The sequence below is a fragment of the Enhydra lutris genome, unplaced genomic scaffold (genome assembly GCF_002288905.1).
Source record: "Enhydra lutris kenyoni isolate GAN:26980312 unplaced genomic scaffold, ASM228890v2 scaffoldscaffold43, whole genome shotgun sequence".
NCBI lineage: Eukaryota > Metazoa > Chordata > Mammalia > Carnivora > Mustelidae > Enhydra > Enhydra lutris.
Window position 1 is genome coordinate 8,809,237 of NW_019154127.1, and position 72,089 is coordinate 8,881,325.

Sequence of the window (72,089 nt, forward strand, 5' to 3'; positions counted from 1 at the left end):
CCTTGCTCCCTCCCACTCTATTCTGCTTACCTTTTATTGAAAGCCTCACACTGGGATGGATACAGGACAATATGGTCCCTCTACTCATGGGATTTATGTACTACCACACCAGGAGCTATCACGATTATGGACTACTGACCAAGTAAGAAGTACATGCTTGCTCACTTATAAACACACAGGGCTCATAATCTACATCATTTTCTCCTTCCTATTGTTCAAATCCACACCAAGAGCATCAATTGGTTCTGTCTTTGGAACACCCTTTTATCCACTCATGTCTTCCTTTCTCACTGACAGCTCTTGCTCCAGACTTGGATCTGGTCCCAGCCAGGGTTGTGGGTTGAATTGTGTCCACCAGAAAGATACGTTTAAGTCCTGACCCTTCATACCTGTGAATGGGGCCTTATGTGGAAAGAGTCTTTGCAGACGTAATGAAGTTGAAATGAGGTCACACTGGATTAGGGTGGGTCCTCATCCAAAGACTGGTAGTTTTATAAAACAGAGAAATTTGGACACAGAGACACACAAAGAGAAGACCAAGTGACAAACAAAACGGAGATCAGGTCATGTGTCTCCAAGCCAAGAAATGCCAGTGATTGCTGGCAGCCACCAGAATTTAGGAGAGAGACGTGGAGCGGATATCTCTCAGAGCCTCTAGAGCAATAACTCTCAGGTAGTTCTCCTTCCCTTCTGATAACCTCTCCTCCCATCCCTGGCCACTGTTGCGTGCTTTCGGGGATGGGTCAGTGCTGAGCAGAGAACTTGGTCATGGAAGAGGCACAAACATCTGGAGAGGGATTCTGAGACAGGAAATTGGTGACGGTCATTTAAACCACTGGATGCTTGCAGAAATCTCAGGGTGGTTACAGACCCTCCCCCAAACATGGAGTCACGGACTCAAAGCACAGAGAGGCTCCTGTTGCCGTCTGGGTGACATTCACACAGTCTCACTGCATCCCTTCTGCTGGGGCCAGAGAGGCCTGCACTCAGAGGGAGGAAGCTGAGACTCTGTGGGGGGCCAGTCCAGCCACAGGATCTGCACCCAAGACTCCTGCGCCGTAGCAAGGACTCTGCCTCCACATCAGCACGCTGGCTTATTTATATTTTTCCCAGCCCTATCTTGCTGTTTGCTTGTCTGGATTTCTGCATTTTTCCCTCTGCACCTGCTCATCCGGTAAGGTTCAGTTTCAATCTAATTTTATCTGTTATAGTTTTTCCCAAGCACTTTAGCTGAAATAGATCTGAGCTAGCTCTCCTGAACACAGCTTAATGGCATACATATAATTCTATTTGGCACAACGGAGGACTTCCTGAGTTATCTCTTTCTTCAATTACTGTCTTGGTTTTCTTTGCCTCTTTTCTGGGTAGTGAGTTTTTCAGGATTGTCGTTCGCTTCCTGGCATAGGCCATAATTTATATTCCTTTGTATGTCTAGCAGGTCCCAGAACAGTGCCTTGCACAAAGAGGCTCAATAAACTCAGATATCTTGGTTCTCAATAACATCATCTGCTCTGGGTTTGTTAGCTCCGGGACATTCCTTAAACATCCCAACTTTGTTCCCTTTGACAAAGGAGTCTGACCTAGCAACTCTAGATTTCCTCTAGTCTTATTAGATCAGGACACTGCCCTTTTGGCTAAGAGCCACTCCAGTAAGAGGTGATGTGGGCCTCTTCTGGCCCAATTTCCAGGCACATGGGGCCTCAGCAACCTTCACCTATAACAGGTTCACTGGATTGTGGGGCTATGGTTGTGACCTTGGTGTTGGAAGGAAATGCAGGCCAGGTGTGATGCCGGCAGTGTCTCTGTGTGGCTCAGGTGTCTGCTTGATGTTGTGTTTAGGATATATGTTGGCAGGTGCCAGATCTCAACAGGACAGATCAGTCTTCTCACATGTGCCCGGAAAGGCTTCATGACACTCACACAGGGCTGGGGTCCACAGGGTTCTGGGGAATGATATTCTGAATGTTAACAGTAATAAGTCTACGTGTCCCTGTTCACCATGCCTTCTAGGAAAGCAAGTGACATAGACTGACATAGGCATGTTAGTGTGTGTGTGTATTTGTGTATTGGAGAGTGCTGGGATGGAAACTTGGTGGGGGGGCATTTGAAGCTCTGCTTTACCTTTTCTCATTGAAATGGCTCCCCCCATCCCCACATACAGTATAATCTTGTGAATGCCTTTCCCCAGTGAAGGTTCACGAAACCCTCAAGCTCTGCATATACGAAGTAAAAGAAACTGAATTTTTGTAAACGAGCAGAAAAATTTTTCCAAAGTTTAATTTTAAAAACATAATTATAGATATCCAGATGCCGATCGAATGTGGTGGTTTAGGAAGTAAGAACATTCCCTTGCTGGGTGTAGTAGCATCGCCATTTACTGAACTGCACTGAATTCCCACAACCAAACATACACCCCAGAGAGAACCATGCAGACATGGACAGAAGAAAATTCTCCATTTCGGCTGCAGTTAGCTACCCCTGGGAGTATCCACACAGTATTACAGCCAGGGAGATGTGGGAGAAGATTTAGTCCTTAGAGAGGGATTGATTAATTGATAATCATGCATTATTTCAGGTATAATTATATAAAAAACAAACAATGTGAGATGGTTCATTTATTTTTACAGTGAACCAATTTCATTTTATGTTCATTTTATTGCAACTAATTCCTTCTCGGTTTCCTAGAAAGCATAAACACTCATAGTGTGCCCTCTGAGCACAAGTTTTCAAGCTCTGTGCTTTTGTGTCAGAGGCAAATGTGGTCAGCATCACTATTTACGGTGACAGTTGTAACAATGAGGGTTGTGATTAGTTATTTGCAGATACTATTAACAGGGGCAACAAAGGAGTATTGGAGATGTGAAAAGTATGTTTCTACCTTTAATTCCATGTTGCATTTAGAATTCAATGGTAATGTCTGCTCCATGTCTCTTCTATGCGGTCAGCCTGAGGCCAGTTTCTAGGGTTGTGGTTCTAGCCCAGGGCTGGTATTACCCCACCCCAACATTCCTGGGGACAGATGGCAGTGTCTGGGGACACTTTTGATTGTCACAGTCAGGGAGGGGCCTCCTGACATCTAGGGGTGAAGGCCAGGAGTGCTGTTAAGTGCCCTACAGCACACAGGACTATCCTCCAACCCCACAAGTCACCTGGCCCCAAATATCAAAGAGGCTGAGACTGAGACACCCCACTTGCTCTGAAGAAAAAGCAATTCTACTCCTCCTTTATGATAACCCACAGTTCACCTTTATGTCCTATTTTGTCCAAGATGGCTCAAGTGTCATGACCAGAGGGTTAATCTCAGGAGACTTTCACCTTCCTCTTTGTTCAGGAACACCCTTGTGTCCAGGGTTAGCGTCGTTTGTCACTGCAGCGCTCCCTGGGAGACTAGCTGACATTTCACGCTTCAGTGTCTAAAAGGCTCCTTCTTAGTCTGTCTTCCTGGTACTTTGTTGAGACTCTGATTAAACCTTGACTGAGGAGGCTTAGAGGCTGGCCAAATTTTACTCGGAAGGATACTACCACCTGGAAACAAGGAAAGGGAATAACAAGAAAGAAAGGGAAAAAAATAGAAAAAAAAAGTTGTTTTCATTTGATACATTTCCAAATCTTGATGGGGCTCAAATAGAGTATCATTAATTATTTCAACAGCTGAAAATATAATGCGAATGCTAAAAACATAGCTATCAAATGTTATGGCATCTGGGAACCCTAGTGGCTGGCTACTTAAAATGGTTTTTCAGGATAATTTTACTGTATTTAAGCATAACAAGCTGGAGAGAGGCTGGTGGATCTCACAGCTGCTTCCCCTCCGGCCCCACTCTCTGCTAGGAAGGAGCCCCAGTGTCTCCAATTCCACACCGTAGTAAAAGAAATCCAACTCCACACCCATTATTTGGCAATATTTGATCACGGCACCATTGGACATTATTATTTCGAAACTCTATATGGCTTCGTTAATCATACTGGGTGGGGACACTGAACCACAGCGATGACCACAGAAGGAAGAAGTCAGCTGGCACCTGGTGTGGGGGCTCCTGGACTAACACTTTCCTTCAGAAAAGCAATCCTTCTTTCACAGCACACAGAAGGAACACGGCCCAGACTCCTCAGTGATAAGCTCTGTTTCCTAACAGTGTGAGGCTAATGAACCTCCTTATTTTTGGCAGGATGAGTAAATGGAAAGGAAAAAAAATCTATCTGAGAGAGCCCAGTTCAGAGGCTTTAATTGCTTATGCGACAGTTGAGAAGAAAGCCCCTTCCTTTCAAAGCAGAAGGATGGAGTTCTGTATTCCCAAAGCTGGCACCTATGCTTCAATTAGATAAATAAGAAGAAAATTAAAATTTGATGGATTAAATAAGGGGGGTGAACTGGTACTTATTTCCCAACTAGAAATTATCATTTTTGCTCTTTTGGATTGATAATGATCAGCACCAGGTTTTATTCGCTTATGTAATGAGGTTCTTCTTTTTAATTAAAATTGAAATGCTTTACATTTCTTGCCTTCCCTTAAGAAATTTTTCAAGTGTTTAAGTCCCTGATAGTAGAAAGCTTTAATTACACTATGGAAGGAGCAGAGTGGAAAGAGTTGGAGAGGAATGTGCTTCTTTTTCTCCCACAAACATCATCACACTGGAAACTCAAGGTGGCTTGGGGGAAAAACATCCCTGAAGGACCATGCATGTAGACTCATTTCCAATCATTTTCCCTGCTTTGACTAATTTCAGAACCTTGTCAAATCATTGCCAAGCTTCTGGTATTGACCTGAAAATCTCCTTAAAAATTGTCATAAAAATCAAGCCACAACAGACATCCAGGCTTGCTTGCACGTGTGTCCCACACAAGGGGGAAATTTGTTTATATTGAAATAAGGCACCGTATCATCAGGGATCTCCAGAGAAGCAAAACCAATGAGAGATATCCAGTTAAATGGCTAGATAAATCAGTAGAGATTCTTGAAATTTTATTTTTAAAAGTTTTCTTAAAGATTTATTTTAAGGAGTTGGTTCATGCAATGTTGGGGCCAGCAAGTCCAGAGTCTGTAGGTCAGCTTGGCAGGCTGGAAACTCAAGCAAGAGTTAATGCTGGAGTCTTGAGGCAGAATTTCTTCTCTGAGAAACCTCAGTTTTTGCTCTTAAGGGTGTCAATTGGGTGAGGCCCATTCATATTATTGAGGATAATTTCCTTAACTTAAAGTCAAGCAATTGTAGATGTAAGTACTTCTAAAAAATACTTGCATAGCAACACTTAGATTGGTAGTTGAATAAATAACTGTATACTATAGCTTTGTCAAATTGACATGTAAAACTGACCATGACGGCATTATGCATTAATATGAGGACAGTTGACACTGGATTAATGCCCAGAAGGACTCAAAGGCCTGAGCCTCCCTACTGATTCTACTCCAATCTGTTCTGTTTGAAGGATCTGACCCACTTATTCCATTTTTGATCTGCTCTAGCTCCTTCTCCTCTGGATCAGGAGTAATATAGCAAGTATGTTGAATTAGAGAACAGACTTCACCAATCTTTGACTACTTTCAGTGCCCAAAGTCTCTGTCCCATAATTTTTCACTTGACTCCCATTTTTATGGTTTGGCATATGTGGTTTAACTTACCTCTCCATTTGGATGTAGATGCCCAAAAGTTAGAGAATATTTAGGGTTTATTTTGATATATATATATTTCACAATCATGGTTCAGGTTTATACTCAGAAAATACAAACACAACTTTAGGGGTGTAGAGGATAGAGAAACTCATAAAAATCATTAATTCATTCTCCAGTGATCCAAAATCAGTCATTCTAAACAATCAACTCATCTATTTATCTATTTTTAGTCCATGCATCCATCCATCCATCATCCATCCATCTATCCATCCATCATCCATCCTCCATCCATCCATCCATCCATCCATCCATCCATCCATCATCCATCATCCATCCACTTATTCTTTTAAACTGAGAGATATAGATATCAAATGACTTATGGAAGAAGAGGAAATATTTTATTGGTAAGTTTAGGCTTCTCTTTTAATATTTAGTCTTTTTCTTCTTTACATTTCATCCACTTAGGTGCTTTAGAGGAGGAATTCCTATAGTTCTTTGAGTTCAATATAGTTGCTAAAATTTGTAACTCAAATAAAAATAAATGATTCCTGAAACTGTGACTCTCTTTCTTCACTTCCAATATGGATGACAGTTTGGTTTTCCTGTTACTAAATTTGAGTTATGAGCACAAAGAAGTGACTATAGCTCAAAAGGCCTGGACATTTACAGTCACAGTTTCTGAAATAATTGGGACAACTACCTGGACAATCTAGTCACCAGGAAACTTTTCTTAAACTCCCTACATATTTTTAGAAAATCTGGTTTCATTTCTTTAACTAAATTAACCAATAATAACTTATGTCCCCAACTTCATTTTATCAGTGGAGATCTCGCTTTGTTTCCCTCAAGAAAAAGTGGAGAATTAGGAAAAATATATTTTGAAACCATGAACACATATCCTTGTGTTCATATTCAAAAGGAGAAAATTTAAGTAGAAGGGTATATTTTGTGTATTATTTATTTAATTTGCACATACATCAACCCTAACACCGCCTACAAAAAATTTTTGTGACAGAATCAGAAGAGAGCACAGAAAAAAGGAGGTTAAGGAAGACATGGTATGGGTGGATAAACCTGGACTGTGTCTGGTAAACGTGAGCTGGGGCCTCTAGGACAAATTTAAGCAGGAGTCACCACAGCCAAAAGATGCTGCTCTCCCGCTGCACCTCCAAATGAAGATGCAAATAGAATGATTAGGCATTACTCAATTTACAGTACTTTTGACAAATATAATCTTTTAATATCTCCAGGTGTTTAGCTGAAATTCCCAACATATTTCACAAAGTGGATAAAGTCGTCTGCTCTTTAATGTTTGTTATGTTTTCTTATCCAAACATTAAGTGGAGAAGTCTATCGGTTTCATACAGTTAACCTAGTCTATAAAAATTCATAGAACTTCTGAGATCAGATGAGATCAGAAACATTCAGGGTGGTATGGACGTTGACAGAAATTCATAGAACTTTATAATGATTCCAACTGCCTTCTCCACCACTATATTCATTGATTCTGCCTAGACATGACTTACAAAGTCCATAAAACGTATAAAAGTAAATTCATTACTAGATATCTTTCAACATTAGGAGAGAATGTAAAACAACTTATCCCCTATCCTTTGATCCTGATTTATTTTCTTCATAACACCCAAGTCTATCTGAAATTGCATTACACATTTTTTAATTTTCTTATTTATTGTTTGTTTCCTTTACTACAAGGCAGACTTGAGGAGGGCAAGGACTCCCTGGTATTATCTACCAGTGAACTGCCAATATCCTGACAGTACTCCATAAATACTTCTGGTATGAATATTGAATAAATGAATTTGGAAACAAGTGTTTATATTGTCAGAATGAATATTTGTTCATGGTTTCATCTAGTACTCCCTGTGTTTACTATTTATCTTGTTACAAGTGACATTTCCAATGTAATCCATGCCCTGTTGAAATCACCACTGGCTGAATGTAAAATTTCCATCCAACTGTACTTGAATATCAATCAAAATGGCAAGAATCCTTTTTGAAATATTTGTTGACCTTGAGCTTGTGTTACGTTTGCATAATGAAGTTTTTCAAGTAGAAAACATTTTAAAGAGCACAGAGCTGCTCTTTTATATTCTATATCATGAACAAGAGACAAAAAGACAACATCAGATTAATGAAAGAAGACAAAAATAAAGAAGATGAAAGATCAAGAAAACTGAAAGCTGGTTTTCCGAAAAGTTTAAAAAACAGACGAACTCTCAGTGAGATTATCCTGGGGGAAAAAAGAGGACATAAAGAAACAATATTAAGAACGAAAAAGAACATAAATTATAGGATATAGTCAATATTTTTAATGATACCAATAATTTTGAATCTTAGATAATTTTCTAGCAACAATAATTTACCAAAATTGACTCAGGAATAAGCAGATCTGAATAAACCACTTATTGTTAAAATTGTACATGCAAACTCATTCAAGCCTAGAAAAAATTGGAAGTCCCCAACTCATTCTGTGAGTTTAGTATAACCTAGACACCAGTGCTTCACAGATGAAAAAATTAATCTCTCCTTATAAGTATATGTGAAAATCCTAAATAAGACCTTAGTAAATTGAATATTAAAAATCAGTTATGACCAGGAATGAAGCCTGAGTTGACCCCAGAAGATTCCATTAATGCAACTCATCACATGAAAAAAGTCATGTAGAAACACCATATTACTACAAACACTGAAAAGGCAATAAAATTCAGTATCATTCCTCATAAAAACTGGAAGTAAAGAGAAAACAGAAGGGTTTTTTCCCATCCAGTGAAGGTTATCCTCCAAAAACAAAAATAAAAGCAAAAATAAAACAAACAAACACATAAAAACAACTGTGAAAGGCTCACTCTTTGGCTGTAGATGCCGAAATTTAGGGTCTCTGGCCGCTGATGCACCTGGAGAACTTCTTCTGTAGAAGGACTTGGAACTCTAAGGACGGATGGTTCAGATAAATTTGAACAATTCTGCACCAGCTTTAAAAGAAACTGAGCCTTTGTCACAACCAACTCAGATTACTGAGTGGGAATCTGGTTACAAGAGGAATTTTTTAAAAGGATAAAATAATGATTCTTATATAATGTTAAAATGAATGTGTGCTAAAGATTTAGCTCATGGGGCGGGGGGGGGGGCGGCCTGGGTGGCTCAGTGGGTTAAAGCCTCTGACTTCGGCTCAGGTCATGATCCCAGGGTTCCAGAATCAAGCCCCGCATCAGGCTCTCTGCTCAGTGGGGAGCCTGCTTCCTTCTCTCTCTGCCTGCCTCTCTGCCTACTTGTGATCTCTGTCTGTCCAATAAATAAATAAAATCTTAAAAAAAAAAAAAGATTTAGCTCATGGACTAATGAGGGAACCACCAAAGTGCCACAGTGGGTTCAAACAAGAATTCAACATACACACACAGGAAATCAGAAATGCTAACATGAATTTACAAATAAAAGCAAAACGGGTTAATATTCCTAGAGAAAAGATGAAATGCATTTCTACTGGACACAGTTCATTTGAGTTTTAGGGGTGAAATAAACTGCATGACAGGCAGCATTCTGTCACTTAGGGGCAGTAAGGGAGCTCAAGGACAATGAAAGACGGAGACAGTCCAGATGGGCTCACTGGACAGGACACTCAGCCATCCTTCTACCCATTTCCAAATCTCTCAGTTTGTCCAGACTGTCTAAACTCTAGTTTAATGCTGATCTCCTTTAATACTTGATTGGGAATAACTTTTATTCCTTGGTGTTTCTAATTGCCTAACTTCCTAAAGAGTTTTAATTTTCTTATTTTTATTTTAAATAAGAAACCACAGGAACAAATACACCAATGCTACTGAGATCTTTAGGAAGCCAGGCCATACCCCTGGAGGCCCACCAGTTTCTCTCTGTTGCTGGGGAAACGTGTGCATGGAGATGTATTGGGTCAGTCTCAGAGCGAGAAACCACTCCCCCCCGACCCTGCCAATAACATGTTTTCAAACATTTAAACAAAATATAATACTGTTTTAAGTAGATCTCGACAGTCTTCCTCCCGGCCCATCTTGTAGTAAATTTTTTTTTTTATTTTTTATAAACATATAATATATTTTTATCCCCAGGGGTACAGGTCTGTGAATCGCCAGGTTTACACACTTCACAGCACTCACCATAGCACTTACCCTCCCCAATGTCCATAACCCCACCCCCCTTCTCCCAACCCCCCTCCCCCCAGCAACCCTCATCCCTGCCCATCTTACTCCCATTATGTCCTTGTCACGTGTGGAAGTACTCCTAGAACCTCCAAGTCTGGAGCAGCACCTGTGGATTCCATATCTTAGAGTCTCGTCTTGTGAAGTGCAAGTATTCCCCATTGCCATGTCATCTTTCCTGGGTTGTCTTATTTGCATAGTGTTTTCCAGGGATGAGGCGCTGAAGGTGGAGTCCTGAGGTTACAGGCTGCAGGGCTTGGCAAGTGGGAGACTGGCAGGGCAGTCAGGCAACCCACTGAGTGAGAGAGCAGCAGAGAGCCAACAGCACTATATGAGCAAAGCAGGCCCTGGGGATTAGAAGCATCTCACAGCGAAGAGACAGGGACCCTGGAAAGAGATGGGGAGGTGCTAAGAGCAAAGGTTACCTCTGTGTCTTTTCCCTATCTGATCAATGATTACCAGCGTGATCCCGTTTGCTGTTTCTGATGCCAAAGACAAAGAGAAAGGGCCTGGAGCTGGAATCACCTATGCTATTTGTTTAGATACAAGACATTAGTTCTCTGGACCACTGACCTTGTAAAGAACAGAAAGCATTGGCTCTGCCTGCTCTGTATCTTCCAACAGGCTACAGGCATCCAAGAATTAGCCTCTTGTAATAAAATCAGCCCTTTCAACCACTCAGAAGACTTACGATAGGGATCACTACCCAGATTAATTTGCTACCAAATAAAGAATCAGATGCCAAGATAAACAAGAAAGAACAACCAGCTGGTAGGGTTTGAAAAAAAAAAATGCACGCTTTTCATTTTCTTTTGTTCTGGTATTTTCAATTGAAGTACGATGCTTCATCTTTTCTAAGATGGTATCTGCTAAAATTTTAATGGTTTAAATTTGCTCATTTTATTTCTACCAGAAGGGGGTTCTCTGAATAGCCAGCCTCCTGTCACTGTGCCTTGATGGCCCTCCACGGTTCCCAAGGCAACCTCCTAGGGCGGGTCTTGGCCTGGGTTGTACCCTTTATCCCTTGGGCAGTGAATGGAGGTGAACAGGATTGGTTACATAGTTTGAGGGGCCCGATGCAAAATGAGAATGGAGGCACATTGTTTAAAAAGTGTGGAACTTTCAAGACAGCAGAGAATTAAGTCAAGTGTGGAGGCCTTTGAGCACAGGCCAGGGTGAGCACACAGGTCTCACACCCATGAAGCTGGGAATGCTGGTGTCAGGAGGGGTGAGCAAATCCTCTTCCCCTGTTGATGTAGTCATTTTTCACGCCTGAGATTTGAGGTTTATCATGTGGAGGTTGGATAAATTCTTTAGTCCAGAAAGCTGATTTAATAAAAGTTTGTGCAACCAGAAGGAAATGGTCTATTTGCAGAGGTTTCCCCCTTGGGTTTGTACTTTGTTTTTTTTGTTTGTTTGTTTATTTGTTTTTGAAATCTTCAAGATGATTCGGATTACTTTAAAATTACTTAATAACTATCCCTGGGGATCTCTTTTGGAGAAGGTTGTTTTCTTTCCTATAGTTTCCATCTACTTCTACGTATCTATGTTCATAATGTGGATCATTTAGGTAATAGCTTCATGTATTACTGGGATATTCGAGGGCCCCCATTTGTGTTGGGCCCCCATTTGTTGGCTTTATGATTCTGTCAGCATGAAGCAATCACCCCTGTGGACAGTGCTTAATTTTTAATGCTGTGCTTCTCAAGCTGGAGTCTGTCCACAGAGGCGATCTTGGATGCCTTACCTTTCAAATTAGGAAAACACCGTTTGAGGTGCCAGTCAAATTCTAACCCAAAGGTTTCGAAGTCTTAATGATTAATGAGGTCTATACCTTTTAAATAACCACAATGCAAATCAAATGTTTAAGAGAATAATTAAGGAAAGGGGGAAAATGACAATCTTCATTCAGATAAGATTTGATCTTCTGGTTAAAAAATAAAATGTGGGTAGCCAATTATTAAAGAATAAAAATTATTAAAGAAGAATTATGTCCCCAGCAACAATCACCGTTTCCAATGTTTATTGCATGATACAAACTTTTGAGGTATCTTTTCCAAGATTTTTAGTTGAAACCCAGTTGAGCCTCCTTTTTTGCAGACTAGGGAGGGGCCTGAAGCCCAGAGAAGTGCAGTAACCACCCAGTTCCACAGCAGAAGGAGCAGGAGGCAACCCCAGCCCCCGCCCCAGGAATCTGCCGCTGAAGCCCCTGTCTCCCCCTCCAGGCCATTTCTTTGCACATTTGTGCTAGAACATCTTTAACACATGCGGGTTTGGGTCACCTTCAGCTTTTAGAGGAGCACAGGGATCTGTGGCATTTGTTGGGAACTTGACTCTTTTAAAGTGTAGATTTTATTATTATTCGAATATGGTGAAACCAACCAATCGGATGACTGCCATTGAAAAGATGGTGTATGGCCCACAGTTCCCAAGAGGAGAGGCCAGGCCACACCATGCAGGGCCATATGGGAAGCAATGGAGTTGCTCAGGGGACAGAACGTCAGGCCAGGGCGTGAGCAAGAGCCTTTATTGTGGTTTCCGTGGGAAGGGACAGATGAAGCAGAGTAACCAGACATAGGATTGGCTAGTTTGAATAATTTTGATGGGCTCTGAGGTGTAGGAGCTTTCTCTAGCTGTCTGGTTCTTGACCCCAGGGGGATCTGTGCAGGAGGGTAGGGCCCAGAGTGTGAGAGCCCTGTAAAGGAGGTGGTTGGGAATGAGCTCTGTATTGGTTGGCTTACATATGGGAAGTATGTTTGCAGGTGAATCATTTACTATCTCTAGGAATTGGCCAGCCCTGTGAGGGACAGTCTCTTCAGGCTGGCAAGGCCCCAGGAGTCAGAGTATCAGAATAAAGAGAAATGTTAGGACAGTGACCTGGACGATCCAGGCTGACAAGAGATCCAGCAGTTGCTTCCTGGTCTGCAGAGTCGCCTCTTGGGAGCCGTGCCCTGTCCTTTGTTAAGAGAAGACAGTACGTCCTTCGAGAATGACCATTTAGAGATAACGCAAAAGTGCGTGTACAGCCTGTAGAGACGGCCCCGTTCATCAGAGCTGCAACCACAACTCTTGAGATGTCGATTCGGAAGTGCATGTCACTGGGGAAAGAAGCAATTGGGATCCTTAGTGACTGATTAATCATGATGATGCTTCTTGGTAGTGAGATAGAGATGATAAGCAATTTCAAAAAGTTTCAAATGCATACTGCTTTTGATTTGCTCTACTCACGTTGTTATTACTACTGTCAGTAACTCGAATGATGAGATAGACCTTACACCGGCCCCTTTTCTCCAGCACCCCCAGATGGTCAACAAAAACAGCGAGGGCAGCTTCAGCAGAATGTGGCGGTACCTCGCCCCTGCCACACACAGCAGCAGGTGCAGTCCCTGGGGTCCCACATATAGGGTGTCACTCCACCTGTGCTCCACACTGTCCACCTGCTTTTCAGTAACTAGCACCCCCCCCTTCGCTGGACTTCCAACTGCCCTCTTATCCCGGCTGGGAATCTGGCAGTCTCAGGGCTTGAGGGCATAAGGGCATGGAGATGTCTGGGTTCAGATGGGAGGAGTTCAGTGTTCCAAGAGTGGGTGCTAACGGTTGGCACTGAGAAGCAGAAGGCAAAGAGAAGATAGATTTGCCAATCGGCCCCCTAGGTCTGCCCCTGCATCAGGCCCAGTAGATGAGGGCCAGTCTCTCAACTCAGAAACACAAGGGGTGAATAGGCAGAAGACTCACAGAGTGGGTCTGCAGAGCCTATATGAAGCTCTTTCTTCCTTAATGGGCAGAGAATGTCCAAGGGGGAGGGGGGCATGAGGTGAACAGTTTTTCTTCCTCTGGACACATCAGGCCACATGAGGAAGTCTCCAAATATGGGATCTCACTTAGTCCTCAGATAACCCAGTGAAGGTTTCCCAGAGCTTGGGTACAAACATTTCCCATCTATTCTTTTTTTTTTCCCCCTGACTAAATAAAAATGGATTCGCCCTTCAAGGTCCATCTTGTCTGGAAGTCCAACATCTCCCCCTTGAGGCTGTCTCCTCTGCAAATTGCTCAGGAGCTTGGTGGGGTTGACCTGATCCAAACGGGCCGAGCTTATTCAAACTCCACACAGAGCTGGGGTTGGATTGGTGGCAACAGCCGCATGGCTTGGGCTCACCCCGGTTCCATCCACCTGAAAGGCTCTGCCGGCCAGACCACTCTGAATCTTCCAGGTGGATGATATGTTTCAGCAAAGCTCTGCTGATGGGAGACCATGATCTGACCCAGAAGGTCTCAGCAATTAGTGCTCAGCCCACTGGGATACCAAGTCTCCCGCTGTCCCTCTCTCCTATGGCGGCACCCTGAAAGCTCTCTCTGAGCCCAGGGCTTCAAAACCCAAAGACTGGCTGGACTCCTTTGCCCAGAAAGTAGAGTTGGCCTCTGCCAGCCACAGACACCTCCATCCCCCTCTTGAGCTTTTTCCAATGTCTCAAGCTTACTTTACTCGCTGTAGGGAAGGCAAGGGGACGTTCTCCTATTGGTCTTGCTAGAACTGATAAAGAAAGAAAAAAAAAATCAGGAAGAACGTTTACTCTCTCCAAGGTCATTATCTTGCACCTGCCTTCTTCTTCTTTTTTAAAATATTTTATTTATTTATTTGACAAAGAGAGATCACAAGTAGGCAGAGAGGCAGGCAGAGAGAGAGAGGAGGAAGCAGGCTCCCTGCCAAGCAGAGAGCCTGATGTGGGGCTCGATCCCAGAACCCTGAGATCATGACCTGAGCCGAAGGCAGAGGCTTAACCCTCTGAGCCACCCAGGTGCCCTTGCACCTGCCTTCTGAATGGTTCTGCCATTTCCCACCCAGCCCCTCTGCTTTCTCTTCCCAGCACAAACATCTGTGAGTAGAACCTCAGGCCCAATGCCAAACTTGCTTTGCTCCACACACACCCTAACATCTCAGCTGCTTGTTCTCTGATACTTAAACCCGCTCTTAAGTGGAGATAAGGTCTTTCTTTCTAATATTTTACTTGATAATTACAGCTTTATGATCGACAGGTAGAAATGACATGTTTCACTCCAAATTCCTAGATTCATTCTGCAGTTCTTTGTCAAGTCCGAACCTGTGATGGCCTCGATGCGGTTTTGGCAAACCATACCCCATGGGCCAGATCCAGGCAGCTTCTGGTTTTGGGTGACTCACAAGTGTCCACAAAAGACTTACTGGAACACATCCATGCTCATTCATTCACATGTTTCCTGCGGCTTTCTTGCTATAATAGCAGAGCTAAAAATTTGCAACAGAGAATGTATGGCCCACAAAGCCTGAAATATTTACTATCTGGCCCTTCACAGGAAATATTTGCTAATCCCCACTCTAGATGATGAGAGAATTGGTTTCTGGCTCCAACGCTTGCTAGTGGGGTTGACACAGAGCTAGTCACTCAATCTCTTTGTGCCTCAATTGCCACATCTGTAAACTGGGTATATATCATAATGACCTCAAGGATGTATGAGAGAAAGGAAGCAATACTTGGAAAGTGCTCAGCAGTGTTTTGCACCTAGAAAATGCTCCATTTAGTAGTTATTGGCATGCAAACAATGTGACAATTGGGATCTTAAGGAAAAAATAGTTGACTTTGGACAAACCTCTTGAAACTTTCAGTTCTCAGTATTCCTGGTTGCATCATGTCTATAAAAACAAAATCTGTGCCTTGAGGTTTTTTCCAGCTCATGTCCGTACGCATATCTTGCATGTATAAGGACATGGAACAATGCCTTTAACCTCAAACAAGATGATATGTTCCTGAGCATCTGTGTTGTTGGCCAATATTACACCAACACAATGTTTGACACCTGCTTCGGTAATGTCACAAAGTATGGCATGTGGCAGGGGACAAGAAGTATCACTTAAGGAGAAGTCAAGAGAGTCTAAGATTAAAAAAAAAAAGCAATTAAAATGCAGTTTTCAGATGAGCTCAAATGTAGTCTGTCTCCTACTCCTTATTGTGGGCTAGATCTGGTCTTTCTTAGTTGAGGGGATTAAGCACTAGTTCTCATAAGCAAAAGTGCTACAACGTGGAAAAATCATATGCCTAATTTTAATTACCTAATTTTAAACCTAATTTTAAACCACATTTTGTGGTTCCTGTGTTTCCATTTTTCAAAGCAGTAAATAACAGACAATTGCTATTTATAAAAACTTTTATTTGGTGCATCAACTACAAAAGAATTGACAAGAAGGAATTAAAGCTCCTGCCATTAGACAGCAGAACTCAAGAACAGGGCACCTTCACTCTTTCCTTACCCCTTTCCTCGAGGGTGGCACATGGGTCTCCTGGTTTCACAGGGAGATGGTGTGGTATTATGGTCATATTGACTGGGGAACCAGAAGACCTGAGCTCTGATGTTGGCTTTGTCATGTAAACTTGGACTACAGACTCAACCCTTCTAGGTCCTATATTCCTGTGATGGTTCGTTTTATGTGTCAGCTGGGGAGGCTCTTTTGTAAGAGATTAACATTTAAACTGATGAACTTGGGCTAAAGCAGATGGACCTCCATAATGTGGGTGGGCCTCATCCAAACAGTCGAGTGCCTGAATAGAACAAAAACGCTAGCCTTTCTAAGCAAAAGAAAATTCTACAGAAGGCTGCCTTTGGACTACATCTGCATAATTGTCTCCACACTGCATTTTTGGACATTTTTGGACTGTGTGAGGCAATTCCTTCTAATAAAACTTTCTCCTTTTCTTTCTTTTTCGCTTTCTTTCCTCTTTCTTTCTTCCTCTCTTTTCCTTCCTTCCTTCCTTCCTTCCTTCCTTCCTTCTTTCCTCCCTTCCTTTTTCTTCCTTCCTTCCTTCCTTCCTTCCTTCCTTCCTTCCTTCCTTCATTCTTTCCTTCCTTTCTCAGAGAGAGGTAGATATTGACTAATACAGCTCCATTCATAAAATAAGACTTTAGTACAGGCCCTGGTGACTATGATAAGAAGCTACTATGGACTTATGGACCCCTGGGTTGACTGTCATATATAAATACACTTCTCCCGAAACAGATGACTTCATTTTGCTCCTTGCACAAACTAGAGGCCTTCTCATCCTTTGTGTGATTGAGAGTAGAGGTGCTGAGGCTTGACTGCACATGTTCAAATCTAAGCTCTGCCCCTTGGTGGAATTGGCCATGGGGGAAAACAACTTAACTACTCTAAGCCTCATTTTCCCCATCTGTAAAGGGGAGATAATAAAATACCTACCTCATAGGGTTATTGTGAGTATTAATGAGTTAATATATGTAAAATGCTTAACAAGGTATCTGGCACTCAGAATAGATGTAGTTATACTGCAGTGATGAATATATCATTTATACTAAGATATTACTGGCTGGAAATTCTTAAGTAGTCAAGTAGAGCCTTAAGGAAGCAGAAAAAAATAATGTGCCTCGTGGGGGAGAAATAATACTTGGAAAACAGAATTAATAACTTCCACCATTATTCATATTATGTATTTATATATACTTATGTATATACATATTTAATTGATATTATGTAATATGTGGCCAACTTTACTCTGGTTCTTTGTTTAAGGCAAAAGACTTTTTCCAACAATGCTTTCTGCAGGAAATATCTCTGCCTTGCTTTAGCAGAGATAACATGGTACAGATCCTCCAATAGTTAGAGCCCTGAGCAGTGAGATCATCAGTATCCATGTGAATAGACACAGTTTAGCATCTTGGGCTTATATCAAGGAGCTTTTATATGGAAGCAATTACATCCTTGGTGGTGGTAGGGAATAGTTAAAAATGCAAATATATCATTATTTACTAGCTCTTGGAAGTCATGCCTTTTGCATTTCATTCTGAACTTCTTGCTTAACGCCTTTCAAATCTCCCCTGCTATTTTTGGCTTCTCAGAAATAATTCCGCCAAGTCAGAAAATTGGCAGTTAAATAAGTTTCATTGGCCTTTAGATGATTTTATCTCTTAACTTGTATTTTTCCATTGCTCTCTTTTCTTCATTGACTTTCCATTGCCTATCATTTCACACATATAGCATGCAGCAATGATCTTGACACATGATATGCATTTGCTTATCAAGGGTTGATCCATTAGGTGGACTCCAGCCAGGGAAATGTGGGCCATGTCTTTTAATTTAAGGATGTTACATATTGATGTGCTATATGCTATTATAAATAACTTTGAAAACCCATGCATAGAGAAAATGTTTATAAGGAACATTTAAATGGATTTTCTTTATTTTCAGCTGAATCCCTATTAAGAGTTTAAGTATATGTCAGGAAAACAGTCTGTGTCCTCAATAACTTTGTAATTTTAGAAGTTTCCATTTGATTTACCAGGGTCTTATGATTGTCGCTAGCTCATGGAGAGAATATCCTGAGAAAATCAGCTGACTGTGCCTCTTGGGTAGCTCAAGTTCTCTGAACAGAGGAATAAGACCATCCAATTATGCATTCAACCACTTTTTATAGAATGCCCACCTTGTGCTAGGTACAAATCTAAACAATGGGTACAATGCCAACCAAGCCCTCTTAGAATGAACATTCTAGTAGAGGGCATAGATATTCCCAAAGAAATTTTGTAAATAGTGCAATTTCAGAGAGTGATAAACAGGCTAAAGGATCAGAGAAGGAGTGTTTGAGGGGCTATTTTAGATGGGTAGTTTGAAAAGTTTTATCTGAGGAGGCAGTTTTTGAACAGAGACCTAAATGAACTAGAAGAACAAACCACAGGAAAGTATAGAGATAAAGGAATCTAAGCACAGAAAATAGTAATACACACTGGGTGCAGATTAACTTGTCATTTCCATTAAAAAACAAGGAGACCATTACAGCATAGCAAAGAGATGGCTGAGGAGAGGAGTTCATTAAGGTGGGTGAGGGTTAGGGTTTCAAGATCTTACAGCTGAAGTAAGGGGCCTGGATCTTATACTTGAGGTGTGAGGGAGTGGAACTCAGCATATATTTTGGAGGAATATCTATGACTTTTTCATAGACTGAATTCAAGATGTAAAGAGAAAAATAAAGAGTCAAGGATGACTCCTAAATTTTTGTTCTTTGCAAGTGGGTAAATTTTGGTCTTATTAACTGAGAAGATGGGAAGCCGTATTAGCGGTATTCATACAGGGGAAAAAGGAACCACTCTAGGTATTTTAAGCAGAAAGATATTTAATATAGGGAATTGACTGCTTATAAAAACATTGGAAGAGCTAGGAAACACAAGGTAGGAGAGGTGTCCGGTGACATTCAGTTCTGTCATCACTGCTGGTCCAGTGAATGCAGATGTTCTTGCTTCCACTCAGAGATTAGGAAAGTACAGGAAATTGGGCTTGATGGTCACAACTGGGCCATAGCACTGAGAGGAGTTATCGCAGTTATTGCAGTTATTGGACCACGCAGAGGTTACTGCAAAAACTCACGTGTGCCAAAGCTTTCATGTCTAATGTTGATGTATGAGGAAGCAGAATATATTCTATTTCTCTTCCACCTTCAGAAATTTCACACTTGGGTTCTTTATTAGCAGAACAGGGATGCAACCAGAAACTGAAAGGCAGATGAGCCCGGCAGGTAAAGTTCCTAGCCTTTCAGCTTTTTTTCTTTCCAAGAAGTACATGAAAGAGGGGGAGAAATAGAACCTTGTAAGCTAAAGAGGAGATAATGAAACATTTTTGGATTGTTTTGTTGTGAGTTTGGCTTGCATGTGCAAACACATCCAAGTTGGCAGTGTCGAGTAGGCAGCTGGATATGCTAGTCTAGAATTCAGGGGAAAGGTTGAGGATGGGAATGTAAATTGGGAAGCCCTCAACATATGGATGGTAATTAAAGGTATGCAACTGGAAAGTATTACCTGCTTAATAAGTGTAGCTGGAGGCGAGGTCCAGGAACAAAGCCCTATATGCTCTTAGGAAAACTAGGATGTTGGGGCAATTGAGAATTGATTATAGGATTAAGAGAACTGAAGTCAGGATCTGATGTAAGTTCAAAGGAACAGCTTAAGTATTGCAGTCAAGACTACTACATGAGTCCTCAGAGGTCAGGAAGAAGAGCAAGTACCAGCCAGTGAACTGAGATGGTGGGAAAACAATGCAGAGAGTATGGTCCTCTGAAAGTCAGGTGAAAGAAGAGAGAGTGATTATTGTGTCCAATATGAAGAAGAATTTTTAGTGAGATGCAGTGTGAGAATTCAATAGACTTGGTGAGATGGAAGTTGTAGGTGACCATAACGAGAGTTAGTTTCTAAAATCCTGAATGAAGTAGTTTGGAGAAAGCATATGTAGTGAGAAACAAGAGTGGATTTACACAACTCTTCAAAGTAGTTGTGATGTCAGAGGAATAGAGCAGCAGTTGGAGATAACGTAGAGTCTAGGGAAGGAGTCTTTTTAAAGAAAGGCGATTTGAGGGCGCCTGGGTGGCTCAGTGGTTTAAGCCTCTGCCTTCGGCCAGGTCATGATCTCAGGATCCTGGGATCGAGCCCCACATCGGGCTCTCTGCTCAGCGGGGAGCCTGCTTTCCCCTCTGTCTCTGCCTGCCTCTCTGCCTACTTGTGATCTGTCAAATAAATAAATAAAATCTTAAAAAAAAAAGAAAGGTGATTTGAAAGCATGTTTGAGTATTACTGAGGATGATGCATGATCTTGGAAGTCAACATGAGAGTGTAGTGCTCAAGACTCAAATTAATTGGTAGGTCATGTCCAACATGATAGGAATCTTTATTCTGATTTCAGGTTATTCTTGACATGGATTTTCTTTTAAGGAAGATACAGACTTCATTCCCAAAGAAAGTACTAGACTGTTGAAATATACACATATGCAAAAACTGAGGAGCAATTCCCAATAAAATGTAAACAAAGTCAATATTTTAGCTTATAAATTATTTCTGCAAGTTCTGAAGACAGTAGATAAAGAATGAATTGCAAAATTATGGTGGGGAAGAGAGAAGAACATTTTTTGAAATTTCCTGTCTATCTGATCTTAAAGAAAGTTAAAAAATGAATTTGTGGAGATTTGGAAGGTGAGCATTCTTCAGGGAGAGGGAAATATGACTTAATGAAAGTGATGCAGAACAAGGAACCAGCAAAGCATGTTGGAAACATCAAAAGAATTGGGATCGCTGGAGCAGAAGGGCTTCCGTTGAGGGACCTGAGTGAGTTTCTTGGCTTTTACTGGTGGACAATAAAAATCCACTTAATGGGTAATAGATACTCTGTCCTCAAAGGAGGGGTTCTAATCACATATTTTGCCTATATCAGGGATCCACAAATCATTTAATCTAAAAAAATGTTGTTTTTTCAGGCAAACCTTGGAGATCAAGGAAGATCTTCTGGAATAATAAAACTGCCCATGCCAAAATCTAAAACATCCGCCCAGCATGATCCATTCAGTTTGTGCTGTGTCAACCTCCCTTGGAACAATTTTTACTGCTGGTTCTTGTCTGCCCCCATATTTAGTGAACACACACTTAATTGCAAAGCTGTCATCAATAAAAATTCTTATGGCGCCTCATTGCATAAATATCTCTCATGCATGCTAGACATTTTCAAAAGCTTAAAAATTTTGCATCTGATTTGCATTATCTTACTTAACAGAGAATTGACCATACTGCCTCCCAACACAGACTTCAAGAAATAACAGTATTTTTTGCAGCTATGTAGTAAGAACCTCTCTTCTGAGTTTCCAGTCCTACTCTATGCTCTCTGAAGAAAACTGGGGCATTGGGTTGGGGAGGTGGGGATGGGAAAGGCCTCTAGGATTGAGAAGATTGAAGTTGAAACTTGAGGAAAGCATAAAGGAATGGCTTATGTAATCCAGTCAGAGCTTTGTAGACAGTCACTGTAATGACCACATTCTCTGGTGAATCTTCACCCATATGGTACGGAACCTATTTCCTTTCATCTTGGAAACCCCCAACAGACTCATGCCCCTGATTCAGCAGACCATGTCATATGGACATATCACTCTGTGTGAGTTAGTAAATAATCAGTGACCTTAGAGAAAGAAATGTGTATAACACGTTGAAGGACTTAATACGAAGGTAATTGATGCTTGCTTTTTCTTGTTTTTTAGTGAAGTACAAGCATGTCTCATTTCATTGTGCTTCTCTTTATTGTAGATATTGTGGGTTTTTTTGTGTGTGTTTTTTGTTATTATTGTTTTTTTGTTTTTTGTTTGTTTTTACAAATTGAAGGATTGTATTAATCGTGTGTTGTACAAATCTATAGGTGCCATTTTTCCAAAGCATTTGCTCACTTTGTGTCCCTGTGTCAAATTTAGTAATTCTTGTAATATTTCTAACTTTTTCATTTTTATTGTATTTGTTATGATGATCAGTGATATTTGATGTTATTATTGAAATTGTTTTGGGGTGCTACAAACTCTGTCCATATAACACAGTGAACTTAATCAATAAATGGTGTGTTATGATTGCTCTCTGACTGCCATTCCCTCACCTCTCTCCCTCTCCTTGAGACACAACAATATTGAAATTACACCAGTTAGTAACCCTACAAGGGTCTCAAAGTGTTCAAATGAAAGGAAGGGTCACACATCTCTCATTTTAAATCAAGAGCTAGAAATAATTGAGCTTATTGAAGAAAGCATCTCAGAAGCTGAGATAGGCTGAAAGCTAGGCCTCTTGCACCGAATAGATATCCAACTCATGAATGCAAAGGAAAAGCTCCCGAAGGAAATGAAAGTGCTACACTAGTGAACACACAAAGGATAAGAAAGCAAAACAGCCTAACTGCTGATACGGAGAAAGTTTTGGAGATCTGGATGGAATATCAAACCAGCCATAACATTCCCTTAATCCAGAGCTTAATCCAGAACAAGTCCCCAACTCTCTTCAATTTTATGAAGTCTGAGTGAGAGGAAGCTGTAGAAGAAAAGTCTAAAGCTTGCAGAGGTTGGTTCATGAGGTTAAAGGAAAACAGCTGTGTCCAAAGCATGAAAGTGTGAGGTGAAGCAGCAAGTGCCTGTGTTGAAGCTGCAAAGCTAGTGATGTAGAAGATCTAGCTAAGATAGTTCATGAAGGTGGCTACGCTGAACAACAGATTTCCAGTGTAGACAAAACAGCCTTCTGTGGGAAGTGTCACCTAGGAGTTTCATAGCTGGAGAGGAAAACTCAATGCTCAGCTTCAAAACTTCAATGCCAGGCTGACTCTCATTAGGGGTTAATGCAACTGCTGACATTAAGTTGAAGCCAAAGCACATTGGCCACTTTGAAAATCCTAGGGCCCTTTAAAACTTACACTAAATCTACTGTGCTTGGGCTCTATAAATGTTATAATAAAGCCTAGATGACAGCTCAGCTCTTTGCAACATGGTTTCCTGAACATTTTAAGCCCACTGGTTGAGACCTACTATTCATTGGCAATGCACCTGGTCACCCAAGATCTCGGTTGGAGATGAACAACAAGATGAGTGTTGTTTTCACATCACCTAACACAACATCCCTTCTGCAGCCCATAGATCAAGGAGTCATTTTGACTTTCAAGTCTATTATTTAAGAAATACATTTTGTAAGGCGATAGCTGCCATAGACAGTGATTCCTCTGATGGATCTGGGCAAAGCAGACTGAAAGACTTCCGGAAAGGATTCACCATTCCAGATGCCATTAAGAACATGCATGATTCTTGGGAAGAGGTCAAATATCAACATTCGCAGGAATTTGGAGGAAGATGATTCCCACACTCACGGATGACTTTGAGGGGTTCAAGATTTCAATGGAGGAAGTCACTGAAAATGTGGTAGAAACAGCAAGGGAACTAGAATCAGCAGTGAAGCCTGAAAATGGGACTGAATTGCTGCAATCTCATGATAAAACTTGGCCAGATGAGAAGTCGCTTCCTACGGATGAGCAAAAGAAGTGGTTTCCTGAGATGGAATCTACTGTTGGTGGAGATGCTGTGAAGTTTGTTGAAATGACAACAAAGGATTTAGAACGTTACACAAACTTAGTTGATTAAACAGCTGTAGGGTTTGAGACTATCAACTCCAATGTTCAAAAAGTCCTACTGTGGGTAAAATGCTATGAAACAGCATCACATGCTACAGAGAAATCATTCATGAAAGGAAGAGTCAACCTATGTGGCAACTTTTATTGTCTTATTGTAAGAAATGGCTATGTCCACTCCAACCTTTGGCAACTACCACCCTGATTAGTGAGCAGCTGTTAACATCAGGGCAGGACCCTCCACCAGCAAAAAGATTACGACTCATTGAAAGCTCAGAAGATTGTTAGCATTTTTAGCAACAAAATAAATTTCAATTAAGGTGTGTACATTCTTTTTTAGACACAATGCTATTATACACCTAATAGACTACAGTATGATGGAAATGTAACTTTTATATGCACTTGGAAATCATAAAATTCATTTGACTCATTTTATTGCAATACTTACTTTGTTGGGGTTGTCAAACAGAACCCCGATACTTTGGATGTGTGTCCATGATGGACAATGACTCCTCCATGTTGTGGCTTTTGTGTTGTAAAAGAAACATAATTCTTTGGGGTTCTTGGAAGATGAGGTTTCCTGAAAGCTTATTTTTGTGGGGGGGGGCAGGGGGCTGGCGATGCAGAGAACTACAAAAGCAAGCTCAGGGAACAGAAATAAAAATGCTTCAGGGGAGGTAGGAGAATCCCATACAGACAATGAACACACACACACACACACACACACACACACACACACACACACATCTTGTTTAAAAGCATTAAAGCAAGTTAGAGTCTATAAATCTCCAGCACATAGGGCCCTACAAGGGTGATTTTGTTATCTTAAAGGGAAAGGCTGGTCCTCGGTAATGGATGCAGTTCCAATTCTTGTAGATATTCAGCTGCTGTGCGCTACTGATGTCTTACCAAACTTGAGGATCTTTTGGGGTTCTGTATGGGGAGCACTGGTTCCAAATGAACTCACACTGCTGCCTGTCCAGTTCTAGGGACGTTTTAAAGTTGTAATTTTATTCCATGTCCAGTGATTCAGAAAATACAGAATTTGAGTTTTGGTCCTAGCTAATGAATCTGCCGGTGTTGTGGTGGCTTTTTAAAAAATGTGTCATTGCTGTTGATAATTTGGCTTGTCCTTCATACAGTTCTCTTTGTGGTTTAGGACTGCATGTGGAATTTGGTTTGGCATTTGGTCCGTCACTGAGAGCTCCTCCAGTCTGGAGTTCTTCATCTGGCTTGCACTGCACACCCTCATTCTGCATGTGGGATGAGCTTTGTCACCTTAAACAGCCAACAACCACCGGGCTTTCAACAAATACAACTGAACAAAAGACAAATCTTTCATGTGCAGATTTTCCTGCTCTGACATACATAGCAGAAAACCCCTCTGAATGCCTTCTCAGAATTCAACCCTTGGTTGGCTCTGGCCTCCTTTGAAGAAAGGTGTGGCTTTCCAAATAGGTCTGTTAGTGTCGAGAAGCCAGCATCTTTCTAGAGACAATTGTGCCTAAAGCAAAGCTATGTCTTGTGCTATTGAAAGGAACAACAGCTCCATGGATGTGTGTGATTTCACTGCAGCTCCCTGAGGCAGAAGCCTGCATCCTGCGGCTGCTCTGGGACTTGAGAATGTGACACCTATGTGTTCTCAGCCTCTGTGACTTCCACCCATTTTGGAGCAGATAGGCTGAGCCAACTTCCCTTGACACCCTCCAAGGCAGAACCTAGCACAACGAGTACCAAGATGTCCTCAGCCTCAATATGCCTGTCTCATCAAAATACAGTGATGCTAGCTCACTTTCCCACATTCCCCCCTGAAACTAAATTTACTCAGGGAAGTAGATTTATGAACATTTTCAAACAAACCCCATTTAGCTTTGGACTTTGTTCTTATTGTTTAAGGCTCTCACACGACTTATTCTCCAGTTTCTATATTATTGAACGAAATGTGTTGGTCCTCACCCCTTCTGTCAGGATGGGTTGAGTGAAGAGTCTTATCAGATTCCCAATCTGTTCCAATTACAATTCAACAATTCCAGTCCAATAACACGTGGCCTCCAGCATCCGCAGGAGGGTAAGCATACGTTTCAATGTGAAATCAATTTCCCTGCAGATAGTCAAAGAGGTTACTGTAGGACACACTCATTGTGTGTTGCCAGCAGTGCAGGAAGGAAAATAAGGGGAAAAAAATCTCTCTATGGGTGGATTTCTTTTTCTAGAAGGAGGGAAAAGTGCCCATGTCAAGTCAGCAGTTAAAGGTCTTATTTCAGGGGAAACTGAGTCTGAGGGTTCTCTACTCACAGGTTCTCTAGTGTGATCTGCAGCTCATTCCAGGAAGGGGTTGGGGAAAGGCATCAGGAGACTTACAAAGGGGAACACCCTGCACTGAGGCTTGACTTGGCCAAAAGTCACCTGCAGAGGCCCAGGTGGTATAGCTTCTCTCCCTTCCCACGATGTACTGATGGCAGCAGGCCCACCCCATCCCTTCCCTTCTGGCTGGTTCTAAAGTGTGCTGGCAAAAGGCATGAGTTTGGGAGTCAGGCCAACCTTGCTTCAAACCCTGGCTTTGCCAATTACCAGTAGACTGACTTTAGACCTCTTGCGGATTTGAAGGATTTAATAAGACATTTGGTAGGAAATGCTTAGCTCATAGTGTATCTACAGGACGGCGGCTTCTTCCACCTCTGATCTCAGTCCTCAGTCCCTGGTGGTCTCACAAGTAATTGGGGCACAACTGGAAAACCCAAATTTAAGGGACAGAGTAGATTGGATCTGCTTCTGAGACCATCCACCTCATGGGTGAGGGAAAATCCTCTAGGCCACTAGGGGGCACCAATTACATGGAAAAGAAAGGGTTGGAGGCTCGACCCTTTCCACAGCAATATATACCTATTATTTAACCAATTTAGTTTCTTGGAGCAAAGTTTGGGAATGCTTGATGCAGAAAAGTGCCGAGTTGAGTATTTCTGCTGGGAAAGGTGATTACACTTACATATTATTTGAAGAAAGTTTTCTCAGATTGTTCTTGTGTGACTCACTAGTTATTGTAAATGTACAATAAAAAAAAAAAAGCCCCTTTTACTTGGCCCTTTTTTTTCTATATGTATGCTACAACTAAAAGAGACAGAATTCTTGGGGGGCCTGGGTGGCTCAGTGGGTTAAAGCCTGTGCCTTTGGCTCAGGTCATGATTCTCAGGGTCCTGGGATCAAGCCAAGCATTGGGCTCTCTGCTCAGCAGGGAGCCTGCTTCCCCACCCCACCATCCCCCACCCCCCCCCCTGCCTCTCTGCCTACTTGTGATCTCTGTCTGTCAAATAAACAAATAAATGTTTTTTTTTTTTTTTTTCCCCAAGAGACATAAGTTTTACTGTGTGGAAGAAAGAAAGATCTTTACCTTAAAATATTTCAGACTTTTTGAGCCAACCAAATTTACATGAGACCTTGCCCTCTAAAGCCTTTTGTAACTAAATCCTGGGAAGCATGAGACGCAATGGGCGTCCTGAATCCATAGTAGGCAGGAAGGAAATGGAGAAGAGTAAAAACTATGGCAAACTCACTTGTTTAGCACAGGACACACAATGTCTCTAGGGTATGAAAGCTATTTTGCAGAGGCGGAAGAATTGGTGTTGTCCATCCCTGGTGGGTAAAGGAGTCTGTAGGGCTTGTTGGGCATTGACCAAACCTCTCCAATATGGCCAAGCATCTTCTGCTTCAGAATTCTCCAGGCTGTCTGTCAAGACTCCAGGCTCTGGGCCCTAGTTCAAAGTTAATCAGACTCTCGATGCATAGAATATGCAACAAATCCATAGGTGGTTTTGCATTCCCTAAATTTAAGAACCACCTCTCGAGAAGATAATAATTCTATCTCCACTGACATTAAGAATATATTTAAAGATGTCTCCCTAAAACTTTGTCTCAAAAAGTCACCACCTTCTAGAAGAATCTTCGAAAGGTCTCATCTCACAGCAAAGCCCCGAATGATCAGAACTGTTTACCCCGAGTCTCTTCATGCCTCCAGAATCCTACACCATGTCTGGCCCACTCTGCTTGAGCTGATTCCTTTGTGACCTTCCCATTTGTGTGCTAAAGGGCTCAGAACTGCATTTTCATTTTACACTTGCCCCTCCCAATTCCAGTGCCAGTGCTTTTAGGCTGACTGCATGGCAGGTGTGAAAAGCTAAGGCAGAAACCAGGCATATCTGGATCCAGTTCTGTTTCATGACTGTGTTATCTTGGACAAATGCTAATATCCTCTCAGCTTGAGTTCTTCCATCTACAAAACAGAATTATTAAACCTTCCGGGTGAGATTGTTCTAGAGACCAAGTGAATTCATCTAGCATGCGCACCTGGCCTTGGTCCTGGCAGCAGCTCAGTCGACACAAATAACTTGCACCAAAATTAATGCGAGTAAATTGCACCTAGTTCTTGAAATATACGGTATATTTAATTTAGCAAAAGAGAAAGTATGTTTCTTGAGTGACTCGTACATGTGCTACCCAAAAGTCCATGTTTACAAACATATCTTTGCTCAGTACTAATTCTGAGGAAGCCAATTAAGTAAGATTTTTGAAAGACGAATCAAAGTCAACTTATGCCAGCTAAGCATTTCTATTGAGAAAATGGATCCCCTTTTATAGTGTCTGGAGGCTCAGAGCCTGGCCCTGTCTCCTAACATCCGAGAGCAATGTGTCTTGGATAAGTGAGCAGGAGAGCAGATGGACCCCTTGAGAACAGAGGCATTTCTGGCAGTTTGTCTTAACCTGTATGTGTTCTTCTATTTTATTTTATTTTATTTTTTAAGTAGGCTCCATGCCTAATGTGGGGCTTGAGCTTATGACCCTAAGATCAAGAATTGTATGTTCTTCCAACTGAGCCAGCCAGCTATTCTTGTACGTGTTATTCTAACGGCATAAAGGGTTAGGAGACAGAGCCTTTTGCTGGCTTACCTACTCCCTAGTGATCTTGACAAGTTACTGAAATACCTGAACTTCAGTTTCTTCCTTTGAAAAACAGGATAAATAAAATCTTAAAAACAACACCAACAACAAAAAAAAAACCCTCTGTCTGTCAAATAAATAAAACCTTTAAAAAAAAAAAAAGAAAAACAGGAAGTATAGGGGTCATAAAGCATCGTTTGTGGGATGGGATGGAAGTCTAAATAAGCTTATAACAGGTGAAACTTTTTGTACACTCTAAAGTGGTATATGAATGCAAGACACCTTAACACATTGTTGTTCAGCCAGTGATCCCCAAAGGTGACCAGGGAATCCCAGTTCCTCAGGGGTACTGAGGGGTTCTTTGGTATCTCTTTGAACCTCAGGACTTATCAGAGCCCTTAATGTGCTAATAAATGTTGGAATTGCAAGAGGAGAACACAGTGTGCAGCATTTCCCAAACACAGCTGTCCAGAAGCATTTCCCATAGAACCTCTTGAAGGACTCCAGTGTTTTGGAGGGTGTGCCTGGCGACACACTGGGTGCTTGTGTAGACCTGAACCGGCTTACTGGGCACAGGGCTCAGGCTCACCCTTCTGCTGTGGCCTCTCTACCCAGTCACACACATGGGGCTCCCCAGTTGAGCAGCAGGGAGAAGATGTGAAGAGGTTGGCCATCTGGTTCTTATCCGGCTTTCCACGGAATGGCCATCCTCCTTTGGGCTTTTCTACATAGTTCTCTCCAGATTTAATGAATCTGAAGGCAAAGTAATTGACCTCAGATTGAGCGCTGTAGCTGTTTTTCTTCCTTATATTCTTTCTTCTTCTTTGCCTTCATCTCCTCCCTCCTCCTCTTCCTCCTTTTTTTTCTTCTCTCTCCTCCTTCTTCCCCTCTGCCTCTCCCTCCTCCTAACTTTTTACTTAACGATTTGAAGATCTATCTTTTTAGTACGATGCCATTGCTCACCTGGGCCACAGTTTACAAACTGTAAATGAAACACACACCTCAAGCTGGAAATATCGCTCTTCAGCTTTGTTAAAGTAGATTCGTTTCCAAGCGCAAGGGGGTTATTAGCCAGTTAGCTAACATGAGTCAATTTTGATTTCTTTCTGTGCTGGGTTTAGGGACCAGTTCACACTGGTAATCATGACACAGTGGCCCCTGCTGAAGCTGGGGGCTGCTAATTCGAGGGGCTTTCATGACATGGAACTCCTCTCGACCTGGGAATGCCTGATGCCAAAACCTGGGGTTTAGGAGACTAAGAAACTCATCAAAGAGCCCACAGTTAAGGAAGGAAGTTCAGGAAACACAGTTAAGGAAACACTGACTCTACAGGCAGTGTTTGAATAAAGGTTTGCGGAGTGTAAAGCTGCCCTGCAAATCGAAAGCATGGGAGGCAACCCCTTGAGACCCCACAGCCATCTCTAGTGCCCCCACTCTCCACCTTGTCCACCCGCCCATTCTGTCTTTGCTAAGCTATACCCCCTCTCCCTTATCTCTTGTCCCTTTGTACTCCCGGAGAACCATCTCTCCCAGTCCCAAATCCTGCCATCCCTTGGTGACTGAGAAAACCTGAAAGCGCCTCTTGCTCAGCCCAAAGGAAGGAAATGACGCAAATAAAAACCCTTACTGTGTGAGATGAGATGGTTTTGGAGCTGCCGCATGAGCATCCGGCATCCCAGGTAGAGAGGGAAGAAACCCCGAACCACAGGCGACATTGAGTTTCAGTTTTGCATTTCAGAAATATTTTTCCTGAGAGACAATGGCCTGATTTCATTTCATCAGACCCAATTCCTCCTGATGGGGTATCGATACTTAATGACATCAAACCCCGGAGATTTTGCCAAGGATCCCTTGAGAGTGAGACAAACTGCCCCATGCTACACCCATGGGCTCTCCTTTGGGGGAGCAGTATGGGGGAGGCTTCCAGTCCTGAGAAGTGCCAGGGACACCTGTGATGCTGGCCTTACTATGGGTGCATGGGCACGTCTGTACTCATCATCGAGGCACTTGGGAACAAGTTTGGTTACAGAGGACCCCATTTTTTTTTCGACAATAGACAAAAGACAACAGGTAGACACATAGATGGAAAGGGAGCATGCAGATTTCAAAGGCCTGAGAAGAACAGGTGTGTTCACCCTGACTCACTGCCAGCAGCTGGAGGGCCTTCCCTACCTTGCAGTCCTCTCTTTCCGTAGGCTCCAGCGCACTTATCCCGAGCTAAAGGTGACATGTGGCCTGTCCTTGATAATGTGACAGGGACAAAGTGCAGCTGCCACCAGCATAGGGACAGTCCTCAGGAGCCACCTGGGTCCTGGCACCAGAACCAGGCAGACTGCTCGCCCACGGGCTTTCTGGTTTCTATCCCTCCCGGGCCATCTGTTTCTCACCTGTCTGATAGTTGCAGCCTGCTTTCCATCTGGTCATCTTTCCAAAAACATGGGAAGTCAGGTATGACAAATGGTGATAAATGGAAAGAAAGGAGCCACAAACGTTTCAAAGTTGATCACCAGCAGATTTGCCAACAATTATAAATTTTGCATACTTTTGATTAATTTTCATCTACATGCCAAAGCGATCGATTGTATTAAAGACCAGCATGCTTTATGTTCTACTTGCCAGGTCAGTCAGAGGCCAGACGGTGACATTGACCTTTGATGAGCTCCTCATTCTTCCTAGGAACTGTATATTCTAGGAAAAGTCAAGCCTCTTACCTTTAATGCGGGAACGTGGGTATTTTTTTTAAATCACACACATACACACACAGCCTGTGATATCCGGTTTAGTCTCATCTAATGATGATAATGAAGATGGTAATTTTGTACCCAATGAGAAGTAAAACCTCTGTGTAGGAAGGCAATCCTTTGCACTTCTGTCACTCAGCCTCCCCAGAGGAAAGGCACGCATAGCGTCCTCTCTCCTCTTTAGGATCTGATGCAAGTGGCACCAGCACCGAGGCAGCCTCTGAACATCTCATGGAGGCCTGGATTCTGTGGGTTCCCAGCTGCCTCGCAGCTTGGGGATACTTGCCTTGTCACTCAGGATCCACCAAATGCTGGCTTTTCCCTTGCAAAGTCACGAGGGCGTGACAGTTAGAAAAGGATAGCTGTGACCTTGACGTGGAACCCACATTCTTACCTTATCAGATTTCTCCAATTTTCCAGTGGAAATGAAGCTGTGAAGCCATCCCAAGTATGGTCATGGCCAAGTCTGGTTCCTTTCAGGGTCTGACTCTGCTAACAGTTATCAGGGGAGGGAGGTGGAGGAGGGTCTGGGTAAAGACAGACCCTGCAATGAATGCCATGCCAGTAATTATAAAAAATGATCAAAAGACTCAACATGAATGGAATCAGCTATTTGCCAAGCACTGTGCCTCTGTTGTCTGTTAGGCACTCTCCTGTTATTGAAATACTCGTGTTTTCATAAATCCTATTCTAATTCAAGGAAGATGTCATTTCAAATGAACTCCATCAGATTGTCGGCACGAGGGGTTTCTGGCTAAGAATCAAAGTACATGCCTGGATCTTCTTGTTCCCATGTTCCTTATTCTTGGTTGTTTATGGATACAGAGCACACTTAACTTTCTTCTCCGTTCTGTTTCTTTGGGGATTTAAAATAACAAGAGCTAGTTCTCACTCTGTGCCAGGATCTGCAGCACATGCTTTATACATCTTAACTCACCGAACACAGAATGCAAGGGCATGGTGTTGGAGCTGCTATCATCAGCCCCATTTTACAGATGTGGACATCGAAGCACAGAATGGGTTCATTTGCCCAGGGTAGCAAGCTGTCCTAGAGGGCATCCAGATTTGAAGGAGAGTCAGCTATCGCTGGGATCTGTGCTTCTCAATGTGTTGTTGCTACGCTCTCCCTGAGAAGGCAGAGCGGGGGGGCAGGGGGGGGTTCTCAACGGGTCACCTTTTTGTATTTGACAAGGGACATTTGGCCCTGTTTAGAGGACTTTTTGTCTGTCACAGCTGGAGGAGCCCTACTGGCATTGAAGGCGTGGAGGTTAAAAATGCTGATAACTCCTTATAAGGCATGGGATGCCCCCACCACAGAGTCATCTGCCCCTGAATGTCAGTAATGTTGATGTTGAGAGCCCTAGTAAAGAGAAATCACAGGACACACACACATCACAGACACATAAATAAGGTATCTTCTATTACCTGTCTGTCTATCTGTCTGTCTTTCAACCATCTATGACCTCCCTCTTCTTTTAGAAGACAACTAAAAATCCTAGTCTTTTCAAAGGGCTTTTAAAGTATTCGTTGAGCACTGGGTGTCATACACAACTGATGAATCATTTGAACATTGCATCAAGAGCTAATGATGTGCTATGTGTTAGCTAATTGAATTTATATTAAAACTAATAAAAATAAAGTATTCCTTATTTTGAAAGCCTTGGAAAATAATTTTTTTCAAAGACAGAAAAGTAAACGTCGAGTTATCGCTCCTTGAAAATGCAGTGTGTTTGTGTGTGCATGCATGTGTGTGTGTGATTGGCTCCCATTTCCATTCCTGTGGACTTTCCCTCGACTATGGAAAATCCAGGTTTTTCCCTGAGACCTTGCAGCTGTGGCTTTGTCCCCACTCAGCCTTTGAGAAAAGACCCGGGCCGGGGTAGATCATGTGGGATGTGTCGTGTCCTCGGTCATTCTAACTACATCCAACAGACCTTACCACCCTGTTAAGGACATTGCATATCATACCAATGCACGTTACGTATTATTATGCTTTCCTTATTGCATTAACATGTTACACATTCCATTACTGACGTATTATACATTACATCAACATGCATTGCATATTACATTAACACAATATTACAGTACACACAGTGCACATTCTGTTGGCACACATGACGTCCTACGCCAACACAATACTATAACGTCATCAATGCATTTCATATTACATTAATAGCACATTGCCCGTTACATTAATACCCGTCGCATAACTCAGTAATACACTCTGTATTATACTAACACCCTCTACGTTATGTGACTAGCATGTTACATTACACTTATATACATATATTATGTTAATAACTCATCACAGGATTACAAGACTCATTACGTGGATAATATATCACATTAGCACACATTACGTATGCACTAGTGACGCTATATATTATATGATTATCACATTACATGTCACACTCATCCTAGAGGAAATCTCATCCTTTTCAGAGCCTGCTGTTTCAATATTCCTGGTGCTTGTCACCTCCAGCGCCTCTTGTCACCTGCGGCGAAACAAAACTGGTTACACAAATTGCTGACAGTTCCCTACAGGGTAGCTCCTACCCCCGCCCACACAGGCCCCTGAGCCGTCCGGGACTGGTGGTGTGGTCTCCCCAGATGTTCCTTTGTGCTATGTGTTGGGCTGGCAGAAAGGGCTACTTAAGATGGCGAAAGTTCCCGCCACAAGACCTGAGCTCGGACAGGAGAACAAAGGCCCAAGCAGGAATCTGAGACCCCCGCCCCGGGCTCCGATGGACCAATGGGACCCTGACAAGCGGGAATCTGAGACCCCGCTCCGGGCCCTGGTGGACCAATGGGACCCCGACGAGCAGGCGAAATATCCGAATAAGGGAAACTTGCCAAAAGACCCCTGAGCTCCCCCTCGAGACCCCTTAAAAGCCCCCTCCTCCCTGCCTTAGGGGCGACTTCCCCCACTCTGCTCCCAGAGTTTCGGAACCTCGCCCGAGAGTGCCTTCCTCCCGTCGCAATTTTCCTGACTCTCCTTCACCTGAGCCCTGAAATTGCGCCGGAGAGGGCCTTTAATAAATCTCGCCTTGCACCCACGTTGCTTGGTGTTGTGCTTATCTCGCCGGAAAAACTTTACACTATGCACCCAGTGAGACCCTAGTCCTCTGAATCACTCCCCTCAGCTAGTTCACTGGAGGCCACATACCTAGCCAGGGAAGCAGGTGAAAGGGTCAGTTCCTGCCCCTGTGCAGGGCCCACCCAGCCATCTCACAGTACGCTCACTACCTATCAGGTACCAGGCCCTTAACTAGGTAGGGAGAGTGTGTGATGTAGAAGACAGGGTCCCTATCCCTCATAGGGCTTTGGTCTAGCTAGGTAGAGTTAAGACTGCAACCAAAATACCCACTAATTACTAACAACTGAAGACAGTGTTGCATTATATCTAGCTGGGGAAAAAAAACCACTTGTTTCCACTTCTTTGGGCTTTGCACTGGCTTTGGGGAAGCTTGCCTTCCCCGCTCCTCCCTCTTGGACCATTCTGTCTCAGACTTTGCCTTTGCTGTGTCTGTCTCTCCTGCAGCATGTGTTTGTGGACATTGCCCACATCCCTCAGACCAGGTACAGTGAATCTGAAAGGCGAAAGGTGCTTAAAGCTTTTAATTCCATGGAGCCTCATCAGCCCGATGAAAATGCTTAATGAAAGTGGGCATTTGAGAGGAGACGCCTGTTTTATGTACATGCAATGTGATGGCCCATGTGGATAGAAACCACTCTAGTGCCCATTTAAGCTCCTCTGTTGCTGGGCAGACAGCTGGCTGCTTCTGGAGCTGATTTATGCTATGCCCATGTAGAGACCCCCCACAGTCCCACCAAAATCTCAAAGGCTGAGAGCCCATTTCCAGCCATGCAAGGATACTAGGCACAATGATATTAACACAGGTTTCACAGTAAATACACTAAGGTATCTGCAGCTATCAGATACCAGGCACAATCTGCGCTCTCAGATCTGCAAGCATGATCTATGTACCTCACCCTTAGCCCTCCCCAAACACTGTAGAGATCTATCAGGATTCCCCCTTCACCACATCTGCCTGGAGGCAGAGATTCCATTCTTCCCTTTATCTCATGGAATGTTGGTCATCATATTCTTTTAAAAAATATTTAATTTATTTATTTATTTGAGAGAGAAAAAGTGAGAGAGAGAGAGAGAGAGAGAGAGAGAGAGACCACAAACAGGGGGAGTGGGAGCAGAAGGAGAAGCAGGTTCCCCACTGAGCAGGGAGTCCCATGGGGGGCTTGATCTAGGACCCTGGGATCATGGCCTGAGCTGAAGGCAGAGGCTTAACTGACTAAGCCACTCAGGTGCCCCTTGATTCATCATATTCTGAGTAACACCTAGTGCCCAGTCCTGCCTGCCATCCTTCCCTCATGGTGATGCCAGTCTGGGGAAAACCCACCGTACCTACTTTGTGTGGGCCCATCTCTGGTTATACCAGTGGACTAATGCTGGGTGGGGAAAGGAGGGTAGGGGGGGTCAGGTGCTGTTCCACAGTCAGGCTTACTTGGGGCTCTCTGGGCAGAGACTGGTTCCACCATCTTATTCAGGTGGAGACATTCAGAGTTCAGGACATCCCACCCATGGTCACACCTGACACCCCCAAAATCCATACTCCAAGATGTTTGAATATGCATCCCATCTGCAGAATTTCAGGAGATTCTAAGTGTATGAAGCATTGTAAAACATCTTCCAAACTGGTACACTTTTGAGAGTAAAGGGTTGTTATTAATAACAGATCAACAGGTGGAAACTGGACATAACTCACCTTCCCTTTTGGACAAACTCTTGTCACCTCCCCCCAACAGAGGAGGCTATGAGACCACAAGACATAGAAGAAAGGGGGATGGCACTAAGTATTTTGAAGAGGTGTGTATTGCAACCTGGTTTTATGTGGTTGGGAGAGCAGAACCTGGCAGTCTCTAGTCCTGGCAGCACCCACCCTGCAGAATGAACTGAGTGGGAAAGAAGTTCGGCTTTCTTCCCACTGCCCATAGCATCCTCTGCAATTGTCATGGTTCCACTTCTCTTCTCACAAAAAGGGAGCGGGACTGATGGCTGGTTACCATCAACCTGCCATTTCTGTGCAGTCCTGAGTGTAACTGTCACGTGGGTGGAAGGCCCTGCGTGCACCCCTCCAGGCTGGCCAGTCCTTGGAGAGGGCCTCATCTCCCCAGGGCGAAGTGGGGCTTTGCATATCACTATCTCCACACTCCTTCTAGAACCTTCTCCAGCACCAGCGTACCCCCAAATAAAACAAGAGCATTAACCTACACCCAAGAGAAATAACAGGAAGAAGCAGAAACATAAATAAAGAAAGTGACGTGCTGTCTATTGGGAACTATGCAAGTCGTGAAGGAAAATCTCATCCAAAATGCTGTTGCTAGAGGGTTCCTTCTCTCCACATCCTGACCAATACCTGTTGTTTCTTGTGTTTTTAATTTTAGCCATTCTGTTAGGTGTGGGCTGGTATCTCATCATGGTTTTGATTTGTATTTCCTTGGTGATGAGTGATGTTGAGCATCTTTTCCTGTGTCCTTCTGGATGTCTTCTTTGGAAAATGGTCTATTCATGTCTTCTTCTCATTTCTTAACTGGGTTGTTTTTTGAGGTGTTGAGTTTGGAAAGTTCTTCATAGATTTGGATGTTAGTTCTTGATCAGACACATCAATTGCAATTATCTTCTCCCAGTCTGTAGGCTGCCTTTTAGTTTTGTTGATTGTTTCCTTCACTGTGCAGCAGCTTTTTATCCTGATGAAGTCTGGAGGACCAGAGTCCAGTGAATTGAATTTCTGGCAAAACTCAGTCTAATCAAAGACCTCTGCATTTCACCCTTGTTGATGAAAACCCTTATAGGTGCAGGCTGCTTAGAAAGCCCAGCAAAGAGGATGTATCACACAGTGTCTGCTGGTTCTGAATGAGGCACTGTCAACAGGATCAGCATTTGGGGCCAGAATTTTTATGACATAATATAGGCAGCAATGGAAAAGGATCATTGACACACAGGGTGTTACATTTGGGGGTGGAAGGAACAGACTTTGGCGCAGCATTAACTAGAGGCCAGACTCTGTTCTAAGCACCTCATAAATATTTCTTTCCTCCATTCCCTCAGTGACCCTATGTACATGCGCTATATGTATATGCACTAGCATTATCTCCAATCGACAGACAAGGAAACAGACACACAGAAAGGTTAAACAACATGTTCAAGGACACACAGCTGATGAAGAATCATGCAAGCCACTAGATCACACCCAAGGTCACAGAGTTAGGAGATTTGTCTCTACCCAGAGATGTGCACACATGCAAACATTCAGGATCTGTGCTTTCACTGTCCTAAACCTCCCCACATTCTTCCTGCCAAATGTTAAATATTACCTATACCTTTTCTTTTTTCCCTGGAACTTGCCTCACACATGTGTATAGAATAAGGTTGTTTGTAAGGCATGTTGGATTCAAGCTTAGGCCTCCTGCATTGACTCACCTCTGTCATAACCTAGAAGCGCATTTTCTTTCCTTTTACAGAACCCCTTCTATCAGTTCATTTGGCCAATCTGTACCTTTTTCTCTTGAAAGTACAAATATACGACATTTATTCAAGATTTAACAAGAGACAGGAAATGCAGTCTTGAAAAAGATGAGAATCAGCTCAACTTCTGGGCTGTTGCTTCCTTCGCACATGGCCTTAGAAGTCAACAGACCCAGGTGTGAAAGTAGCACTGGTCCCATGCTCAGCCTTGTCTGTGTCCTGCCTGGAGCTTCTGTGGCAGGTTGGGTTCTAGATCTAGGATCTTGAGCTTTCTACTGGGTGGTACCCTAGTATTTGCACCTCCTTGGAGAAGGGACATGAGGAGAGGCAAAAGCATCCACAGCTCTGGAACTCAGCTTCCCTATGTCCTCCCACACAGGATGCACTCTGTCTCAGTGGGAGTAACACAGTGCTGGGCAGGCTCATGGTTTTAGTTTAGCCCAAGGTTTCTCAACCTTGGCATTATTGACATTTTGGACTAGATAATTCTTTGTTTCTAGGGTCTTTTTATGAGCTGTAGGATGTTAGCAGCCCCCTGACTTCCACCAGTAATGCCAGGAGCACCTCTCTAGGTGTGACACTCCAAAATGTCTCCAGTCATTGCCAAATGTCCCCTTAGGGACAAAATTATCTCCTGATAAGAACCACTGTTTCAGTCTAATTACTCCAGAACAAATAAAAATTTCTAAAATTGAACTCAACCTTCCTAAAACTCTGGATTAGACCCAGCATTGACCTCATCTCCCCCAATTATTTAAGACCAGTCATGAAATGGCCTCTCAGATTGGCTCAAGGATGGGGAGGGAGGGGGACAATGTCGTTCAGACATGCCCAGGAGGTGAACACAGCTTTTCTTTACCTCACCTAGTGGTCTTTGTAGGAGGTTTCAGGAATAGCTTACAGTAGCATTCCACACTTTGAATGCAACAGTCACAGCGAGGCCCTGGAATCCTGGAAGCAAAGCTGAGAAAGAGCAAAACCTACATCTCCTGCACATCGAATGTGGACATGGACTGCCAATGACCCCCATTCCTCCTGTTACCACCTTTAGAATATTCTTAGCATCAGTGACGCTAAGTGACTGGCCATCGAATATCCCAGAGTTTGGACTATTTAGGGCATCTGAGAATGCATGTCTGGGAAGCCCACAGAGTGGGAGAAGAGATGCCTTGCTCAGACCACGTCATTCATGTGCCACCCAATGTCTGTCTCATGAAGTCCACCCTTCATACCTATCTTAGTCAGCTCAGGCTATAGTTATAGCTATGCTATAGCAGAATATTATAGCTGGGGCGGGGTGGGGGGGTTAAGCAACAAACACTGATTTCTCATTGTTCTGGAGACTGGAAATGCAAGATTAAGATGCCAGCAGATCCACTGTCTGGTGAGTGTCTGCTTCTTGGTCTGTACTTTCATACAGCAGAGAGGGATCTCTTGATCTAATACAGACCCAAAGGCCCTGCCTCCTGATGCTATCACACCGAGGGGCTTAGGCTTCAACATATGAATTTGACAAGGCACCAACATTCAGTTCATAGCAACATCCAACTCTCTTAAGGGAGAGCATTTAATCTGCAGCTTAGATACCGATGTTCAGATGACATTGGGTAAACTTTCCCGAGGGCTGTCACCAGTCCTCTGGGATATTTGCATTTTTTGGTGGTCCTAAGGCTAGATCCAAACATGGGTCATGGAATTTAGGTGACCTTTCAAAGGGAATGTCTATTCTGTCTGCTGGGAGACTATATATTACTTGGTACTCATTTTCAGTAGACAAATTCATTTCAAATGCAGAATACATCCCAAATGGAAAGGAGAAAATGTTTCTGAGTTCCTTTTAAATTTTGCCTCCAAAGGAGTAGTTTCCTTCTGTCGTAGGCAGAATTCTAAAATGACCCACAATGACGACATCCTTGAGTTTGAGTGTAAACCTGTGGATATAAGGGAATATCACTTCAGTAACTTTCTGACAATACATTGCAGAACGGATCTTTGCAGATGTAATTAAGGTCCCTAAACCATTGAGGTAATGAAGAAGCTATTCTCTTGGGTAAGCTTTGCCTAAGCATGTGAGTTCTTAAGGTCATAGGGTCTGAGAAAGAAGTCAGAGAAAAGTGCTCTTGCTAGCCTGGAAGAAGAAAGCAGGCATGTTTGAGCTGCCTGTCCTATCAAGAGGCCCGTGTAGCTAGGACCTAAGGGTGCCTGTGGATGCTGAGAGCAACCTTAGGCCAACAACCAGCAAGAAAATGGGGTCTCAGTCCTACAAGGCCAGGAATTAAATTTTGTGAAGGACTAAGGAATTTGGAAAAGGACTCCAGGTCTCAGATGAGATCACAGCCCTGCCTGAGTTTAGCCTAATGAGACTCTGAGCAGAGGACCTATACTCCTAACCACACTGCGGCACCGGTATTCCTAAGCATGACCACGTGAAATGATGACTCTTGCTGTTTTCAGTGACAGAGTCTATGGTCATTTGTTATGTAACAATAGAAAATGAATACACTTTCATTTTATTTTGTTGCTAAAGTATGTATTATATGCTCTTATTTTATGTATTCTTGATGTTCTGGCATCCAGTACCTTGTTGATTGAGAAAATACTGCCCCTCCCAAGGCTAGGTAATTCTTACAGATAACATAGAGTTTGCCTGGGAGTGTGCCTTTAGTATGCAAACTAACCAATCTGGAACAGAGCCCATACTCCAAACACCTGCTTTATCTGACTTTTTTTTTTTTAAAGCCCTTTAAAAATTTATTTTTTTATTTTTTTTTCAATGTCCCAGAATTCATTGTTGATGCATCACACCCAGTGCTCCATGTAATATGTGCCCTCCATAATACCCACCACCAGGCTCACCCAACCCCCCACCTCCCTCTCCTCCAAAACCCTCAGTTTTTTTCTCAGAGTCCACAGTCTCTCATGGTTTGTCTCCCCCTCCGATTTCCCCCAGCTCCCTTCTCCTTTCCATCTCCCCATGTCCTCCGTGTTATTCCTTATGATCCACAAATAAGCGAAACCATATGATAATTGACTTTCTCTGCTTGACTTATTTCACTCAGCATAATCTCTTCTGGTCCTGTCCATGTTGATACGGAAGTTGGGTATTCATCCTTTCTGATGGAGGCATAATACTCCATAGTATATTGGACCGTATCTTCTTTATCCATTCATTGGTTGAAGGCCATCTTGGTTCTTTCCACAGTTTGGTGACTGTGACTTTGACATTGAACAGACACTTCTCCAAAGAAGACATACAAATGGCTAACAGATACATGAAAAAATGTTTATAATCATTAACCACCCGGGAATTCAAATCAAACCGACATTGAAATACCACCTTATACCAGGTAGAATGGCCAAAATTAACAAGACAGGAAACGACAAGTGTTGGAGTAGATGTAGAGAGGATGGTTTCCCACTATTGGTGGGAATACAAGTTGGTGCAGCCACTTTGGAAAACAGTGTGGAGATTACTTAAGAAATTAAAAATAGAGCTACCCTATGATCCAGCAGTTGCACTACTGGGTATTTACCCCAAAGATACAGATGCAGTGAAAAGAAGGACTGTATGTACCCCAATGTTCACAGCAGCAATGGCCACAATCGCCAAACTATGGAAAGAGCTAAGATGCCCTTCAACAGATGGATGGATAAAGAATATATGGTCCATTTACAATGGAATATTACGCCTCCATCAGAAAAGATGAATACCCAACTTTTGTATCAACATGGATGGGACTGGAAAAGATTATGCTGAGTGACTTTTACATTTCTGAAGGAAATATTCCTCTACTGTAATCATCCCAGGGCCAGAGACCAGACAACTAGAGATAGTCCTTATACCCCATAGCCCAATGAAGTTATCCAAACTAGCCACTCCTAAATCGCTTAGTCTGTTTACCTTGACACCACAAAGTCTTCTGTCCGTGTTTTCCTCTAATTCTTTCTCCTTTCAGGCCCCAGAGCTTCCCCATGTGACTCTGCATGGCATGGCATGCCCTCCCTTCTTGGGGACAATAAATAACAAGCTATGTTTGCAAAAGCTGTCATTTCCTGATGTTTTGGCCCCTGAATAATAATAAAACCCACCTTTTAAAACAAAATGGTGAAAATCTCATGTCTACCCAAAATCCTGCACAGAAATGTTTGTAGCAGTTTTATTCATAGTTGCCCAAACTTGGAATCAACCAAGATGCCTTTTGGTAGGTGAGTAGATAAATTGGATATTACTCAGCACTTAGAAGAAATGAGCTGTCAAGCTATGAAAAGACATGGAGGAACCTTACATGCATATCACTCAGTGTAGAAAACCAATCAGGAAAGGCTACATCATGTATTTTTCCAACCACATGACATTATGGAAAGACAAAACTGTGGAGACCAGAAAAAGATTAGTGGTTTCCAGGGGCCATGGTGAGAGAAAGGTTAAATAGGTGGTGGGCAGAGGACTTTCAGGACAGTGAAACTACTCTGTATGATACTAGAATGATGGATACATGTCATTATACATTTTGCCAAAACTCATAGAACATACAACACCAAAAGTACACTCTAATGTAAACTGAAGATTTTGGGTGGTAATGATGTCTCCGTAGATTCATGAAGTGGAATAAGTGTATTGTTCTGGTGGGGGAGGGTGATAATGGGAAACATTATGTATACATTGTGGTGGGGGTATTGAGAAATCTCTGCACCTTTCCCTCAAACTTGTTGTGAACCTTAAACTACTCTAAAAGTAGTAACAGTGGGGGGAGAAAAGATGGCAAGTGAGTAAGGGACCCTATTTCAACTGGTCCTCTGAATTGAGCTGGATATCTACAAGACCATTCTGAACACCTATGAAATCAGTCTGTGATGTAAGAAGATATATCCGGATCTCTACAAACAGACTATCTCAGGCAGTTGGCCTGGAGGTATGAAGCAGGGAGCCGGGATTCTGCAGGCAGTTATCAAAAAATAAACAGAAGAGAGAGGGAGCCTCTGGGATCCTGTGCTGCCAGAGCACAAAAACCTCTTGCACCGGGGAACTGGCAGACTGGTAGTGGCAGGGAAAGGACTCTAGGACAACCCCCCAGACTGAAACCTGGAGCTGCAGCATGAGAACTGGGGGTGGCTGGCAGTTTTAGAAGCACAAAGGGCAGAGATGTGACTGGACCTGGAAGCAAGGGCTGGGAGTGCTGCTGTGGAGTGCACAACCCAGGATGCTGCGGTTTTTAGCAGAACAGACAGAAATGGAGACACTGTGGCCTGGAAAGCTCACTGAAGAACAGACTGTGATCTCTCCATTCTGAGACAGGGGTTTGGGTATGGTCACTTTTTAAAAAAAAAATTATTTATTTATTTCACAGACAGAGATCACAAGTAGGCAGAGAGGCAGACAGAGGGGTGGGGGAAGCAGGCTCCCTCCCAAGCAGAGAGCCCGATTCAGGGCTCAATCCCAGGACCCTGGGATCATGACCTGAGCTGAAGGCAGAGGCTTTAACCCACTGAGCCACCCAGGCGCCCCTGGATATGGTCACTTTTACTCTGACTCTCAGAAGAGATGCAGAAAGCCACCAGGGAAAGCTGCCAGAAAACAAAAGCCCCCAAAACAAGGTTTTCACTGAGCCCATCCCCCCCCCACAGGGGGGCAGGACAACTTTGCCCAAACAGGGTTGCCTGAGTAAAAGCACAGCAGGACCCTCCCCCAGAAGACAGGTTGGAAGAAGAATAAGCCATCAACTCTAAGGTCCTTATAAAACAGGTGTATCTTGCTTGGGATGTGGTCAATAATCTGGACTCTGTACATTTCTTCAACCACCACTCAACAGAATGACTAAGAGAAGGAACCCCCAACACAGGAAAGATTCAGAGACTGTGACTTCTGCCATAGAACTAATGGATATGGATATAAGCAAGATGTCAGAAATAAACTTTGGGGTAACAGTTATGCAGACAATAGCTAGGTTGGAGAAAGCCATTAATGGCAACATAGATTCTCTAAGGGCAGAAATGAGAGCTGATCTGGCAGAAATTAAAAATGCTATCAGTGAGATTGAATCTAATCTAGATACTCTAACAGCTAGGGTAAACAAGGGAGAAGAACGAATTAGTGGTTTAGAAGACAAACTGATAGAAAAGAAGGAACAGGAGGAGGCCTGGAACAAACAGCTTAAATTCCATAAAAAGGAATTAGAAAAATAAATGATGCCATGAAACATTCCAATGTCAGAATTATTGGGATCCCTGAGGGGGTGGAGAGAGAAATAGAGGACTAGAAGACATATTTGAGCAAATCATAGTTGAGAACTTCCCTAATCTGGGGAATGAAACAAGCATTCGTGTCCTGGAGGTAGAGAGGACACCTCCCAAGATTAAGAAGAACAGACCAATTCCCTGGCATGTGACAGTAAAATTCGCAAATCTTAGAACCAAGGAAACTATCTTAAGGGAAGGTCAGGGGAAAAGATTCCTTATGTACAGAGGGAGGAACATAAGAATAATGTCAGACCTTTCCACAGAGACCTGCCAAGCCAGAAAGGGCTAGCAAGACATATTCAGGGTACTAAATGAGAAGAACATACAACCAAGAATACTTTATCCAGCAGAGCTGTCATTTAGAATGGATGGAGAGGTAAGGAGCTTCCAGGACAAGCAGAACCTGAAAGAATATGGGACCACTAAGCTGGCTTTGCAAGAAATATTAAGAGGAGTTCTATAAAAAGAGAAAGACCCCAAGAGTGATATAGAACAGAAATTTACAGAGACAATCTATAAAAACAAGGACTTCCCAGACAACATAATGGCAATAAAATCATATCTCTCAATAATCACTCTTAATGTGAATGGCCTAATTGCTCCCATAAAATGACACAGGGTTGCCGATTGGGTAAAGACAGGACCCATCCTTATGCTGTCTACAAGAGACTTATTTTGGACCTAAAGATACATCCAGACTGAAAGTGAAAGGATGGACAATCATCTTTCATGTCAACAGACTGCAAAAGAAAACTGGGGTAGCAATTCTCTTACCAAACAAATTAGATTTTAAGCTAACAACTGTAGTCGAAGATGCAGAAGGACACTATAGCATTCTTGAAGAGTCTATCCAACAAGAATAACAATTGTAAATACATATGACCCCAACATGGGAGAAGCCAATGACATAAGCCACCTGTTAACCAAAATAGACATATTGATAATAATACATTAATAGTAGGAGACTTCAACACTCCACTCTCAGCAATAGACAGATCATCTAAGCAGAAAATCAACAAAGAAACAAGAACTTTGAATGACACACTGGTCCAGATGGACCTCATAGTTATATCCAGAACATTCCACCCCAAAACAACAGAATACTCATTCTTCTCGAGTGCACATGGAACTTTCTCAGAATAGACCACATACTGGATCACAAATCAGGTCCCAAGTGTCAACCAAAAGATTAAGATTATTCCCTGCATATTCTCAGACCACAATACTTTGAAATTGGAGCTCAATCACAAGAAAAAGTTTGGGAGAAATTCAAATACTTGGAAGCTAAAGGCCATCCTGATCAAGAATGTTTGGTTCAACCGGGAAATCAAAGAGGAGCTTAAAAAAATTCATGGAAACCAATGAGAATGAAAACACATTAGTCCAAAACCTATGGGATACAGCCAAGGCGGTCCTAAGGGGGAAATACATAGCCACCCAAGCCTCACTCAAAAGAAAAAAAATGGAAAAATCATAATACACAAATTTTCTTTACACCTTAACCGGAGAATCAACAACAAATTAAGTCTAACCCACACACAAGAAGGGAAATAGTTAACATTAGAGCAGAGATCAATGAATTGGAAACCAGAAATATAGTAGAACACACCAATGAAACTAGAAGCTGATTCTTTGAAAGAATTAGTAATATCGATAAACCACTGGCCAGACTTATCCAAAAAAAAAAAAAAAAAAAGAAGAAGAAGAAGGACCCAAATTAATAAAATTATGAATGAGAGGGAAGAGATCATGACTAACACCAAGGAAATAGAAACAATTATCAGAAATTGTTCCCAACAACTATATACTAATAAATTAAGTGACCTGGAAGAAATGGATGCCTTCCTGGAAACCGATAAACTACCAATACTGAAACAGGAAGAAATTGATAATCTGAATAGACAAATAACCAGTAATGAGATTGAAGCAGTGATCAAAAACCTCCCAAAAAACTAAAGTCCAGGACTTGATGTATTCCCTGGGGGAATTCTACCAAACATTCAAAGAAGAAATAATACCTATTCTCCTGAAGCTGTTTCAAAAAATAGAAAGAGAAAGAAAATTTCCAGACTCATTCTATGAGGCCAGCATTACCTTGATCCCCAAACCAGGCAAAGACCCCATGAAAAAGCAGAATTTCAGACCAATATTCCTGATTAATATGGATGCCAAGATTCTCAACAAGATCCTAGCTAAGAGGATCCAGCAATACATTAAAAGGATTATCCACCATGACCAGGTGGGATTTATCCCTGGGATGCAAGTATGGTTCAACATTCTCAAATCAATCAATCAATGTGATAGAACACATTAATAAGAGGACAAAAGAGAACCATATGGTCCTCTTAATTGATGAAGAAAAAGCATTTGACAAAATACAGCATACTTTCCTGATTAAAACTCTTTGGAGTATAGGGATACAGGGAACATTTCTCAATTTCATAAAATCCATCTAGGAAAAACCCACAGTGAATATCATTCTCAATGAAAAAAAGCTAAGAGCCTTTCCCTTAATATCAGGAACACGACAAGGATGCCCACTCTCACCACTGTTGTTCAACACAGTACTAGAAGTCCTAGCAACAGCAATCAGACAATAAAAAGAAATAAAATGTATTCAAATTGGCAAAGAAGAAGTCAACTCTCTCTCTTTGCAGATGAGATGATGCTTTATGTGGAACCCAAAAGACTCCCCTCGCAAATTACTAGAACTCATATAGCAATTCAGTAATGTGGCAGTATACAAAATCAGTGCACAGAAATTGGTTGCTTTCCTATACACTAACAACATAACTGTAGAAAGAGAAACTTGGGGCACCTGGGTGGCTCAGCAGGTTAAAGCCTCTGCCTTCAGCTCAGGTCATGATCCCAAGGTCCTGGGATCGAGCCCCACATTGGGCTTTCTGCTCAGTGGGGAGCTGCTTCCCCCTCTCTCTCTGCCTGCCTCTCTGCCTACTTGTGATCTCTGTCTGTCAAATAAATAAATAAAATCTTAAAAAAAAAGAACTGTTTAGAAAGAGAAACTAGGGAATTGATTCCATTTACAATAGTACCATAGCTCTTAAGATACCTTGGAATAAACCTAACCAAAGAAGTAAAGGATCCATACTCTGGAAACTACAGAACACTTATAAACAAAATTGAAGTAGACACAAAAAGATGGAATAACATTACAGTCTCATGGATCAGAAGAATAAACACTGTTAAAATGTCTATGCTGCCCAGACTAATCTATACTTTTAATCCCATCCCATTCAAAATACCAGCAGCGTTTTTCAAAGTGCTGGAATAAACAGTTCTAAAATTTGTGTGAAAAGACCCCAAATTGCCAGGGAAATGTTGAAAAAGAAAAACAAAACTAGGGGCATCACGTTGCCTGACTTTAAGCTATATTACAAAGCTGTGGTCACCAAGGCTGTATGGTACTGGCACAAAAACAGACCTATAGACCAATGGAACAGAATAGAGAACCCAGGCACAGACCATAAAATCTATGGTCAAATTATCTTTGACAAAGCAGGAAAAAATATCCAATGGAAAAAAGACAGGCTCTTCAATAAGTTGTGCTGGGAAAATTGGACAGCTATATACAGAAGAATGAAACTGGACCAATTTCTTATACCATACAAAAAGACAAACTCAAAGTGGATGAAAGACCTCAATATGAGACAGGAATCCATCAAAATCCTAGAGAAGAACATAGGCAGTAACCACTTCGACATCGGCCACAGCATCTTCTTTCAAGACACTTCTCAAAAGGCGAGGGAAACAAAGAGAAAATGAACTTTTGGGACTTCACGATAAAAAGCTTCTGCATGGCAATGGAAACAGTCAACAAAACAAAGGGGCAACACACGGAAGGGAGAAGATATTTGCAAATGACAGTACAGATAAAAGGGCTGATATTCAAGATCTGTAAAGAACTTCTCAACACTGAAAAAACAAATAATCAAGTCAAAAAATGAGAAGACATGAACAGACACTTCTCCAAAGACATACAAATGGCTAACAGACACATGAAAAAGTGTTCACCATCATTAGCTATCAGGGAAATTAAAATCAAAACCACGTTGATACCACCTTACAGCAGTTAGAATGACAAAAGTTGAAAAGGCAAGAAAGAAAAAATGTTAGAGAGGCTGTGGAGAAAGGGGAACCATCTTATCTCATCTGTTGGTGAGAATACAAGGTGGTACAGCCACTTTGAAAAACAGTGTGGAGGTTCCTCAAGAAGTTAAATATAGAGCTACTCTATGACCCAGCAATTGCACTACTGGGTATTTACCCCAAAGAAACAGATGTAGTGAAGGGCCATATGTACCCCAATGTTCATAGCAGCAATGTCCACAATAGCTAAACTGTGGAAAGAGCTGAGATGGCCATCAAAGAATGAGTGGCTAAAGAAGATATGGTCCATATATACAATGGAATATCACTCAGCCATCAGAAAGGATGAGTACGCAACTTCTGTGTCAACACGGTTGGAACTGGAGGAGATTATGCTGAGTGAAATAAGTCAAGCAGAGAAAGCCAAATATTGTGTGGTTTCACTTATTTCTGGAACATAAGCATAAGATAGAGGACATTAAGAGAAGAAAGGGAAAAATGAAGGGGGAGAAATCGGAGTGGGAGACAAACCGTGAGAGACTATGGACTCTGGGAAACAAAATGAGGGTTTTGCGGGGTGGGTGTGGGGATGAGTGAGCCTGGTGGTGGATATTAAGGAGTGCACAGACTGCTTGGAGCCCTGGGTGTTATATGCAAACAATGAACCATTGAACACTGCTTCAAAATTTAATGATGTACTGTGTGGTGACTAACATAAATGAATGAATGAATAAATAAATAAATAAATAAATAAACAAATAAATAACAATAGCAATAGCAACAACAAACTGGTAGGGTCATTTGGCTGTAATTTCTTTTAAATATGCACTATTCTGATTCCCCCCAAACTTTAGAAGTATTAATGGTATATGAAGATGATGTATCTTTTATTTTAAAGATTTTATTCATTTGAGTGAGAGAGAGAGGCAGAGCGAGAGAATGACTGGGGTGAGGGGCAGAGGGAGGAGGGAGAAGCAGACTCCCCGCTGAGCAGAGAGCCCATGTGGGGTTCAGTCCTAAGACACTGGGATCATGACTTGAGCCTAAGCCAGACGCTTACCCGACTGAGCCCCCTAGTTGCCCCAGATGGTATATCTTGAGCCAGATTGGATTTTGAAAAAAAAATATATATATAGAGAACTAAAACATCTTTCACAAAGGACAACCAGCACACCTCGGCTTTTCCCCTTCTTACAGATGTTCAGTATAAGCTGAGAGAAAAATAGAAGGATGGGAAAGACTTTTCCAGACCAAACAGAACAATGGGCAGAGTTCCATGTCAAACGCCTGGTTTGTTGCAGGCAGCCAATATCCACTTGTGAAAAAACAGAAACAAGTTTTGCTTCGTACAATGTTTGTCAAAGCCTTTGCCATGATTGAGTCCTGGAATGGACATGCACAGTGCTCTTGATTGCTTAATTTTATACCATATACTTTCAGACCAACCTTCCTTACATTCCTGAACTCCAGGAAGATACCAATGGTCTGTTTCTTAGTTTTTCTCAAAGAAAAGTGAAATCTTCCTTCTCTAGCTAATGATTTAGGCATTTCCTCCCTAGAAACAAATATTCAAGCAAATGATCGAGCACTACACTCTTTTTTGCTTGTAATATAAAAGAGTTATAAAGAAGGTCAAGATAGGTATTTGTAAATAAATGACTTTTTTTTCATTTTTTAAGATTTTATTTATTTGAGAGAGAAAATGAGCAGTGGGAGAGAGACAGAAGCAGACTCACAGCTGAGCAGGAAGCCTGATGTGGGGCTCAATCCCAGGACCTGGAAATCATGACCCGACCTAAAGGCAGACACTTAACCAACTGAGCTACCCGGGTATCCCTATAGATAAGTTCTTTTGCTGCTAACTTGTTCCTGTACAAGTCCTATTCCTTTTATTAATAGCTCCAGTCATGTTGGCATCTTTTGCTTTATCTATGCATGATATTTTCTCTAAAAGGCAGTCAAGCACTTAAATATATGCAAGGTAAAGAATGTTCAAAAGTTAATTTTGGATATCTTAATATATTTGAGTATCCATTTTTCTTTTTGGTGGAAATAATAATTCTTATCTCATAAGGTTACTAAAGAGTTTAAACATGGCTTTCCCTGTCTGAAATTCTTTTGCCTCCTGCCTGTCTTGCAGTGGTTTCTTTCTATCTTTCAACTGTCACTATTTTAGAAAGCCTAACCTTGACGAATTAGCATAAAGTAGCCACTAATGAATGTTACATTGCTTGATTCACAGCATTTGTTACTGTCTTCTTTGTTCATATTCATTTTAATTAAATATGCATCTGACACCTTCTGTAAAGTGAAAAAATGCCAAGAGAGCAAGAGCCTTGTCTGTCTTGTGCATCACTGTAACAATGAGTGCGTGAAAACATGCCCAGTACATAACAGTTACTCAATACATATTTGTGAGAAGGAAGGAAGGACGAGGTATGAGGTAGGAAAGCATGGAGCAAGGGAGGCAGGAAGAAGTTTAAATGCCCAACACAATGACTAGCACATTATATAGTCAGTACACTTAGTATATTATAGTCTATACACTCAGTACACTTCATTTATTTTACCTGTAAATTTTTTTTTAAACCATGTGTTGGCCACTTGGATATAAAATGTGATCAAAGCTCAATTACAAGAGTTCAAAAGGGCATAGAAAAACCAATGAATTTCTGTTTTATTACAAGTTTTAAAACCTGGAAGTAGTTTGGAAAAAAAAAAAAAAAAAACAAAACTTCTATGCTAATTTCTGCCCAGGGTTAATATTTTTACAACCAAGCCAAAAATCACTACATGTTAACATCGATGCAACAAACAAGTGCAATTTACACACCCAGATCATAAACTTACTAACAAAGTTAATGACCACAGTAAGGGACAGTGCCAGAAAGCAGCTGATGCCTCAGTTACACTGGAAAGAAATCTCTCCTCACCCTCGGGTGGAGAAACACGCCAACAGTTCTGCTTCAAGAAATTTGCGTAGAAATAGAAAATGCTAGAGCCATTTTATCTGTAAGTTTTGTTAAATTCCTTAAATGTTTTACCTCTCACTTCTCTTATCTTTAAGATGCTAACAAGTATGTATACCACCCATCTAATAGGGTTACTATGTGGAACAAATAAAAAGCAAATAAATAAATACAAAGTATATAGCACTGTATCAAAGTATGATAGATGCTCATAAATATTAACTACTAACACTGTTACTACCCTCACATGACATACTCTGGCAAGGACTTCTGTGTTTTCATTCAATTAGAATTTACAGATTAATGGCAGGAATTCATTCAAATAATGTTATGTTTTCTTTTTAAAAAGTGACCTTTTTAAAAAAGATTTTATTTATTTATTTATTTATTTATTTATTTATTTATTTATTTGACAGACAGAGATCACAAGTAGGCAGAGAGGCAGGCAGAGAGAGAGGAAGGGAAGCAGGCTCCCTGCTGAGCAGAGAGCCCGATGTGGGGCTCCATACCATAACCCTGAGATCATGACCTGAGCCGAAGGCAGAGGATTTAACCCACTGAGCCACCTAGGCACCCTAAAAAGTAATCATTTATGATGTAATTATTATATAAACCAGGAAATACTAATCAATATTTATTTTTATTAAGTTAATATGACCAAATAAAATGATCAAATAATTATGACCAAACTTAAACTTTAACACAAGGACTGCATGGCCCTATAATTAAAAATTATAATCTCCTTTGACAGATGGCTGAATCAAACAAACCATTAGGAAACTATCTAAGTTGTTTTGTATGTGACCCTGGATTTCTGTATAGAAGAAGAAGTTATTTTAACTTTTAATTAAGGACAATTTTTTTTCTGCTCTCAAACAACAATGAAATAGTAAAGCAAAGTGCCATTAGAAAATGAAAATATGGGTAATAATTTTCTTTCCATTGTCTGAAGGGTATATAGTGTTATTTCTCCCTCTACAGTATAACTTTATTTAAGAATTTTCTTATAATGAAATTCCTCAAGTTACTTTAAGGAAGACTTTCTGTGAAATAGATTAAAATTTGAAAAACAATGACAAGAATCACATTTTAAGCCAGGATTTGCCTTTTAATTGACTAATACAATGGCAGGAGTGTTGATGCGGAAGTGGAAATGCCATTTTTGGCATTTCTCTGGCACTGTTTCTTGTGCTCAGAGCTTACTAAGTGTTCACTCTCAGACTGATATCTCCTTGTATAATCCCTAATAGTAGAGATGGAGAGTTGTGTCTTCCGACAGCAGAAATAGCAGCAACCACTGCCTTCCCCCAAGGGCTGTCATGAAGAGATCAGTGGGGATTGGATTTTGTACTGACCTAGATAAAAGGACACTTTATCACAGTACCAGCCTCCTGGAAAGAGAAAACATGTTGCTATCACTGCTGCAGGTGACTGCAAAGGGTATTTCCCTGGTGTGGTCTTGGCACTCCTTTCTCCACAGTTACACCAAGTGTCCGGGCCTATCTGTGCACATACATTAACCACCTGCTTCCACTGTTGCATAACAAATTATGAGTCTCATCATGCGAGCATGAATGCCTCTGGCTCCTCAAAGTAAGATACTAATAATAAAAAGAACAGTAATGCTGTTTAATGAGGGCTTACTATGTTCTAGGCTCTACGCTGATCACTCCATGCTAGTCAAGAAAATGGAACTTGGAGAAGTTGCACAGCTTGACTACGAATGTGCTGGAACCAAAGGTGTGTGCCTGTGTATGTGGGCATGGAATGTGTGTGGTGTGGACCACAGTGACCCAGCAGGAAAACCTTTATCCTCAGAGAACGTGGGAGCCATGCTGTTCTTTTCCATCCCATGGCTTTCCTTCCAGTGCCATCCTCTACCACCACCATCACCCAGCCTCTCATCTGAGATTTCTGGAAAGTGAAGGTGACCAGTTCAACAAATAATAGCATGAAACAGCTTGTAACTGGAAACTTACCCACAGTTTGAGTTTTCTCCCAGGAGACTCTTTGATCTGTTCCCCTGGCTGCCTTCCCACCCACTCAACAGTTCTTCTGACAAGGAGAGCATGTCTTCATTCTACCCAGCTTCCCCAACCAAGGTTCCCTCACCTACTGACATACACTTAAGAAGAGTTGCACTCACTGACAGTGGGATGCCAAGTCTAGGACTGCAGTGAGCAACAATGGACAAAAAGTTTGCCCTCTGATAAGGCAGTTGGCCAGCTAGTAAGGACCTGTCCGGGGCTTAGAATGTGGAACCATGAAAGAGGCACTTAAGCATGTTGGGGCCCCAATAAGCGCCTTCTGAAAGCAGGAGACCCTGAGTTGAGATAATAGCATATGTGTTATGTGGGTGAGGATGAGAAGCAAGGATAAACTAGGTGCAGGGAAAGTGACAAGGGAAGGCCAAGAGGCAGGACATAGCTAAGTGCATGAGGAGGAACAATTTAGCTTAGTTTGGGAAAAGCTTGAAATTCCAGGAGGGGTGACAAGGGGTGGAGCTGGAACATCAGCAGGGGCAGGGGACCAAGGGCCTGAAAGACATACCAAAAAGCTTAGATTTTGGACTGAAAGGTAAAGGGAGCCCCTCGTAGACTTGTCAAGGTTCTCTCTCAGAATAATGACCCCATAATGATTTCCAGTGGTAGAAATGGAGAATTGTATCATCTGAGAGCAGAAGCTACCAGGATCACACCTTACACAGACTTTTGGAAGATTGCTCAAGTGACAGCGTAACAAGGGTTTAGAAACTGGGGAGGATGTGGGGGTGAGACCACCAGCTAAGAGGCGACTGTAATAGTCCAAGTGGATAATGATTTGGACCTGGTCTCAGCCAGGCAAGTAAGGGAGTCTGGACAGAAGAGAGAGTACTTGCAGAGCTGGTTGGTGGCCCGAGTGGAGCAGCAGAACAGAGCTTACACAGAGTGAATGATGGCTCTAACAGGATTGACAGAGCTGCCCCTCCAGCAGGAAGAGCATAAGAAAGGTTAAAATGACAGGTCTCAGGGTCACTTGCCTATGTCCCCAGGAGGCAGGGAGTGTGACTTAGGAAGCTTCAGGCTTTGTCAGCTAAGACTGGGATCTTGCCAATTTTAGAGAGCCCCTTTTAGAGCTCCTTTTAGAAGGAGACCCCCTGAGCTAAGTAGTCAGTGACAGTCTGTCATCCAGCTCACGATCAAGATCTCTCACCCTTGGGTCATGCCAGGGTTATGCTCCATTGACCAAGCATATCAGTGTACTCAGGGCTAGGTATATTTCATTTCAGTTAATCTTCCCCAAACCTTGGGTAAATGTGGTTACGCCATTTTAAAGATAAGGAAAAAGGCTTCAAGACAAGCAAAGACATTTTTATGTAGCCAGTTCTTAGTTTAAGCTGCCATAACAAATGACCATAGAATTGGTGGTGCAAACAACAAACATTTATGTGTCATTACTCTGGAGGTTGAAAGCCTGAGATCAGGCAGGGTGCCAGGATAGTAGGGTTCTGGGGGATAACTCTCTTCCTGACTTATAGATGGTGGCCTCCTTGGTGTGTCCTCACATAGTAGAGAAAGAGAAAGAGAGAGAGAGAGAGGAAGCAAGATCTATCCTGCTTTTTCTTATAAGAGCATTAATTCCATCACAAGGGTTCTAATCTCTCCACCTTATTGCCTCCCAAAGATCCCATCTCCAAATACCACCACAATGAGGATCAGGGCTGGTGCAAATCCTGGGTACATAAGCTGAGACCAGAATTGGTGCATGGAAGGCCTTGGATAAATCAATTGACTTGTCTGAAGGCATTTGGACTAAGTGCCTGTAAGCAGAATTCTAGAAGTAATGTGCTATGACTTTAAAAAATTAGAAAATTTTTCATTTATACATTAGAAGAATTTTTTTTTCTTGGCATAATGATGAATGATCAAGGGCACAATTAGATGTCTCCTTGCAAAATAATAAAGGTAGACTTCTTCCTTATACTACACACCAAAATTAGCTCAAAATTAGAACTAAATGTAAGTTAAAATTATAAAACTCTTAGAAAGAAACATAAGACAGTTTTGTAACTTTGAATTAGACAATAGTTTTTTAGATATAATACCAAAAAACACAAGGGACAAAAGAATAAGATAATGTGGACTTCATTAAAACCAAAAAATTTGTGCTTCAAAGAACAAAATTAAGTGGAAGGAACCCACAGAATGGAAGGAAAGATTTTTCCTGACATATATCTGATGAAAGACCTACATCCAGAATAGACAAAGAACACTTGCAAATCAACAGTAATGCAACACATATTTCAATTTAAAAAAAAGATATGAATAGGCATTTATTTATTTGAGAGAGAGAGAGCACAGAGGGAGAGTGAAAGGGAGAATTCAGAATCCCCTCTGAGCAGAGAGACCAACTCTGGGCTTGATGCCAAGACCCTGAGATCATGTCCTGAGCCAAAAGCAGACACTCAACTGACTGAGCCACCCAGGCACCCCAATGAGTCAACTTTTCTATAAAAAGATACACAAATAGGGAATAAGCACATGAAAACACGCTAAGCCTCATTAGTCTTTCAGGAGATGGAAATCAAAACCATCACAGCATAGCACTTCTCCTGTGCTAGAATGGCTAACATAAAAAGAGGAAAGACAGACAATGGCAAGTGTTGAACAAGGATATGGTGAAATAGTTCTAAAACTTCTGAATATTTGAGTTAAACAGCATACTTCTAAAGAACCCTGGGTCAGAGAAGAAATCGCAAGGGGAATAAGAATATTTACAACTAAGTTAAAAAATAAAATTAGGATACAGTCTTAAAAAATCTGAACTTCAGGGCACCTGGGTGGCTCAGTTCGTTGGACGACTGCCTTTGGCTCAGGTCATAATCCCGGAGTTCCGGGATCGAGTCCCGCATCGGGCTCCCAGCTCCACGGGGAGTCTGCTTCTCCCTCTGACCTTCTCCTCACTCATGCTCTCTCTCACTGTCTCTCTCTCAAATAAATAAATAAAATCTTTAAAAAAAAAATCTGAACTTCACTGGGTGTGGTGCAAAAACAATGAATACTGTTATGCTGAAAATAAATTAAAAAATAGTATATGAAAAAAAATCTGAACTTCTACCTTGGGATGTTAGAAAGGACAAAAAAAAAAAACACTAAGCCCCCCAAAAGAGATGAATAATAAACACAAAATGATAAATCAATGAAATGCAAAATTTTAAAAAGAAAAAAAGAATCCCACTTCAGTTTCTTTGAGGAAAAAAAGAATCTAATGAAATTGATTGATCTAACTAGACTTACTCAGAAACATAAAGAGAATTCCATCTCAGGAATGAAATAGAAGCATCGCTACAGATCCAATAGACTTTAAAAGGATAAGAAGGAAACATTATGAGCAACTTTACTCTAATTAATTCAATAACTTCAAAGAAATGATAAATTCTTTGTGATAATATTACTTTAGTTGTATTAAAGAATGTACTCATTCTTAGGAGTTCATGCAGAAATATTTAAAGTGTAACTCACTTTCAATTGGTGAAGCAAAATTTGGACAATTGGTGAATTTAAGGGCAGTTATACAAATGTTTATTGTGTTCTTCTTTTGCTTTTTGTGTATATTTGAACATTTGTATAATAGAAAGTTGGCAAAAATAAACTGGCACAAACTCCTGTCAATAGAGAGGCTCATTCCATTTTCATCATTTGAAACAGGCTGATGATGGGAAGAACAATGTCTTTCACCCAGAGAGCAGTGTCATGACCTTCTCTCTGGGTCAGGATGAAGCTTCTTGGTGATGCTGGAACCTCCCACCAGATGGATACAGAGAGGAAGGACCTAGGTCACTGGGGGTTAGTCTTGACCTTCCACTGGTAATGAGGGCCAACAAAAATACCAAGTAGCTTTCTGTAGACATCTAACCACTAACAGCAACTAGTAAAATGGCTGGGCGGTCAGCATGGGCCTTGCTTTGTAAACAGAGGCCTGACCTACTTAATACTTCCCAGAGGTTGGAGAAAGAGGCCTTGACTCCCACAGACAAGAAACCTTGCTCTAACTGGATACTAATTTATCATAAGAGCTTTGTTGACCCAAACTTCCTGTAACCCCAGTTTGGTATGAAAAGAGGGTATGTCCAAAGAAGCAGAATTGCTACTAGGAAAATGACAGAGACTTGTTCAGTCCTGAAAGTCCTTTTCCAAAAATGATGTCCCTAATTGTGCAAGAATAAACACAGCATGACTGGTAAATCCTGCATTTAGGGGCTGGGAACAGCTTTCCTATGCTGTTAAGGTGCTGTGCATTTGGAATCAGGAAAAGCTGAAAGTAAGAGTAGTTGGCCATCTGAGGCCAGGTTGGATGAGACAAGTTCCCAAATTGTGATGTATCTCTTTGTGATAAGAGCACCCGTGAAGGACACAAAGTGTGGTACCTCCACGACGTTAGTAATGTACAAGGGAAAGAGGCCGATACCAGGAGTCTCCTCTTTGCCTCGGGTCCTGACTGATGCTGGGCATCGAGCCACCCTTCTTCTTGGACCCTGTCCATCTTGAGAGGGAAGGAAGGAGGGACGAGCACCAAAACATCTCTGCAAGACGCAATCAAACCAGCTAATACTCATTTCCTTATGATCCATTTGTTCTGCAAATAGGGCTCCTCAGCTGTTTGAGGATGTGGTTGTGGTGGAGAAAAAGACAAAATATGTGGTATTTTTTATGCAGCTCACATTATGGTTCATTTGGCAAAGTCGGTTACTTAGATAAAGGGAAGATGTGAGGAAGACTTTGGACTTGGGAAATGTGGGTTCTCATCCCAGCTGTGCAGCTGGCTTGTTGGGGCCTGAGTGATGAGTTCTCTGACCAAGCCCTCTTCCCCCACAAGACCTCAAGGCCTCATCCTGGTGTGCAGAACCTGACCAGATTTCCAGGAGCAGCCCCTCCAGCCCCTTCTTTGAATGGGGCCCATTTCCCCTCCAGCCCTCTGTCAGCCAATGCCCAGCCTGTAAAGTTTTGGGTAGCAATGGAAAGAGGGTCCCTACCAGCTCCCCAACTTTGACCATCTTTGATCTTAAAGACTGGAAAATTTCCTTCAGACAAAAAAAGTCCTGTAGCACATACATTCATGACCCATACTAAGTTTCTGTTCCTTCTGGGAAATGAGTGCCTTTTAACAAGTCAGGGCCATTTTTACTGTAGCCCATCACGGCAGGGTGATCTATGGTAAGAGGTGCAGAGGGACACAGGGCTCTGGGCTGCTGTGCTGCCACTCAGATGGTAGGGCAGTGGACAGGTCTCCTGGGTCCCTGTGTCAGAAGAAAACCACCCTGTGACAACTGTCATCTCCTACCTTAGGGCCCTCGCAGTGGAAACGTCGAGGACAAAGCTATAGAAATGGTCGGATATAATACCATGATTTCTTCTCATTTCCAGAACATGATAAATGATTTGTAGCACAAGACTGGGATCCAGAACTTACAGATACCTTGTACAGATCAATAAGAGAACTCAAACAAAGCCATTTAGCAATGGGCAAGCGTCCTGAGCAGATGATTTACCCTAGAGCAGGGGTGGAGAAAAGAAGGCTCTAGAGGCCAAATCTTACCCCTCAATCTATTTTATAAATAAAGTTTTATTGGAACATGGCCATTCATATATCGTCAATAGCTGCTTTTCCATACAAGAGCAAGGCTGGGTAGCTAGAGCGGAGACCGTCTGGCCTGTAAGCCAAAGATGTTTACTCTCAGACCCCTACAGAAAAACATGCAGACCCCTGTAACAGAGGGAACCGAGATGCCAATAAGCATAGAGAAAGGTGCCCACATTACCAGCCAACAGTAAAATGCCAATTAAGCCTATAGTAAGATACGCTTGCACACCCATCAGAATGGCTAAAATGAAAAAAAATATTGGCACCAAGTGTCACAGTGACAGGGGATGGCTGCAGTTCCTGTACGCTGACAGCCGATGGGGGAAGTGGCACAGCACTGGAAAACAGCGTGGCCATGTCTAGTGCAGCTGAGCATGCAGTTGTCCACAGCCAGCATCCCGGTTGTGTAGCCGGGGGAAGGGAGGGCTCTAGCCACCAAGAGACATGCATGCCAATGGTCATAGCATCTTTGCTTCTAATAGCCCCAAACATAAAGCAACCCAAGAGGTCACCAACTGCAGAGGAAATGAAATTGATTGTGGTAAGGTCACATAATGGGACTATGAGTCCTTCCTGTTCATTAGAAGGTGGATGTGGCAGGGGACATGTCTCCATTGAGTCAGCTTATTCTGGGAGCATCCGGGCAAAGACACAGGAACAAGGCCTTTCTGGATAAACCCAAGCCTGACCATGCAGAGCAAATACCAGGAACCCTGACATGCCCCAGACACAAAAGGACTCCTACCCTGTGATGCACAGGGTGCTGGTGGGTGCGGGACATCATGTAAAGGAAGGTCAGTGAAAGCAGCCCTGAGAGATTCCTAGCAGGTGATTCAGGTTGTCGGCCACTTTCTGTTCCTGCAACACTCAGTTATGGTCTGATGATCTCACATGTGCCGGGATTATGGTTCATGTGGTCGTGGAGGGCTGGGGTCCCATCAGGAATGCCCCTGCCCCTTCCCCATCACTGCATGGGAAGTGCTCCTTCAAAGAAACCTCTGGAAGAATAAGACAGAAGTAGGGTGGCAGGTCTGCTTTCCCGCATCCCTTCTGGCCCCACCCTCTTGCTCAGTCAGCAGAGCACACCACACGGATGTCACTCCTGCTGGTGTGGGGTCACTCCCAGAGGCTAACTGTGCACCAGGGTCATGGAACCAGTTCCTGATGGGCTCCCGGAGGCATCTCGCAGGATGTTCCCTAGGAGGTGACTTTTACAATCAGTATCTGAGAGGAGGGACTACATGGTGCTGTGCTGTTTGTCAGGTGATGTCTATCCCACAGAAACACGAGGGCTGCCCCACCGACAGATGGACGTCTATCCTGTCCCTGCATTGGGCTTGTGGCTTCTGGCTCTGAGGGTTTGCAGGGCCTGCATTTGGAAGGATTCTGTGGCATGGCAAGAGATTGCTCTGGCTGCTGAAACAGGACACCGCAAGCCAGGAGGCTTAAACCCTCAGAACCGCATTCTCTCGCGGATCTGGAGACCACCAGTCTGAAATCAGGGTCCATAAGGGTCTGTCCTTTCTGGAAGCCCAGAGGGAGATCCTTTCCATTCTTCTCTCCCAGCTTCCAGCCCTGCTGTCATATGGGGCGTTCCTGGGCCGGAAGTCCCTGCCCCATGCTCTGCCGCTTCCCCCTTGCTAGTCTGAGTCTGCTTTCTCCGCTTGTAAGGACACCAGGCATGTGGGATTGAGGGAGTGCCATAGACCGTGTGACCTCATCTCAACAAATTACGTTGGCAGAGACCTTATTTCCAAAGAAGCTCGCCTTCTGAGGTTCTAGGCAGACACGAATCTGGGGGGAAGCTATTCAAAACCGAAGGGGCCCTAAGCACAAAATGGGTGTGTCTGTCCCCTACCTCTGCGAGTCGCAGAAACACCTCCTGTGACTACATCCTGGAGAACCTTAGCACACATGTCAGGAAGGACAGGGGTCTGGAAGTAGCAAAGGTAAGAGGCCAGGGCTAGGGAACATGTTGCCATCAGCGTCCCCCAGCTCCCACGGGGTCCTGTCCCTCCCTCCATGGGTCTGGGTTAATCACTGTCAATGTGTCCTACAAAATGGGCCTGTGGATGGCCAGCAGGTTTCCCTCCTCACCCAATAGTCTGGGGTCCATCATGGAGCCCAGGAGCAGGCTGGTCGCTCTGGGAGGTGTAGGAATGGCCTGCCCTTCCAGGAGGGTGCGTGGCCTGTGAGTCCTGGGTGAGGGAGCACCCTCGGTTTGTCACCCTAGCTATGGATGGAGACCCTTCGAAGCCTAACTTGGGACCCAGTCCCTCACACATGTTCCCAGGGGGTTAGTCATTGCTGCTTAGGCAAGAGCTCTGGTGGGGTTTGATATGAGGGGACGGCAGAGCCTGGGGATCCAGTGTCCTCCCTCTGATGTCATGAACCCAAGGACGGGGTGGGGTTTGGCTTTGAGAACCACGCCTGGGAGTGGAGCACAACAATGACCCAGGCCCTCCCAGGAAGAGGACAGCTGTCATGGGCAGTGATGGACCCCAGAGGAAGATGCCCGGCCGTCTCGGTCACAGGGAAGCCTGTCACTGTCCTCAGACTTAGAAGGTTAAGAGGCCGAGTGTGGCCACCTGACCCTGAGAGCGGTCTCTTTTTGTCTGTTCTCCTGGACTCTGGCCCTCTGGACAGACTCTTCTTCAGAGCACACTGATGGCTCATCAGCAGACCTGGGTTCCAAGGAAACCCATAATACTCATTCACGTGCAGGTGGTTAAAACTCATCTCGACCTGCTTCGGCCTCAAAAGGGACTCGGGTGAGGTCCTTTCTGAGACCAGGACAGAGGCTTCTGCAAGAGCTGGATCACTGGGTTCAGGGATCAGGAATTGGTTTCTTGTTGTCTTTTGGCTCAACTGCTTTCTGTGGGGTAGGTTAGTTCTCAAACAAAGGATTTACAAAGCCTCCGGAGGGCCCCTGGGACCCCAGGATGGGAGGATTCTAGGTGCTTGAGATTCCAAGAGACAGGTTCCTGAGGGAGATCAGATGGACCGTGAGGACAGGAGCCCTGCACAGGGTCAGTGGGAGGAAAACCTGTGTATGGGGTATGCGTCCATTCTGCGTCCTGCTCCCGCCCTCCCAGAGTTGAGCTTCTGGCCTCCAGAGAGCTAACTGCACCAACGTGCCTTGCTCAGCCTTCTAAACAGTTTGGTGCCCCGTGTTTTTGCCTGTGTGGTGCTTTCTGCCAGAAATGACTTTGCTCCCTCCAGCTGCCCCCGTTCCCATCCCATCCTCACCTAAGGATCCATGTTCCTCCCCCTCTGGTCCCGGCAGAGACAGCACATGGGGGCTGCGTAGGGTCTCAGCTCCACGAACTGAGGGATCCCAGTTTTTTGGGAAAAGGTGTCCAATGAGATTCCCCTGTGCTTACAAGTGTGAAACCACTGGTCCCTGCTGCTCATCCATCAGGATTCAGCTCCGAGGCCACCTCCTTCGGGAAGCCCTCCAGTTCTGCCCTGGTTCCCACGGGTAGTGTCGTCGACTAGATCAGGGAGGACGTGAATCCCTTTGGGAATCCTCACCGTGTACTCCATTCCTTCCCAAAGCTGTCCTTGAGATCTGTGTGGTGGGAGAAGCTGGGAGGTGAAATCACCTGCTCACGAGGGCCCTTAGGGATGGTGGAAACCCGGTGGCAGCCCAAACGCACAGGCCTCCTCCACGCCGAACTCCTCAGACAGAGCTGCCCGCTGGGTGGAATGGGTCCATGCCTGCTGACCTTCCTCACGGTCCCACGCAGAGATACTCGGAGGGTTCCTTGAGGACGCCCAGACAACACACAGGCTTCTTACCAAAGGTGCCAGGCTTTCCTGCTTCCTCTCCTCTGACCCCACCACTGCTCAAACTCGGCCCCAGTCTGTCCTCCTCCTCCATCTACACGATGACCACCCCAGGGCCAGCCCCCAGTGCTCCATGCTGACCCTGGGATCCCATTCCCAGAATAATCCATCCCCGTCACCCCCACCCTCATTCCCCTGTCCCCACCGTCATGCAGATCTGTACAGAAAACACATCTCACCCTTGGCAAACAGCTCCCTGTGACTCCAGGTCTGCACCCTCCCCTATTGTCTCTACCCAGCCCTAGGGAAGGGCAGTGCAGCAGCCCCGCTCACTGCTCCCTGCCCGCTGCCCTGTCACCTTTGCTCTGGTTCCCCAGCTCCCTTAGGCGCACAGCCTTCAGCATGTATCCTCCTGTGCTCTCTGCCTGGAAGAGTCTCCCTGCTGTCCTGCCAGCCTACCTCCTGTTCCCCTTGTCTCAGCCTGAATGTACCCTGTGGCAGAGGCCCCTGACCCCATTGCTGTCAAACTATTGAAATTCTCTGCAGAGCAATGACTGATAAACCATGCCCCATTTGGCTCAATTCCCTGACTTTGCCCCTCACTAGGACAGAAGCACTGGGGTCCTTGGGCCTCTCGGGCTTGTTTTCTCCATCACTGTCCCGATGTGCCAGAACAGTGCCCAAGATCTTGGGAAGCTGCAGACATACTCCACGTGTGGGTGCGAAGGCAGGAAGTCACCCCCGGGCCACGCTGGGTCAGAGAGACTCATGGGGGTGGGTCCTTCTCCAAACTCCTTCTCGACCCTCTCCTGCCGGCTCTGGGCCCGAGGTCGCCTCCCCTGCCCGCACTCCCCAGGCCCTCTGGGGGCTGCCCTGCCCCAGCAGTCCTCGGAGGCCCGGGTGGCCGAGGGGAGCCCTTGGCCCCATTGCTGGGACAGGCCCCCACTGGGCTCAGCAGATGCCACTTCCCTGTCCTCCCTCCAGGCCCCGGGATGGGACCGCCCCCCTCCCTCCTGTGGCTTCAGCCTGGGAGCCCCCTCCTGGGTCCTCCCTCCTCCCTGCTGCAGCTGGGGACTGCTCCCTGCTCTCCTCCTCTGCACCCCATGGGACAGTGCTCCCTGCTGCCACCTTCCCTGCTCCCTCAGGGCACTCTGCCCTCTGGGAGGAGGAGCACGGAGGCCTTCCTCTCCTTACACCCGGCACACACACGGCGTTTCTTTTCAGTCATTTATTGATCTATAGGTATCTTTTTGTACTCTTTTAAAATTTAAGTGAGTCTCTTTTAAAATTTCCAACTCTATTTTTACGTTTTGCAGGTCCGCACAAAACAAGGACCATCGTGTGGATTTGGTGTCGTGGGAAGGCAGCGTGTGCACGCGCCCTCGCGCATGGGCCGGTGTGCCGGTCATCCAGAGAACCCTTGGTATCTGACCGCTGAAAATTCCTAAGTGGTAAACGAGAAACAGTATCTTCAACAAACTAACGAGGATGAAGGGAATGTGTTACAGAACAGGGAAGAAATGGCTGCGAATTCTTACAATTTCCTAGCAATCAATGGAAGACTATACTACTACAACGAAGTCAGGACTGACCTACGCACGGAGGACTAACATTGGAGCTGAGGACTAAGGTTTGAATGAAGGACTAAAATTTGGATTTAGGACTAAACTATGAGTTCAGACTACAGTTGAATCTAGAAGTACACTAACGTTTTTTTACAGTCGTGTGGGATGCTGTCTAGTTGAAATTCTCTTCTCTTTTTCTTTCAAGCAACTCCACGTTATTCCCGTAAATACAGAGTTGCTTCTGCCCATCCATAAGGCTAGTCCTGGCCCACAGAAATGGTCGCGTTTGGAGTCTCTGTCCATGTCCACAAGAGAGGATGTCTTCCGTCCTAGTGACAGGGATTTCAATGCCAACACGATCCTACAGGGCACGGTTGTAGAGGGTCTGATGGGGAAAGTCCGTACTGAGGACAATATGCCCGGAGGTCTGTCTGGATGTGCGGCGGCAGGGTGAGCGGGCTACACGGCTGAGCGTCCCTGGGGCCCCAGGGGAGACCCAGGCGCTTGCCTAGGGAGAGAGCCGGCGGACATCCTTCCCGGCCCTGCCCGCAGTGGCTGAGCCGGGCTGTGGCTGTTGAGCGCCCAGCGGCCCTGAGCCCGGTCCCACCCGCAGGCGACCCCGGATCCCGGGGCCCTCACGGGGGGACCTCCCCGCTCCCCGGGGGCCCGAGGAACCCAAGGGACCCCCCGACACTTCCCCAGCTGTGCGGGCTGCGGGCGGAGCCGCAGGAGCAAGAGGGTCACTCGGGAAAGGCAGGCGGTGGGACTCCAGGCCGGCCAGCGTCTGCCTCAGGCGGTCGTGCTCTCTCCTCAGCTCCCAGAACTTTCTCTCGCTGGACACAGCGGCCTCCCAGCCTCTCGCGGCTCTGTTGTGCTGGAAGAGGACCAGCTCGCGGCAGTGGGCGCTGTGTCTCTGCAGCTCTCGGCGCACGTCTCAGGCCATCTCCTGGTGGAGGTCGCGCAAGTGGCGCGTGAGCTCCAGGTCCGCACGCAGGCCGGCCAGTTGGCTCTGCAGGGCGTCGCGCTGAGCTGCCCCTCGGAACAGGGCTCCGTGCAGGCGCAGGGCCAGTTCGTCCTGCTCGTCCAGTGGCTTCTGCAGGCTCCGCCTCAGCTGCTGAATGTCACGGTCCAGCTGGGCATGTTCGCGCCGCAGAGCCGCCTCCCGGGTGTGCAGACGGTGGATGTGTCCGGCCAGCTCGGCGATCTCGCGCCTTTCTGCGTCCAGGCGTGTGGCTCTGTCCTGCGGGCCCGCTTCGGGCCTTGGAGGGGACACAGGGAAGCCAGCGTCCTCGGTGACAGCCTGTGGCTCAAGGGCTGCCAGGCGGGCGGGGTGGTCGCCATTCCGGGCTCCGCTCTTTGGCGGGACTCCATGGGTCCTGGCACCGGCATCACCTGCTGGGAGGTCAGGCGGGGGGCCGGCCTGCACCCAGGGCCCTGCCCTGGACGGTGACTGGCGGGTTCGATGTTTCGGGACCGGCTCCGGGCGGGCCCTCGACGGCTCCGGCCTTTCCTCCCCCTCCTCTTCCTGCCCTCTCTGCCTCCCTCTGGAAGCCTGTTGGCTGAGCAATCCCGGTGGCTCTCGAAGAGGAGTGTGGTCCCTGCCGTCCGTCGCGCTTTTCCTCCCAGGTTGTTCTCCATCCTCGCCTGCTGTTCCTACGACGGTGTTTTCTCCAGGGACCCGGGGACCTTGACGGGGCTGGCTCCTCTGGTCCTTCTTCAGGACGTCGGCAGGGGCCCAGAGGACCAGCCTGCTCAGCTGGTGACTCATGGCTGCCAAGCACAAAGTCTGTAAGGGGGGAGGACTGGCCAGTGCCCTGGCTGGCCTGCGGCTGGCCTGGGCTTGGGTGGTCGGGCCCGTATCCTGGCGGCCCGCTCCGCAGACTTGGGGGCGGGCGGAGCACCTTTGTCCCGGCGCCTTCGCTCTTCTCGGAGGGAATCGTCTCCTCAGCAGGAAAAGGAGCAGCACGGTCCCTAGCAGCACCGCCCAGGGCCACCCAGGGATACGTGTCCAGCTTCTGGACGTCAGCAGCAGCGCATCCCACACGTGCTCCAGGACCACCTGGCACGTGGATCCGCTGGCCGAAGGAGGGGCCTCCATGGCTGCGTCGGGCTCCACAGCTACGCCTCCGAGTGCCGGCGTCCTGGGGCCCCAAATGGCCACTCAGAACCCTGTGGAGAGTTCCGTGTCTGAGGTCAACCTGTGCGTGGTGACCGGGTCAGAGCAGTTGGCACGGGGGAGGGGAGGCCGGCCAGGTTCTAGGCAGGAGTTCCTCCTGACTTTGCCGTCCAGGACCAAGTTGTGTCAATCACAGAAGCCCTGGGCTCGTGGGAAGGGAGCATCCGTGCCTGGGCTCAGCCCCTCCAGGCCCACCTGGCCCCCCAGCCAATCTAGGGGCTCGAGGCAGGGCCGCGTCCCTTTGCTCCGTGCCCACCAGACAAGTCAGGGCAGACAGAGTGTGAAGGCCTCCTCCCGGCCGAGGCCCGTTCTCCTGATCTGCCACTTGCTTCTGCGGCAGCCACTCTGGTCCTGTCTGCAAAGGTCCCGTGTTCTCCCTCGTCTGAGGCCCCCCTCCCTCGTCTGTGTGGCCTCTGTGGGCAGGCAGGTGACTGTGGGTCTGAGGGCACAGGTGTCCTCAAGGGTATGAACTCAGAAACCACCATTGCAAGGCGAACCACTGGGGAGAAAGCTGCGGGACCTGGCGGGGCCCGAGAGAGTCAGGAAGTCTGTGGAGCCAGCCTGTCCTTGTTCAGTCCCGGGGTGGCTGGCAGGGGCTGACTCTGCTCCAGGGTGACCCGGTGAACCGGGCTGTTTGCCCCATGTGTCCCCCCATCCATAGCCTCTGACTCCAGACTTTTCCTGTGGGATCGTTCCCAGTCCTCCAGACATCTCCATTTTTCTGCCTCCTGGTAGGGGACTGTTGTTTATACCGATTTCTCCACTTTTATTTCATTCAAGTGCTGGTGCTTGTGCTCGTGTCTCTGTGACAGCTCTTCGCTCAGAGCCCTTTGTCCATTTCCTGACTCTGCTCCTCAGGTTCTCTGTAACAGCAGTATTGGAGAGGGAGGAAGGCAATGGTTCATGGCAGTCTACTGAGAGTGTCCCTTAGGTGTCAGCACAGAAGTAGGTCAGTGGACATAGTTGGGGGGGGGCAGTGATGCCTCCCCCTGAAGTTCCTTTCGGGGCAGTAGGAGCCAAATCTGTAACCAGAAGTGGTTGGTCTTTTAAAAGAAATGAAAATGGGTTAAAAAATGACAGTAGTCTTCTAAATAGCAGCCCGGAAAGGTGAAATAACATCAAACCTTTGATCCATGAGGAAGTCCAGGGGATTTTCTGGACTTACATAAGCAGGTGCAAGAAAATATAGAGAGAGAGGACTCAGAGAATGTTCTGGACTGGTACTCCTTCCGCAATAGCTTTCTATGAAGTGGAATTTAAAGAAGCCAGGAGGAACCTTTTCTCTCCTCTTCTCTCCTCTCCGTGTTGTGTTCTGTGCCTCTCCTGTCCTGTCGTTCTGTCCTATTGTTTCCTTTCTTTTTTTTTTTTTGTGGTTTTTAAAATGTATTTATTAAAGTTTTTTTTTTTTTAAGTATAAATGTGTATAATCTCTAACCTCTTCACAGTTTACACATTTCCCGGTGTGGGTTTGATCACCCTGATCATACAGTGTCCCCTGCAGTCTATCCCCACTGTCCCTTGCATGTGAACTGTTCTCTGGGACCCCAGACAGAAGCACCCCTTCCCTCACCTCAAACCTCTGCTCGCAGCACTCGGCGTACAGCCTCTATGTCCTCTTGGGCCTCCTGTGCTCAGGAACTCACAGCGTTCCTCACCTCCTTGTAGGGTGCTTCCTGCCTTTCTTTTCTTTTTCTTTTTTGTTTTTTCTTTTTTTTAGTTTATTTTGATTCAAGTTGGTTAACATATATTTTATTATTAGTTTCAGGAGTCGAATTTAGTGATTCATCACTTGCATATAACACCCAGTGCTCATCACATCACATGCCCTCCTTAATGCCCATCCCCCAGTTATCCCATCCCCCCACCCACCTCCCCTCCAGCCACCCTTAGCTTGCTTCCTAGAGTTAAATTCTCTTATGGTTTGCCTTCCTCTCTTTTTTTGTCTTATTTTATTTTTCCTTCCCTTCCTCTGTGTTTATCTGTTTTGTTTCTTAAATTCCACCTATGACTAAAATCATATGGTGTTTGTCTTTGTCGGACTTACTTCATGTAGAATCATACCTTCTGGTTCCATCCATGTCATTGCAAATGGCAAGGTTTTTGACGGCTGAGTAATATTCCAGTATATATTATATTCCAGTATATATTATATACTATTGCAGTATAAATACACACACACACACACACACACACACACACACATATTTATGACATCTTCTTTATCCATTCATTAGTCCATGGACATCTGGGCTCTTTCCACAGTTTGTCTATCGTGGACACTGCTGCTATAAACAATTGGGGTGCAGCTGCCACTTTGACCACAAATCAGGCCTCAACCAATACAGAAAGACTGAGAGCATACCATTCATAGCTTCAGACCACAATGGGATGAAACTTGAAGTGATTCACAAGAAAAGATTTGGGAAGACCACACATACATGAAGGTTAAAGAGCATCCTACTAAGGGAGGAATGGGCCAGCCAGGAAATTCAAGAAGGATTAAAAAAATACATGGGAACACATGAAAATGAAAACATGACAGCCCAACACCTCTGGGACACAGCAAAGACAGTCCAAAGAGGGGAGTATAGAGCAATATTGGCCTTCATCAAGAAGCAAGCATAGGGCTCCTTCCCTCCACCTACCTCTCAGAGTCTCCCCTACCCCAGGAAACTCCCCATTCCTCTTTCAGCTTCTCCTTTCCATATCCCACAAACCCCAGTGACAGATATGCCCCTCCCTTACCCAACACTGGCTCCTGCAGCCTGGGCCTTTTAAACATAGCACATGTTCCATGTGTTGCTTCTACACAGGATCCTGAAAAATGAAAGATTTGTGCGGCCCTGTTTGTGGGGATTACAATATGGCCATGGTGGCATGTCGGGGTGCTTGTTCCCAGGCCTCTGTTCCTCACAGAGGACTAGGCCTTGCTGAGTTATTCAGAATCACTGCATTTTTCTGTTCAACCTCATTCTAGTTGTTTTGGCTCTACGCTAAAGAAACATTAATTACTTGCATATTAGATTAACTGAAAAAAAATTCTAGACTGTATATTTTGAGTCTTGATCAATGAGGACTATTTGCCCAGAGGAACCAAATTAATGGTTATCATGTTCAAGTTGTGTAGAAGAAATCCCGGTTACCTTTCTTGTTGTACTTTCGCAAAGGCCAGAGTTTGTCAAAACAATAGTGACGGTAGTAATTCTGGTGCTTGGTAATCAAAAATCTGTTCCAGACTTGGTCTCGGGGAAACTATGCACCATGAGATATGGAGGGTCCAGCTTTGTGTACAGATGAGGAAACAGCCCTGCTTCTTTGTTTCTTGCACAGGTCCTATATATGCATAATCTGGGCACAGGTATGAAAAATTTGCTCATACCCTTGCTTTAAGGCTCTCCAAAGGACAAAGAAGAATCCTCAGAATTTAATCTTTCTGTGAAAGAAAACCAATTGTCTTGTCCAGTTAACTCCTCTCTTGCCTTGGTCCTTTTCTGTTCTCCTTTATTTCTATTTAAAGACAAATTAAAAACAACAAGATAGCATAGTATGTAAAGAGTATCTCAGGCTCCAGAAAAACCCCTCTTTGAATCCACTTTTGTCATCTACAAACAGGATGTCAGGCTCTTCCCTTAGTTTCTTGAGCCTCAGTTTACTCACCTGTAATGTCAACCTCAAAGTCAAGTTGGGGATTGAAGAAATGATGTACATCATGGAGCAGGCTTGAAGCTTCTCACAGAACAGAGGTCCGCAGAGCTAGCAGGTTTTCTCTCCCCTCTTGGGAGGCTCTGATCTGGAAACAGGGTTGGCACCAGCTCTGGTAAGATTATAGTAAACTTCAGGCCAGTGTACAAGCACTCTGCTCAGCTGTGCTGGGGCGGGGTATAGGTGTGCAGCAGTACAAATGAGTGCCTGGGGAGAGATCGGGTGGGCTGTTCTCTAAGCTGTCGAGCCTGACTATGCCCTGCCTCCCAGGAACTGCCCCCTCTTTTTGTGCTTGGATTCATGCCTTCCAAATGGAAGGAAATCATCTCTCTCATCATACCGCTGTAAAGAATTGTTGAAAACAGTAGTTCTAAAAAAAAAAAAAATTAAGACAAAAAAAAGTTAAGTAGTGACTACCAAAACATTAGTCATAAAATATCAATAAGGAAGTCTGTTTTTAGTTAGCAAGCCCCCTACCTAGGAGGGATTAAGCAACTTTTACAAAAGTGTGCATTATATAATTTTTATTTTATTTTATTTTATTTTATTTTTTATAAACATATAATATATTTTTATCCCCAGGGGTATAGGTCTGTGAATCGCCAGGTTTACACACTTCATAGCACTCACCATAGCACATACCCTCCCCAATGTCCATAACCCCACCCCCACCCCCAATCCCCCTCCCCCCATCAACCCTCAATTTGTTTTGTGAGATTAAGAGTCACTTATGGTTTGTCTCCCTCCCAATCCCATCTTGTTTCATTTACTCTTCTCCTACCCCCTTAACCCCCCATGTTGCATCTCCTCTCCCTCATATCAGGGAGATCATATGATAGTTGTCTTTCTCCGATTTACTTATTTTGCTAAGCATGATACCCTCTAGTTCCATCCAGCATTATATAATTTTGTCACAAGCTGAAAGCCAGCATATCTGCATCGAGTCCCACACCAACATCTGAAATACCTTTTCCCTTAATCTCCATCAAGCAAGAATAAACACTCTTAATGAATGTCTTAACAGGAGGTGAAAAGGAATTTGCTTTTCCAGCCAATTTTAACCATCTTTTCCAAAATAGGAGGCTGTCTGTGGTGTTACCTTCCTTGTAATGCTTCAGTCAAATATGGCCACTGATACTACTTCTAACAAATTCTCTCAGTGCAGAGAATCAGGATATGGCAGCTGGCATGACGAACAGGCACCAGAATTTTGGGGGTTCCAACCAACTCACTTTTCTTTACTCTTTGAGTAAGCTCACACTTTACACCTTGCCAAAGAGAAACATACCCTTGAACTCTGCAGTCCATCCAACAGTGTGGAAAGCTTAAAAGAGATCCAACCCTGTCATTTTTTGAAACTCTAGAGCAAATATTTCCAAGACTGCCTCACAAAGTTCCTTGGAATTAACATCAATTACTTACTGTATGATGAAAAAGCCATGCATGCATGAATGTTATTTTAGCTAGAGGAGTGTTTGCTGGGAATCATGGAAACAGAACTTGAGAGCCAGATCATAAGTGGGAGCATAATAGCAGTTCTGAAGATGGGTAGTGGTGTTCCCTAGGAGGCAGTGTTGCTGAATCCTGAAGAACTCTCCTCATGGTTTTACCGGGAGCTTGCAACACGAAGTAGAAAAGAAACCTACAAACATAATTAAGGAAATACAAAACTGCATGGGAAATTTGGCAGGGAATTATATATTTTTCTGATTATGTAAGTAATATACATATTTTAGTGGAAAATACACAAAATAAAAATATGGCATATAGAAGAAAATAAAAATCACCCAAATTACCAAATTCTATCATGAAAGATAACCATTTTCTGAGATACATGCTTTTTCCCCTTTTTCTACAAGATTGTGTTCATGCACTATACATATTTGTCTTGTGCCTTTTCACTTAATTATATTTTTATGTGTTGGTATCTGAGAGGCTGAATCCCTAGGATGCCCATTGCAAATGT